This window comes from Ammodytes marinus (assembly GCF_949987685.1).
Source record: "Ammodytes marinus genome assembly, chromosome: 5".
Taxonomy (NCBI): Eukaryota; Metazoa; Chordata; class Actinopteri; order Uranoscopiformes; family Ammodytidae; genus Ammodytes; species Ammodytes marinus.
In genome coordinates, this window is record NC_137234.1 from 29,368,408 (window position 1) to 29,429,355 (window position 60,948).

Consider the following 60,948-nt stretch of genomic DNA (forward strand, 5'->3'; position numbering starts at 1 on the left):
GTGTTTGGTCGAGTATTTCTTTGTTGTAACAATGCTTCTTGGCAATACATCTTATACCGTTGGAAAGAGCGTTTTTTCCCTTTTTAACTGGTGACACATTTGCTTTTGTGGGTTGAGCAGCAGAGGTGAGTATGTGAATTGTGCCCATGAAAAACTTGCCAAATCTTCTCTGCCAATACAGTTATATACAGTATATTTACTTATAGATCAGACATGGTCATTTCATGCCCCAAGCTCTGGGACTTGGTCATAAATAAGAGAATGAGCGGGTGGGAGACTAATCACTCAGATAATGGAATTTTCAGTGTTTGATTTTGTTTGTGTGCATTTGTGTCTTCAGGCAACATAACCAAGGAAGATGAAAGTCTTTGTAGGACCATGATGGGCTACTGGGCCAACTTTGCCCGCACTGGGTGAGTAGTACACACTGAGAACAGCTATATCAGTGACACAGCTCAGCAACATGGAACTTTTCTTTGCAGTACATGTTTTTACTTTGGTTGCAAGCACACCAACGGAAGGAAATGCACATGTCTATATGAACATGTGGTATAGAGGCTAAGCCCACACTTTAAGCCCTGAGAGGCTATACCATGGATTACCTTTTTGATGCACTTTCACCTTATCTCCTGAATGAAAGTCTGAGTCTTACTTGAAATTAAAAACATTTGTTAAGTTTATAAACACTTTCCTTAACTCTTATATGTTTAACAACGCACAAACAAGGACCCTTACTGCAGCGGGTGTGTGGCGCGACATGACTGTGTGTGGTCAAAAACTCTTTGTCTTTTCCCGGGTAGAAACATCAGTGGAACCAAAGTTTGGTTCCTGCTGATACCTATGTTGCTCTTACACACGGTGTACTGAGCAATGGGAAAGTAAAATACATGATGGAACATTTTTCCTTTTTTCAATGTATGCAGCAAATTAAAATAGACAACGTTGAAATTATATATATGCGCAATTAGTATTCTAGTCATAATACTACACAATAAGGCATTTTCTTTGGACAAACACATGCATACATATTAACAGACATGTTTCTGTAGGCGTATTAAATCAGTAGCAAACATTCTATTTACGTGGATGATTCTATTTGCTTATTCTATTAATAATCTGTGATGTTTGAATATGTGTCCTCCTCAGCTCCCCCAGCGGTCCTGGTCTGGTGTCTTGGCCCCAGTATGACAGGCAGAAGCAGCAGTACATGGAGCTGGACCTGATCCCCATAGTCGGACACAAACTCAGAGAGGCCAGGGTCCACTTCGCCATGGTGACCCTCCCTCACAAGCTAGCACAGTTAGCAGCAGCAGCAGCAGCAGCAGCAGCCAAACATGGAAACTGACCTGTCTGTGCAAGCTGTCATATTGTTTGTGAAGGTCCCACGTTTGAGCGTTTGTATGCATTATCACATAAACTAACTGGTGTTGAATTGATTACTGTAGAACCCCTTTGTCTCATCTGTGTCTTCTCTAACTTTTAGTTCAATGTAGGCCTAAGTGTCTTTTTTCTATAGATGTGTTTTGTAACGTAGTCGTGATTAAAGGAATTCCTTTCATTGCAAAGAAATGAATAAATGGGTGTCCTGTTTGAAACACGGATTGACATGGTTTGTAAGCAGTTTGAAATGATTTTTGAGAGAGAACAGAAATCATAAAAGTCAGTGAGTGCGAGCGGTATTTTCTATTGCAATTTGAAATTTAAAATAGATTGACCATAAATAGCTATAGATTTGTATGCAAAGTAAAAAGCAAAGTATTCAAACTGGCTTTTTAAAATTGACCATGGAGAAAAATATTATCATCATTGTCTAAGAAATATAATTATTGTGAAAATTTGTATATCTGGATTTACTTCATGTCCTACGGTGGCGCTGAGCATTCACCAAATAAAAAAAAGTTTCACAGATAATGTAGCCGTTAGCACACTCAGGATCTCGTAATTACGAGAACCTTAAGGACCACCCATTCATCAATAACGATGGCTGTGTGTGCACAGACATAATAAAGGGTGGACATATCTTACACTCATTCCTCTGAAAACAGGTCATAATTAACTAGAAATAGGTGTGGGAGCTCCGTAAATATATATTTACACAACTTCAGAGTCCACTATTTATGATAAACCATAAAGGATATGGAAATTTAGGACTAAAATTTTCAAGTATTGTGAGGGTGGAAAGGCACCCTACAGCGATATTGACCCAAACAGAGAACTAAATAAAATATATTAATTTAAATAAAGTAGGCCTATACAAAATACAAAAAAGAGCAAAAATAAAATACTACATGAACAATGAATTCAGCTAAAACAGTTACAGTCAGATGTGTAAAATTCAGAAATCATAGATTCAAATAAACCAAGAGTAGGAAGAGCAGTCATCTTTAAATTGCTCTGCAGAGTATTCCATGAATTAGGGGCACTACATGAAAAGGCAGTTATTCCTAAACTGGAGTTAGCTCGGGGAAATTTAGGGGGAGTAGTCGAGCATGGTAGCCTACTTATGAAGGGTGGATGTTTCCCATTAAGGCATTAAATATAAATAAAAACCAGTGTATATAATATCTCATTAAAAGAGAAGGACAACATGAGTGTTCATGTAAAAATATGTTTTATTTCTCTAATTTAAAACACAAGCTTGCTAGGCAATTGCCTCTTAAAAGAGGACGGGATTATTTAAAAGCAACGTCTTCTTGGTGGTCCAATGTTCTATACTAGGGGGGGGAATACCAAGTTCAGTCTAGTCTCGAGTTGGTTCCTCAGACACAGACAGGAAATCAATGCGTAACTTGCAGCGCGGTACATTTAAAAACACATTCAATACAAAACCACAGCAATCAAAATTATTAAATTAAGGGAAAATCAAACAACAACAGCAAACAATAATACTCAAATGCATAAAATAAAGTTAACCATCCTTACAATCGCATTTTACTCCGAAGAGAAATAAAAGGATTTTACTCTGGCATCTTGTTTACTATCACCGAGTGGGGACATTTGTTTTCATCAGTTTTGACCGGTCCAAGATGGCGCCCGCATTTCTCGCGCTCAACGCCCAACGCGGCGTCTATCCTTTATTATGTCTGTGGCTGTGTCTTGATTCAGGGGTTGCACCCTACGTAGGCTGCATTTGAAGACCGATTGCGTCATAGCGGCGCGCAAAGGCTGTCCCGTTTGCAAGGCTCCTTGCAAGGCTCCTCATATGCGGCCGAGAAATGCAGCCTTCGTTTCACGGTTTTGAAGGCTGCATCAGATGTATCCTTCGTGGCCCAACATATCCCAAGATTCATTGCGTTTTTTTCAGAGGTGGCATAAAATAAAATAAAAAATAACAAAACAGCAACGTGTTGCTCCATCTTCTTAACTTTTATCTTCCTTTCTTTTTTTCTTGTACTTTTTTTTCTTTTCGTCTGGTAGGCAACTTCTTTTTCTTTTTTCCTCTGTTGACAAGGCTGTCTCCGTTGGCAGCAATCAGGGTTGCTAGGCAGCACAGGAGCGGCGAGTCGTCACGCAAGGTAACGGCTTGTTACGTAAACCGGAAATGCTCGTAAACCGAGACCTGCGGAGACCGTCCCGTTTAACAAGGCTCGTTGGCCTTAAAATCGGCCTTCATAGGCTATAGCCTTCATAGACCGCGAGACTGCGTCCTACCAAGGCTGCAACCCCTGAATCAAGACACAGCTTATGTGTGTGTGTGTTTGGCCCAATCCCAAATGACTCCCTTGGCACTCCCACTCCGTGAGCGAGTGTCACTCGCTGTGGAGTCACCCTCGCGGCTGTGGAGTGCCACTCGATCATTAATGATACTTTAATCTGCCATTACGACCGCCGAATCGCGGCAGTTAATTAGCGTGCATAATCAAATCAACAAGTGTAAAACAACATGTTCGTTCCGATATTGTAGGCTACCCTCCGGTTCCGTCATTTAGGGCTATGCATAAAAATAATCAATCAAATGTCTGTTTGAGGTAGGAGTACGTTTCATTTATAATTCGGGAAACAAACTCCATGGAACTCTCATTTGTAGGTTGGCTCTTCCATTCCGGACATCATTGATTGGCGGACACCTGTGTCAAACGTAGGGCTGAGCCTCCATCGATGCAGACTCGTGATCGAGGGCTTTATAACCCACTTACACTCGAGGCTCGGTGGTTTGGGACGGCACTCAATATGGCGGGCCCTCCCCGCGAACGCGCAAACGGAGGGATAGTGGATAGGGATAGGGTGTAGGGGGTGGATCTAGATTGGGCCTTTGTGTGCAGACGAGGTGAACCTAGCCATAGGCAAACATAGGCAATTGCCTTGGTTTCCGGACTACAATTGGCCCCATAATCAATACAATTATTTTAAATATTGTAGCGACCCAGCCGAACTATGGGGGGAATTGATGGGGAGTTGTGGGGGGAAGGAGTTGCCCTAGTTCAGCCTGATAGGCCAGTTTGGGTTATGGGGTGGGGACAGCGTGAGAAGTGGGAAGTTGAGCCAAGTAGGCGCCAGTTCGGAAAATAAGGCAGAGAAGAAGACACGCTCCTACAACCCACAGTTAGCTAACAAGCCACGCCGCTAGAAACCACAGTTAGCTATCACCCCTTTGTTGTTTTGGGCACTCCTCCAACCCCGGGGTTAGCCTGTACACTAGGCACAATAAAGCCCGGTTCTCCGGTTAAACGTCAGCTACTCTGTGTCCTCGTCATTCCGCTAGCTAGCCCCCCCGCGGTGTCGGGCCGTAAACGCTACACTGGTGTCAGAAGTGGGATTTCCAAGCCTCCATTCCCCTCACACGCGCGGACTACCACCGCTAGCGGCTACCGCAGGAACGAGATGGCTGAACGAATCGGAAAGTCCGACCTCTTCAACCCATACACCCCGCCGGACACACCAATGAGGAAACCAACTGATGCAAGTCAAGTTGTGAGGAGAAAAGAAAAAAAGTCTCACTCACCACTCGCCACTTTGCTGACTGAAGTCCCCGATGTTGCAGCTCACAGCCCCTTCCATGTTACCACGGCCAAGCCACTCGCCGTTCAGAGAGAGGTAAACAAACTACATGCATGCAGCCCGGGCTTCGGCCAACAGGACAACGATGACGTCATCACACCGAAATATCCTCAAGGTAAAGTGGTTGGCCAACCAATTTCTATTCCAGAGTTACAAAAAGACATTACAGCTAAGATAGAAGATGACTTCATGCAGAGAATGAGCATTGCAATGGAGCGTCCCTTTGGACATTTCCTTGATGGCTCTAAAAGCAGCATAATGTCCATGATGGGAGAATCACAAGGCTGTGTTATTAAACCACCTGAAGCAGGGAGCAATGCTGGTGATAGTAAAGCCAACACTGACTATGCAAATATGGGCAACAACTATACTGGCACCTACACAGCCATAGCTAACGATGCTTATGCAACAGTTGCTAATGACAGTAATGGTAACGTTCCCGCCGATGCACCGTATTCCAAGTCTAGCTCCATGGCTACCGCTGCTAACCAACAAAGTGACCTGGTTCCGGCTCTGACTACCGCACTTACTGCTGCCTTGGTTACTCTCCAAAAACCTGCCCCAGACCCCACCCCCAGGGGCAGCCGCATAAAATTGGGACGTTATGATGGCCGCACATCTTGGGAAACCTATTATGCCCAGTTTGAGCTGCTAGCAGCCGCCAATAACTGGTCCCCGGCTGAAAGGGCTGTTCAGTTAGTTTCAGCATTGGAAGCGGAAGCAAGAAGAGTACTGTTGGACATGACCGCAGCCGGCCTAGGGAATCCACAGGCTATATTCAGGGCCTTGAAGAGGCGTTTTGGAAGCACCACCCCGACAGTTGTGATGCAACAGAGGTTCAACGATCGAGTGCGGGAATCCGGAGAAAAGTTAGGGGTGTTCGCGGCTGAGCTGCGGTACCTCGCACAAAGGGGATTTCCCGATTTTGATGATGCGACACGCTTGGTGTTAACTAAGGAAGCCTTCATTCGTGGCCTCTTACCCCTTCCATTGCGCCAGCAAGTCCGACTCGCTGACCCACAGACATTGGAGGCAGCACTAGATAAAGCATTGGCAGTGGAAGACATACTAACAGAAGGCTTGGACTACCAAACCAGACAGGTCTCTGTACGGCCTAAGACCCAAGCCGTTCAGTCTCCGGGACCTACCTCGTATCCAACGGGCTCCGAACGTAAAGCGATGTCACCGGACGACCGACAGAGTCAAGTCTGCTGGAAATGCCACCAAAGGGGTCACATATGGCGCCTTTGCACAGTGCCTGATTCTGCCCTGCAGGCGCCGGGAAACGCTCAGGGCTCGGCGTAAAAGGGAGCGACCCGAGCCACCCTTTGCTCCCAAAAGACAATATCACACAACCTGTTACAAAAGCGCTTCACCACCCTGTCACCCATGCTCTTCTACCCCATAACGCACCCACCGCCGACTGCTGTAGAGTGCCTGTGTTGGTTAATGGCCGATGGACCCAAGCCCTGCTGGATACAGGCTCAACTGCGTCGCTCCTACATCCAGACCTCCTGCCTGCCGGAACCCAAACACTAACAACAGATGTTCAACTCACCACAGTTACCGGGGAAAAGGCCCCCATGCTGGGGAGGTGGGAGGCTCTGATCGAAATAGAAACCTACTCAGCCTGCCAACCAGTCTGGGTCGCTGAAATAAAAGAGGACTGTTTATTGGGAATGGACTTTCTGTGTGCGGCAGGAATTTCACTAGACTTCAAAGCACGAACAGTAACGTTCAAAGACGGGACGACCATCCCCTTCCTGAATGATCCCCACCCCCCTGAAATGGCCAACGAGGTCGGTGAGAGCGGGGATGAGGAGGGGGACCCACCATGTCCTACTGCTCCTCCACACTGGGAGGCTCCTTTTGCAGAAAGCCCTCTTCCACCGTCCGACGACAACCTCATACCCCCAGAACCAGACACACATGCCCAGTTACACATGCTGTCGTGCGAACCGCAAGTGTGATCCCCAGCTCTGGGGAAGAGTCAGCAGCCGATGAAACCGTCCGGGGCATCTGGGAGAAGAATCGGGAAGGCCTAAACTCTGAGCAACAGGATAGGTTATGGAATCTCCTGTATGAGTATCGTCACAGTTTTGCCACTGGCCCCAACGACGTTGGCCAAACACACTTGGTCCAGCACTTTATCAAAACAGGGGATGCCCAGCCAATCCGCCAGCGGCCTAGACGATTGTCTAGAGCCCGCCAAGCTGCTGCTGACCAGATGATGCAAGAGATGAGGGATGCTGGCATTATCGAGCCATCAGAGAGCCCTTGGGTGTCACCGGTCGTAATGGCTCCTAAGAAGGACGGAAGCTCAAGATTTTGTGTCGACTACCGGCCATTGAATGACAGAACTGTGAAGGACTCTTACCCACTGCCGCGGATAGATGAGTCCCTCGAATACGCGGCTGGTTCGGCATGGTTCTCCTCATTGGACCTCCAGAGTGGGTACTGGCAGGTGGCCATGGCCCCAGAAGACAAAGCCAAGACCGCCTTCACCACGGGACGTGGCTTGTGGCAGTTCAACACCATGCCATTCAGGCTATGCAACGCCCCGGCCACATTTGAAAGGCTGATGGAAAGGGTCCTTGTGGATATGCCCCCTGAACGCTGCCTCGTCTACCTGGATGATCTCCTTGCCCATGGACCATGTTTTGACTCAGCATTTGAGAGCCTGATGGAGGTACTGGAGCGGATCAAGCGCGCAGGCCTGAAGCTTCACCCGGGGAAGTGCAGTTTTCTCCGGCAGGAGGTCTCCTTCTTGGGTCACAGGATCAGTGGAGCTGGCATCATGACGGAGCCAGATAAAGTAGCAGCCGTCAGGGATTGGCCTACCCCCACTGACATCCACCAACTGAGATCCTTCTTAGGACTTGCATCATATTACAGGCGTTTTGTGGCTGGGTTCTCTACTGTAGCTGCCCCCATGTTCGTCTTAATGCGCAAAGACACACCTTTCAAATGGGGACCACAACAGAATGCAGCCTTCAACGAGCTGAAACAGGCCTTATGTAAGGACCCAGTTCTGGTTGCACCTAACACGGAGTTGCCATTTATCCTTGACACGGACGCTAGCAACACAGGCCTTGGCGCTGTACTCTTGCAGCTGACCCCTGACGGAGAGCGGGTTGTTGCTTACCACAGTCGTACCTTGGATAAGCCGGAGAGGAATTATTGTGTCACACGGAAAGAACTGTTGGCAGTGATTGACGCAGTAAACCATTTCAAGCACATCCTCTGCGGCCTTCCATTCACCATTCGAACTGATCATGCTGCCTTGAAGTGGCTCATGTCCTTTAAAGAGCCTGAAGGACAAGTTGCCAGATGGATTGAACAACTCCAGGACTTTCAGTTCACCATTCAACACAGAGCCGGTGAAAGTCACACAAATGCAGACAGCCTCTACCGCCGACCGTGTGCCCCAGACTGTCACCACTGTAACCGCGAGGAGGAACGGGAGGCAGCTAACTTACAGACGGGGGAGGTGGTCTGTCGAGCCCTATTACCCAATGATGTTAAGGGATGGGCTGAACTGCAAACTGAGGACCCTGATCTTAAAACGGTCATGGGGTGGCTGGAAACAGACAACCGGCCGCCCTGGGAAGATGTGGTGGCCCAGTCGGCCACAGTCAGAGGCCTGTGGTCCCAATGGCCTGGGGTGGAGCTGCAGGAAGGAGTCCTGAAGAGGTGCTGGCGTGAGCCAGCCACTGGGGAGCCACGCTGGCAGGTGGTCGTGCCAAAGGACCTCCGGGACAAAGTGCTGGAGGCACATCACGGATCCCCCGGAGTAGGCCACATTGGGGTGACAAAGACGTTGAGACGGCTAAGGCAGGCATTCTATTGGGGCCAGAGCAGGAGGGATGTTGAAGACTACTGCCGCCGCTGCGACTCCTGTACTGCTCATAAAGGCCCCCAAGGTCAGTCCCGCGCACCTCTACAGCAGCAACGCGTCGGGGCACCGATGGACAGGATGGCAGTCGATGTGTTGGGCCCACTTCCCCGTACCGGCAGAGGGAACAAGTATGTGTTGGTCGCCATCGATTACTTTACGAAGTGGGTGGAGGCATACCCCCTACCTGACCAGGAAGCCACAACCGTGGCCGAAGCCTTGGTGCAAGGAATGTTCAGCCGCTTTGGAACCCCCTCAGAGCTCCACTCTGATCAAGGGCGGAATTTTGAATCGCAAGTATTCACCACAATGTGTAGCCAACTGGGCATCAGGAAGACAAGAACCACCCCACTTCACCCTCAAAGCGACGGGTTGGTGGAGCGCTTCATGTGGACCCTAGGCGCCCAATTAGCCCTCACCACCGCTCCAGATCAGAGTGATTGGGACCTGCAACTACCCCTCATTCTTATGGCATGCCGCAGTGCAGTACAAGAATCCACTGGCTGTACTCCTGCATTGTTGATGTTGGGCAGGGAGCTTAGAACGCCGCCAGAGCTGGCATACGGACGACCACCCGATGCACCAGATGCTATGGCTGGCCCGGAGTATGCCAGGCAGTTACAGGACCGCCTGGAAACGGCTCACAGTTTCGCCAGGCACCAGGCCCAGCAGGCAGGGGTTCGTCAAAAGCGATGCTACGACATGAGCGCTAAGGGGCAGGACTTCCAGGCTGGGGACCTCGTCTGGGTAAAAGGTTGTTGCCCCAAGCTGGACAGCAACTGGGTTAACCTGGTATCACGCCGAGGCGTGAGATCCACACGCATGGACCGGCGGCTCTATTACACGCCTTGCCTGACAGGGCGTGTGAGTTACACGCGCACCTCCCGCCGTCTAAATGAACGGAGGAATAGTCTAAATGAACGGAGGAATAGCACCAACAGGGGCCGACATGTTCTCCCAGGAATAGCACGACATGTTCTCCCAGCATTTCAATACTGTCTAGCTGCAGCCCCCTGGGTGGTTAGGGTTAGGGCAAGGGGACAGGGAGAGGTTAGAATATAGATAAAACATTGACGGAAAACCGCGTCCGCCATCTTGACAACGGGAGGTGCGCGACCGCGGCCGCCAGGCAAGGCGTGTAATAGAGCCGCCGGTCCATGCGTGTGGATCTCACGCCTCGGCGTGAGATCGGGTTGACTGGGTTGGCCCCTGTTATGTGGTTGAGAGGGTTGGCGAGGTTGTGTATAGGGTCAAACTGGCTCCCAGAGGACGCACAGTCGTGCTGCACAGGGATAGGATGGCACCATATCGGGGGAATCAGCAGCCCGCCTTCCGCATGACACCTCCCAGGATGCGGGCCAGGTCACCTTGCCCCAGGAGGACCCCACCGAGACAGCAACAGAATGTGCCTCAAAGAGAGGAGGTGACGCCACTTGGAGTTGTGGTGCCGAGGAACACGGCTGCAACAACGGGGGCTCCTCTGTTGGATGGTGGAGTAAGGAGGCCACAGAGAGAACGTCGACTCCCGGGTCGCTTTCAGGACTTTGCTCTTCCTCAGGGACGAGGAATTAGAGGGAGGGGGAGGGGGGCGTGTAGCGACCCAGCATAACTATGGGGGGAATTGATGGGGAGTTGTGGGGGGAAGGAGTTGCCCTAGTTCAGCCTGATAGGCCAGTTTGGGTTATGGGGTGGGGACAGCGTGAGAAGTGGGAAGTTGAGCCAACTAGGCGCCAGTTTGGAAAATAAGGCAGAGAAGAAGACACACTCCTACAACCCACAGTTAGCTAACAAGCCACGCCGCTAGAAACCGCAGTTAGCTATCACCCCTTTGTTGTATTGGGCACTCCTCCTATCCCGGGGTTAGCCTGTACACTAGGCACAATAAAGCCCGGTTCTCCGGTTAAACGTCAGCTACTCTGTGTCCTCGTCATTCCGCTAGCTAGCCCCCCCGCGGTGTCGGGCTGTAAACGCTACAATATGTTTTGACTGTTCATTCATTAATCAGCGATCGCATCGGGTAGCCTATACTGAGGGACAGACTTTCGGCTTTACGCCCGTGATCAGCTGCTGAGGTCCGACTGGGCTTTTCTCCTGAACAGTCCCAGTGACTGCATATCTGTGCAAAGTTGACATGGCTATACTCATTGTCATGCCCTCCTTGTAGAGCGTTCTTATGTGTTTGTATGAGTCAAGGATCACACCGAGTTTAAATGACTGCATTTAATCAAAGCATTCAATAAAATTGCGCTCCGTTACAGTATCAAACAGGAGGTAAAAGCAAACTAGCCCACCGGGCTTTCTGATTGGATGAGGCAACACAGTACGGTGGCTCCGTTGGCTCATAATGAACAAACTGCATATAATTTAACCAAATGCTAATGTAGCCGTTAGCACACTCAGGATCTTGTGAGATTATTATTATTATTATTAATTATGAGATCCTTACCTCGTAATTACGAGATCTTTTCTCGTAATTACGAGATCCTGAGTGTGCTAACGGCTACATCAGCTGTGAAACTTTTTTTTATTTGGTGAATGCTCAGCACCACCGTAATATCCAGTTAAAGGTGGGGTATACGATTTCTGATTGGTCAAAGTTAACATGAGCTGACACTTTGACCAATCAGAGCGAGGCTCCGATTCTCTGTTCTTATTGGCTGTTGGGACTGTCCATTCACTTTGGCACGACTTTGTTGGTGTAGAGCGTGTCAGGGAGGGACCAGAGGGACCAAAGAGAAAAAGTGGAGCGGTTGAGGTATTTGGATTAAAATCTTTATCCCATCTGCCATTTTCTCCCCAAATCCTCCACCCCAGCTTTAATGTAGAAGAGTTCTACGAGAATTTCCGACCAGAGCACTTAAACATAAAATATCAATTCTGCACTGCCATACTGGAGCAACGTTGGCTATTGCACACCCAGACAATAATATTTGATGAGCTGGACAGAAACTCCCCTCACATAACCCCACACCCAGTGGCGTGCACAAACATGTTGGGGGGCAGATGCTCAGTGCAAAATAAGGGCACTTTGTGCAGCATAACAACAAGGCAAAAGGCTACTTTTTCTGCAGGCAATTGGGAATCTCTGAGCCAAATAACACAATATTTCTTTTGATGGATGACCAAATGATTTTAAGGTTAATTTGACATAGACACAACCCCCTGGTCTAATGACTTCTAATAACCAGACACACATAACAGTTTTTCTCACAGGAAGTTCAATCAATCTTGTGCACTTTGAGAAGAAAACTGAGGCTAAATCAATTGTGTCCTATGTGAGCTATTTAGTTCTATTTTATGGAATAATTTGGAGACACAGAATTACCAAAAGCAGTCTTCGTCTTCGTTTTTTTTTACTGGCTCAATATAGGCCCCTGATCTTCGGAGCCCTGAACAATGTTATTTAATAAATAACAAAAATATACTGCCGCACTGCCGTACTGCTGATTTCCGTACCCCGCCCCCTCCCCCCCAAGAAGATTTTTTTAATACAACATTGTTTGGGGCCTTGAAAGATTAGGGGCCTATATTGAGCCATTAAAAAAATAAATATGTTTTTTTCATTATAAATGAATCGTGATATTATTATCACACTTTTTTAATCGTCGAGTATTTATAGATGTCAATGGCACTTGATTGGTCCACGGGGCAAAGGGCAGATGCTCAAGCACCACTAGGCTCTACCTGTGCACGCCCCTGCCCACACCCGTCTTAAGGCTCTACATGTGCACGTCCCCGCCCCAAAATACACAATTGTTTTGCCTTTACTGTTGCCCCAAAAAAGTCGGTCTGTGTACTGACCCCCCAAAGACCCATTCTGAGCCAGGAAAAAGCCTGTACACGAAAGAATGAATCATCAATGCAAGCAAGAGTTTGAAACATACAATACAGTAACATCCACACATATTTACGTGTAAAGCAAAGCAAATATTAGGGAAAAACGCTGGTCTCTGGCGTTGAGCTGTGTAAGGGAATTTTGGGTCTTTAGTTGTAATATTAATGGGAAAGATTAATTGAAGTGCAAGTCACGAGAGTTGCAGTCCGGTTCTCCTTTTACCTCCAGTTTTACTGCCCAGACACATTGTTCAAAAATGAAATCTCCTGCAATCATTGGGGAAACACATCTATGTAAAATACTAAACACATCCAAACTTGGAAAAGCACACAGACTCACACACATGAAATGTACAAAATAAAGCTAATTGAATACCAATCAGTGTGTGCCTTAGCATTACAAATAAACTTCAGGTGAGCTCAGCTTCTTTGTGAGACAGTAAGAGTCAGGGGAAGAGGACAAGAGAGAGCGGTAGGAGGACGAGGACAAAGAAGGCAACAGACGGAGACAGGGTCACTATAGTGGACCATGTTATAGATCATGGCCTATCAATGTAGGAGCCTGGGCAGAAAGTCCAGCCCAACTACACAATAGCTCCATAATTAGGTCATTTAGATTGCATCAGGAATATTTTTCGCTGTTGGCTCTCAAAGGATGAAATTGCATGTGATGTCGATGAGGCGATGTGGCCAGACGCAAGCGTGAGGCGGTATCCAAAGGGTTCATCCACCCGCCCCATTCCTTACAACACTGTTTTTTTTTATTTTCTCGTAATTGTTTCAGAGTTTACAGTATAGTGATACACTGAATTGCTTCTTGAACTGCATCCTACCTATTGGTTTTTTTCTTTGCCAAAACCATGGCATCGCAAAATACACTTTTTTTTCCAGAAGCTTTTTTATTTTTATTTTCATATGTCTAGATGAGCTGTAGTGAATCAATCTTTCACCAAAAAAATCAGTATGAGACTTCTAAAATCAAAAACCAAGTACTGAATACAGTGTTTTGCATAAAGCACATCTGTGTGTTGTTGCTGTTTGGAAAGAGTAATTCAAAGGTGCGTGTGTGTATTGTTTTGATGCTAAAACCAGTTTTGAGATGGGATTGTTATGTTTTGTTTCAAGAGTTTCATTTTGCCGTATAAGTTAGAAGTTTATCTCCATGTGCTTTGTCTCGTTGTAACTCCCCATTAGCTGCAAGGAGATCCAAAATACTATGATGAAGAGATGTCATCAGCAGATGATACCTGCTGGAGATCGGTTATAAAACTCTGGTGTCAATTAAGTTGCTGCAATATATGCAAAGCTGATAGACGATGTCTGCAGAGAAGGCTTGCCATTCTGATGTGATTCTCAGAATAAGATGACTTCTCAAATGCAAAACTGAATCCTTAAAATCCATTGGTAGACATATTTTGCAAGTTTCGGAGAATTGGGAAACAATATCAGAAATGCTTCCTTTCATGACAGTATCAGTGTCATGGTCCGTCTTGTCCTGTCTTGGTTTTTGTGGTTTCCTGTTTTATTTTGGTATGTCTGTCTTGTTTCCTCCCCATGTCCTGTCTAGCTTCCCTCTTGTTGATTGCTGTTCCCGCCCCTAATGTGTTTCACCTGTCTCTCGTTGTCTACCCTGTCTAGTGTGTGTATATAACCCCCAGTGTTTCTTTGTTCCCTGTCCGAGCATTGTATCCTGTTGGTGAGTCTGTCCTGTGCTATGTTTTCCTGTTTTCCTGTTTTCCTGTTTTCCTGTTTTCCTGTTTTCCTGTTTTCCTGTTTTCCTGTTTTCCTGTTCTCTTGGATGTTCGCCTGTTGGCCTTTTTTGTTATATTTTTGGATAATAAATAGTCTTCAAGTTTTACTGTCTTGCATTTGGGTCCTGCTTTCCTGCCTGCCTGCCTCACTGTAACAATCAGGGCATAATCTCTACATAAAATCAGCTCACATCTACAGTATGTGCAGACAGGGCCGCCCATAAGGGGTATACAAGTGTGAAAGCTTTCTAGGGCCCAGCCACTTGGGGGGCCCATGGTCTTTGGAAGCCAAGAACCTACCTAGATAACCTTTATTTTTAGATATTTATGTCAATATCTATTCAAAGTTGGGTGTTTACACAGAGCCGCGGCTCCGCTTAAGGCCATTTAAAAAGCAGTAGAAAAGCTACTTGTGTCTGGGTGTGGTTGTGAAAAGTATTTGGACCCCATGAAAAAACAGGTTGGGTACCTTTTGTAGTTCTTCTACATTCATATAAACAGGACAGGCTAGTTACTCTGTCATTGTCCTGAGTCTACAAACAAAAGGCTTTGACATAAATCTTCAGGTTGACACGGCCAGCCAGGTCTGTGGCCGGTTTCCCGATAACGTCATCTCTTAGCGCTCTACGAAGACTCCTACGTTATGACTTACCAAAGTTGTTTACCTCTGTAGTCGTGGTTCCCGAACGGTCTCTTAGGAGTCTTCTTAAGAAACAGTCCCTACGTGGCTCGTACACGGCGCTGTCCAGTGCTGAAATCGATGGCTCAGAGTTCGATTTTCCATTTCCTCCTTATTTCATGCGAAGCTGCATGACAAGTCTTTGCGAATAAAAGATTACTAGAAATCCTTCTAAGCCGAAACATTTATTTAACACCTCTTGCTTTACAATCTAAGTATCTTTAAGAACAATAATCACGTTTCGTGGTGGGTCAGTAAGGAAACTGAAAGTAGAATATCGCCAATGGCCTATATCAATAAAAACAGACGGCCCAAACAGCGTCCAAATGAGCTAAAATCCTAAATACAATAAACAGTAACATGGCACACTTATTTTAAGGTAAGCTTTAATTGATTATTAATAATTTTTTCACACGTTTACATGTTTTGAGGCGGAGAATCCGACGCACACTGCGGAGCTGTCAGCTGAGCCGGCTCAGCTGACAGCTCCGCAGTGTGTGGAACACAATGCGATGGTTCTAGTGTTAACCTTGGTCGAACGTATTACCATAGCCTATAGGCCTACTGATTTAAAAAAGGTAGCCTAGGCTATAGAAAAATATAGAAACAGCGGAGGAGATTAAGATTGTTTCCAGCAATTATTTTCTTCATGAATGACTTGTGGCAGTTCCATGCACAACAGGGATGTCACTCGTGTCCGTTTTACGCATGGTGCTTACGGAAGGAAATGTGGGGGTCTGTAGTAGCCAAGCCTATCTCTGGCGATGCCACAGCGATCGCAGGGACTTCACTTGTCATTAAACTTATAAATCTGACTGTATTTCATATCAAAGGGACACAGCGATGACTGTATTAAATATCAAACTGATAAAAACGATCCGACTGTAGGCTGTAGTGTATCACGTATAAAGTAGCCTATTTTCATATTGACGGACATCGCATCCAATCAGTTAATGCTGATTGTCAAGTCAGTTAGATGACTATGTAGGCTACTTATAGTTTGAACACTTTGTGAATCAGAGTGAATGGTATTCTGCTAACATATATAGCTTACTTTAAATGTGATATGTACGCTATATACAGTTATCGTTTTTAACAGTTTGTTATTTAATACAGTCATCGCTGTGTCCGTTTGATATGAAATACAGTCAGATTTATTAGTTAAATGACACAAATGAGAGCTGAAACATCCCTACGGTAGAGCTAGAAGGCTCTGCGGGCGCTCCAGACCAACCTTACCAACGTAGGACGTACGAAAGAGATTCGTAGCAAAGAACGTTTCGGGAAACAGGCGAAATGTTAAGTAGGAACTCTACGTAGGGGTTACGAATGACGTAGCGTTAAGAAGGCTCTACGAAGGCTTTGGGAAACCGGCCCCTGACCAGTTTTTCAGAAACCTGGCCAATTGACCAACCAGCCGGGTCATACCACAATGAAGCTGACGAGCAGCATCATCCCGTTTTAATTATTGCCCTAACCACCAAGGTCCTGCTTTCTGTATTGTTTCTAAAAATAAAAAATGAAAATAGACCTTAAAAAGTTCTTAATGCAAAGAAAGATACAAGGCACAAAGAAGTTGGAAATAACTGAAGGAACAGATTTGTGTTCAAAGATTAAGAAATTTTTTGTAATGTTTTCAGTAATTTTGCAGTGATGAGAGCAGAATGAACTAAGCTTAAATGTTGCAACCAAATATAGGCCAACTTTATAATTTTGAAGGGTAGGTTGGTTTGGTTATTCATATAGAGAACCGCCTTTTTTTTCTTTTTTGTGTGAAGAATTTGTTGTCGATGTTAATTTTTAAGCGTTATTTATTTCAACAATACCACCAAAATATTTCGAATGATTTATTGTCATGTGCAGAAATACAAAAGAGTGCAATATTTGGTGCAGTCAATTAGTGTAAATGTATCTTATACCAGAAACTAGTAGCATAGAAAACGTGCAAATTGTGAAAACTTTTGGCCTTAAAGGCCTACTTCACCGGTTTGAATATGAAGGTGTATTGAATTCTGAGATCCTATGTAGTATAAATGTGCGGAAAAAATTGAAATCGGTTCATCCTAGCCTGAGAAAAGGCAGAAAGAGTGTTTATTTTAACCCTATATTTCTCTTTCTCGTGACATCACAGAAAGAGAAATATAGGGTTAAAAAAAAAACTTACTTTGTAAATATTACTGTGATGTCTTTTACTGTGACATCACAGTAATATTTACAAAGTACGTTTTTTTTAACCCTATATTTCTCTTTCTGTGATGTCACGAGAAAGAGAAATATAGGGTTAAAAAAAACACTCTTTCTGCCTTTTCTCAGGCAGAAAGAGTTTTTTTTTTTTTGAAGTTTTTTTGCACATTTATACTACATAGGATCTCAGAATTCAATACACCTTCATATTCAAACCGGTGAAGTAGGCCTTTAAGTGGAGCCGCAGCTCTGTGTAAACACCCAACTTTGAATAGATATTGACATAAATATCTAAAAATAAAGGTTATCTAGGTAGGTTCTTGGCTTCCAAAGACCATGAGCCCCCCAAGTGGCTGGGCCCTAGAAAGCTTTCACACTTTCTACCCCTTATGGGCGGCCCTGTCTGCACATACTGTAGATGTGAGCTGATTTTGTGTAGAGATTATGCCCTGATACTGCCATGAAAGGAAGCATTTCTGATATTGTTTCAAGGTGAAGTTCCCAATTCTCAGAATCTTGCAAAATATGTCTACCAATGGATTTTAAGGATTCAGTTTTGCATTTGAGAAGTCATCTTATTCTGAGAATCACATCAGAATGGCAAGCCTTCTCTGCAGACATCGTCTATCAGCTTTGCATATATTGCAGCAACTTAATTGACACCAGAGTTTTATATACGATCTCCAGCAGGTATCATCTGCTGATGACATCTCTTCATCATAGTATTTTGGATCTCCTTGCAGCTAATGGGGAGTTACAACAAGTGCATCAGGCAGAATCAGGCAATTAAGGACTCTTTCAATGCAAATCCAATCCTAGCATCTTCCCTGTCATAATATGCACAACGGCTGCATAGAAAACCATTATCACTTCCTCTTGCCAGCATCAACCATAACATGCCCAATGGACCCCAACAACTAATATCAGTGTGGAAGCCCCCATGTCACTAACCTCTGGCTCAGCTGCTTTCATAAGAAAGGCCTTCCACCAGTGGTTGATAAAATGTGATGATTGGGATGGAATTGTGGCAGTGGGCATGTTCACATAGGAACTTACATGCGGAGTAGATGCATGTAGGGTCACTACGTCTCATATCAACCAATGGGGTAAACACAAAGGATGTTTTCCCCGGGTGATTGCCATGCTGTGCAAATTGCATCATACTAGACCATGCTGACCTTTGTGAGACAAACAGGATGGCAGTTTTCCATATGAGTTCCAGGTCTGCTGTTGGGTCATATGGTTCTGATCTCTCTCTCTAACTAATAAAGGCAAAAATTACCCAAAAATAACTTGACATTGTTATCTTGAAAACGTTTAATACATTTATGGCAAGAAAATTAAATCAAATGAATATTATGACTTCATAGTTAATCATTTATTTGCACATGCATTGTACCATATCTCTTGTTAAACAAAGTTGTCGGTTGATTTGGACAGTAATGAACGATTTGTGTGGATATCAGAAAAGAATGTATGTATAAATAAATAAAAATTAACATTGGATTCACCCTTAACTATTGACCTTAACTGTCTCTGATGTTGTATGTGGTATCATAGTAATCCCTGACCATGAAGACATCACTAGTTATGTGGTATTATGTTTGGTTCAGGAGTTGTGATGAAAAATGCATAATTAGGCTATGGCGGAAAGTAAAATGGTCTCCATGACAACCATGATTCAATTTTGCAATGGCTTAATATCTGAAAATGTTCAGAGCCCCAAACTGTATAAGTGTACCAAGTTTCAAGCTTTTCTGAAGGGGTTAACAATTTTGCACATATCCCCTCTACCATAAAACAGTACTTTAGGAAGCCGAAAATTGACATAAAGGTGTGGTTAAGAAACCCCTTAGAAAATAACTTTCCACCACTTGGATTCCTTAAGACTTTTAGTATGTTATTAATTACATATGCATGAGTCAAAAACAGTTGAAATTGCTTCTGTTGCAATTTTTGAGAGGTCCACCCATATTTTCTCACAAAATGCCTGTACTATAAGGAGATGAGACTTTATCCATACAACTGACCTAAGTCAATGGTGATTATGCTACTTATGCTGAGCTGTGGTTGTGACATACTGAGCTTGTTTGTTATGTGTAGGAGTTAGAGGTTGAAAGTGCGTCAACACACTTTGTCATTCACAACAAAGTGTGTTTTTATTTTATTTATTGAGCATCGGGTGGTGTTTGTGTGACGGTGCAACATGTGACACGGAAAAAGGGGTGATTTGTAAGCGTGTGTGTGTGTGTGTGTTTGTGTGTGTGTGTGTGAGGGGTGGTGCTAGAGGGCCAGCACAAAGGGCAGAGGGTTATTTCTCTGAAAGTACAATGTAAATCTCTGTGTCTTTTCTCCAGGATCCCGGTCAGGATGAGAACAGCGCTGCTCTTTGTTTCTCTCCTGCCTGCTCTGACAGCCATAGCAGGGGCAGCACCAGGTAGGAAAACAATCCATTTTGAAGGAGTTTTTGATGCAACCGTTCCTGTGTATGGCATGGTATATAAAGGTCATTTGCACACTTTTTATAGTGTCTTAACAGCGCAAGGATTGCTAAGAACAATTAAACCAAAATGGCTTTGGCTTTGGATTTTTCCAAAGCCAAAGTTTTGAAGACAGTTTTGTTTTTTGTAGTTGTTTAAATATTACTTATTATTGTTACTGTGGGGTCTTTGGGTTTGGTATCCAATATTGAAAAACCTTTGAGAGCATCTAATACATCCATCCAGTAGTCACATAATTTTGGACACGACCACAGAATATGAGTGTGATTGCCAATGTGCTGTCCACATTTTCTCAAGGGATTATATGAGCCTGTTTGGTTCCATTCAAATGTCACTTGTGGAGTTCTTAAATATCTAATTTTCCACCTGAACTCTCTCCAGATACTAGAACTGGTCTCTAAAGGTGCTTCTTCACAAGCCTGTCCCCAGGTTTCAGTAGTAATGGTTGTGCCAATTTCAGTCTCAATTGTAACCTTGCCAAACTACTGGTCCTTTTAACATACAAAAACCACACTTGTTGTATCAACAGCAGGGAGCGCTGACCTTGTTGTGTCCGTGAAAAATGGCAAAATCCGAGGGGAACAAGTGACGCTGAAAGGCACCGAGAGGAGGGCCAAGCAGTTCCTGGGAATCCCCTTTGCCCGGCCCCCAGTGGGATCACTCCGCTTTGCTGCTCCCCTAGACGCAGAGCCCTGGGAGGGGGAGAGAGATGGCACACAGCAGCCCCCCGTGTAAGAGTGCATGGTAGACACCAAAAGGGGGAACAACACATTACAAGATTTGCTCTGTAATTGCAGAGGTGTAATGTAACAAACTACATTTACGCAAGTAGCTACTTTACTTGAGTACAGGTTTGAGGCACTTGTACTGTACTTAACTTGACTATTTTATTTTCATGCTACTTTATAATCCACTACAATTCAGTGGAATTTTTAAAAACTTTTTGCTCCCCTACATTTCTTTGATAGTTTAAGTTACTAGTTACTTTACACATTAAGATTTTAGCACACAAAACATATGAAGAGTTAAAATAAAAAAATATATAAAATATTATATACTGTACAACCCAACAGTATGTAGGCCTAAAAGCACATATGAAACATTTTAAAAAAGTCCTTTCTAGTGAATGCAAAATGGCATGGTTCCAATATCCCTATTTGAGAATCTGCTGGTTTCTCTTTTAATAATCTTAATAAAAAAAATTAAAAAAAAATCCACAATGTAGTTTTCAGCTACTCTTTACACCTTTGTCTAGATGACACACACACACACACACTTTTCTTTCTTTCCATCTCCCCAGGTGTATCCAGGATCCAGAACAATTTGTAAATGTCAATGTCATGCAATCCACCCCACCACAGATTTCAGAGGACTGTCTGTATCTGAACGTTTACACTCCAGCCAATGCGACAAAAGGTGACAGACTACCGGTGGGTTAAAGAGACAGCTTGTGTGTATTCATGTAAAAGCGTGGACAAATGACAGAATCGAAAATGTTGACAAAATGTACAGTGTCGATGCAACAGCCGCCCTGCATTAAAGACTCACTTTGTGAAGGGAGCCACTAACTTCTGACGTTGCTGCACTGCTGTGGATAGTAATGTCAAGTGTTTATGTTATATGGTCTGAATGCTTTAAAGGAGGAGATGCTGATTCTGGAGAACGCTTGTTCAAAATCAGTGAAAATGTATGAATGATGATCAATGCATACACACTGTTTACAGTATTTAATGGACACACCTTTTAAGTGACTCTAAAAAGAACAGTCTTGTAAACATGTATTTAGTGTAATGCATGGCAATGATGCCTGTGTTGTGTTTGTGTTCCCAGGTGATGGTGTGGATCCATGGAGGAGATCTGTCAAGCGGTGCAGCCTCTCAGTATGACGGCGCCCCGTTAGCCGCCTATGAAAACATAGTGATGGTCGTTATACAGTATCGCCTCGGCATTCTGGGATTCCTGAGGTAAGGAATAGTGTTGTTTGACACACTTCTGTCACTGCTTTCAAAAAAAGGAATAATAAACTATGAGAAAAGTTTGAAAGTATGTGATTAAAGCAACACATCCTGACTTTTCCTGTTCCCAAAGCACTGGTGACGAACACGCCCGGGGTAACTGGGGTTTCTTGGATCAGCTGGCAGCCCTGAGATGGGTCCAGGCAAATATTAAGGCCTTCGGCGGAGATCCACAAACAGTCACAGTCGCAGGACAATCGGCAGGAGGCATCAGTGCATCCATACTGGTAAAAAAATCTATATATGAAACGAATCCATGCAGTGGTGTGCACAGAGGGAGATGCAGTGGGGGCAACCGTGCCTAAATCTCCCTTTTTGAAATCATTGTTCGGCTAGTTGGACTTCCACACTTGCCCTCTGATCCTCCTCGACATTTTATTTTTATTTTTTATCATGTCCATTTGTGAAGTGATTGTATACACATTTTCCCCAATAAACAGACTCTGTCTCCACAAGCAAAAGGACTGTTCCAGAGGGCGATTTTTCAAAGTGGCGTATCAACCATTGGCAGCTACACTACAAGACAACCTTTGGGTCTTACCAAGGTACTGCAAGATGAGTAGATTAACAGGAATTTGCTTTTGGAATTAAGGCCAAAAAACTAAATTGATTTATTTTCAATGCATAAATATGGTTAGTTAACAAGTTGCCTATTTACAAACCCAGACACAGAGCGACAGAAGAATACCATCAGGGTCGGTTTTTGAATCCACTTTATAGATTCATTCTTCTTAAAGCTCTTTTGTGGTCCCCACCAACTCAGGCCAACACTCTTTTTACATTTTACATTTCTACATTTCTTACAGCTATGTTGCTTACTGTTGCATTTCCAGCAATAGTAGCCTAAGCAAGCTAATGGATAGCTAATAGCCTAGATCAATATGCTTAATACTTTTTTAGGAATGATACTTTGACATTTTGACCTTGATTTTCAGTCTTGTTTGTTTGCAGCACTATTTTTAGCACTGGACATAATGAAAATTAAGTGGAGTCTTGAAAGCAATATATTAATCTTATAGCATTTAACAATGTATGTACACCAGAGTAAAATAATAGATTTACATTATTAATATAGATTTACTTTGTACTTGTGTTTCACTCATCTCTTCCTTATTACTAGATTGCTGCCAGCCATGCTGGATGTGACCGCAGTAGCACACAGGAACTGGTCCAATGTATGAAGGGAAAAAACCAAGAGGAGTTGGTTGAAGTCGCCAAAAAGGTAAAAGGTCTTTTGAAGATATACAACATACTGTAGATGTTACAGGGGTATTTAGCTTAACGTGTGTGTTTTATTATTACCTGCAATTGTTTTTATCCTTTTTAACTTTCAAAATATTCAATTTAAGGGAAGAGACCAAAGTAAAGCAGAACACGTGTGATGAGAAAACTAGGATTAACCTATACCAAAGTAAATAAATAAATAAAAGTAGCAAGTTGAGAATGACTTGATTCCTGACATCATATCAAAAGCAATTCAGCCTTATCTATAAATAAACATGCTGTTAATGTTATGCAGTACTATTTTTTTTGCATACCCTAGAACTACAGAGAGGGGCAACACACGTATAGAAGGATAGAAGTTTGTCTAGTTTCAGTGTAAGGCAAGGCAAGGCAAGTTTATTTATATAGCACAATTCAGACACAAGGCCACTCAAAGTGCTTTACAGGGGCAAGTTTAGAATACATAAAACACATTATAAAACATTTAAAAGCGAATAAAAGAAGCAAATAACAAAAAATGAAAACTCGATTTAAAAGCAAATAAAATTAAAATTGCAGGTTAAAATGGAAACAAAAAAGTCTTCAGACTCGATTTAAAAGAACTGAGAGTTGCAGCAGACCTCAAGTTCTCTGGGAGTTTGTTCCAGATTGTTGGTGCATAATAACTAAAAGCTGCTTCTCCTTAGTGTAAAAAAATGCTCCATCAGAATTTCAAGTGTCAAGCCTAATTTTTGCCACAAGATGGCAGACTGCTGCTAAACAGCCATTGAGAGTGTGGTACCCCCTCATCCGCTTGGCCAGTGTTGCACTGATGTTGATGAATAACAGTTAGTGTGGCCCTGTGTTCAGATGAGGATTTACTTGGGAGCCGTGGTGGATGGAGAGTTTCTGACGGACACAGCAGAGGAGCTCCTGAAGAAGAAAGAAGTGCTGAAGGTCCCAGTCATGATGGGGATAACCAACCATGAGTTTGGATGGATTCTGCCTCAGGTCACTCACACACTTCTCAATGCTTTCATTTTAAAATAATGTTCAGATATGATGTACTTTTCCCCAGCCTCTTTGCCTTTATAGCCTCGGTAAACCTGCTCTAAAATAATAATAAATCAATATATGATATCAAAGTTGGCTGTCATATTAAGCGTTTACAAAAATCTGATCGAAAATAAAAGTTCATAAATATTATAACTCTTTGTTAACAAAAAACAGTTTGACAAGACTGTGTGTGTGTGTGTGTGTGTGTGTGTGTGTGTGTGTGTGTGTGTGTGTGTGTGTGTGTGTGTGTGTGTGTGTGTGTGTGTGTGTGTGTGTGTGTGTGTGTGTGTGTGTGTGTGTGGCCATATCAAGCGGTCTCAATGGCAATAGTTGTCGTTTTTGTAGAACGTTCGGCCAGAGGACTGCCGTGATTGGTTCAAAATACACTCAACAAAAATATAAACGCAACACTTTTGTTTTTGCTCCCATTTTTCATGAGATGGACTTAAAGATCTAAAATTCATTCCAGATACACAATTGTACCATTTCTCTCAAACATTGTTCACAAATCTGTCTAAATGTGTGATAGTGAGCACTTCTGCTTTGCTGAGATAATCCATCCCACCTCACAGGTGTGCCACATCAAGATGCTGATCTGACATCATGATTAGTGCACAGTGCCTTAGACTGTCCACAATAAAAGGCTACTCTGAAATGTGCATTTTTTTGCTTTATTGGGGGTCTGGGGACTCAGAACCAGTCAGTATCTGGTGTGACCACCATTTGCCTCATGCAGTGCAACACATCTTCTTCGCATAGAGTTTATCAGATTGTCGATTGTGGCCTGTGGAATGTTGGTCCACTCCTCTTCAATGGCTGTGCGAAGTTGCTGGAAACGGCTTATGGTGGAGAAATGAACATTCAATGCACGAGCAACAGATCTGGTTGACATTCCTGCTGTCAGCATGCCAATTGCACGCTCCCTCAAAGCTTGTGGCATCTGTGGCATTTTGCTGTGAGACAAAACTGCACATTTCAGGGTGGCCTTTTATTGTGGACAGTCTAAGGCACACCTGTGCACTAATCATGATGTCAGATCAGCATCTTGATGTGGCACACCTGTGAGGTGGGATGGATTATCTCAGCAAAGCAGAAGTGCTCACTATCACACATTTAGACAGATTTGTGAACAATGTTTGAGAGAAATGGTACAATTGTGTATCTGGAATGAATTTTAGATATTTAAGTCCATCTCATGAAAAATGGGAGCAAAAACAAAAGTGTTGCGTTTATATTTTTGTTGAGTGTACTTACTGTGTAATAAGAACCAAAGCATAGCCCCGCCTCATCTTAACCGAATTTCTGAAAGGTTTATCAAACTCAAATGACAATATCTTTCATTTGGAAAGATAAATATGCCTGACTCTTTCCAGATGCTTTACTATCATGCAACTGACTCCTCATATAACATAGTTAGAAGGATTTGGGTTCACAGAGGCTTTAGAGGGTTATTATTTGTTAGTGAACTCATTTTGATTGATGGTGTGTCATGTTGTTCACAGAGCTTCGCCCCTCCTGGCTGGTTCAACGGCATGAACAGAGAGACAGTTCTAGCAGTGATGAACATGTTCAATCCTGCAGGGGTGAGTTCCACATACTGGTTGATGATTATAATTCATTGATTTTTAATTGAAGAGTTTTTTTTTTTTCTTTCTTTTTAATATTAATTAATATGTTATTTCAAAAGACAAGTTTTCAAATATTATTGTTTTATTGACAGTTATATTTATTTTTAAGTTTTTTTGTAATTAGTATGATTTACTATAAAAAAATAGATAACCAAATTGATTTTGTGGGCCATTTTGAGGCAAGCGTACACAAATTCCCAGAGAAAGAAGTCTGTCACACACATAAAAAAGTAAAAAAAAACTGAATAGGATTCAAAGAAAAAGGTGAATGGCAGTGGCCCATCCATTGTTAAATATCCCTTTAAATGATCCAACCTTCCTCTACCTGTTCCAGGCCTCTGCTGCCAACGGCCTCATTGCAGACGAATACCTGAAGGAAGCTCACACCCCGGAGGAGATCAGAGACGCGTTCACTGAGATTATGGGAGACCTGCTGATGACGCTGCCTGTGGTCAAGGTGGCCGGATACCACTTAGGTCAGAAGGGCCACAGAACCAGCATCCAAAACCAATGGCCCACACTAGCACAATTCACACATGATAGATATGTGTTGCTCCTTAACTGTCATTTCGGCTTTGCGTTTTTTTCATTTTATACATCCAAAAATTCCATGTACACTATTGAAAATAGCTGTGAGTCCTACTGTTAATTTTTTTGTTTTCACCAAACATTTAAAGGGGCAGTGTGTAGAATGTATTGCCCTTTTCAGAACAGACTAGGTAGAAATGGATTATAATATTCCTATGTTGTGTTTTCATCAGTGTATAAGCGCTTTAAAATCATAGAAGTTGATTTATTTTATTGTATTAGGATTACCCTTTTATATGGAGGCCGCCATGTTTCTACAGTAGCACAAAACGGACATACTTAACAACCTTACACGTTTTTAAGATATATACAGTATATATAAAGGGTGCTCTGGTGCACCTCTTGGAAGAGAAAGAAGAATAACTATAGAATAAATAACTGAATACATCTTCACCTCATCACTTGATATTGTGGAAAGACTTGAGGCAGTGGTGGATGATGCCATCTTTAGAAACTAGCTTCCTGTCTGTGGAGGCCACGGTAGCTTTTGTAAATTATTCGAAAGGGGGGGGGGGGGGGGGGGTTACCAATTGAGCATTGAAATCTAGGACTTTCACCACTTGATGCCACTAAATATTCAGGTATTACACACTGCACCTTTAAGGAAAGCAGCCCTTAATAGTGTAAATGCATGGCCCTGCAGTGAACTACGATAATTACCTGCAAGGTCTAGCTAATTCCTCTAGTGTTTTAACCTTCATCACAGCCCCAAGCAAACACACAACTCTTGACCTTCTCTCCTCTGTGTATTTAGATGCCGGTGTTCCTGTTTACATGTATGAGTTTGTGTACCAATCCCAGATATACAAACACAGCAGACCCAGCTTTGTGAAGGCAGATCATGCAGACGATGTGGCCTTCATGTTCGGTGGATGTTTCTGGAACGGACACATCAAAATCACAGGTGGGGTCCGGTGGAATATGCTAACCATTATACAATCATATGAAAAAGTTTGGGAACCCCTCTCAGCCGGCATTATAATTGACTCTGCTTTCACAAAAAAAAGATAAAAGTGGTATGTCTTTAATTTACCAGGAACAGCTAAGTACTGGGATGTTTTCCAAACAAAGATTTTTTGAAAAGCAGTATTTGGTTGTATGAAATAAAATAAAATGTGAAAAACTGGCTGTGCAAAAATATGGGTACCCTTGTGGTTTTGTTGATTTTAATGCCTGTAACAGCATGTAAAACTGATGACTTTAAACACAAAGTTGGTTGGATTATGTTGTTAAGCCTTGAACCTCATAGAAATGTCTGTTTAATCATGAGAAAATGTATTTTAGGTGCCTAAATGCAAGTTGCACTTCTTTTTGACTCTCTGCTGAAGTGAGACAGAATGGGATCATCAAAACTGCTCCCAAAAGATCTTAAAAACAATGATTATTCATTATCATGGTTTAGGGGAAGGCTACAAGAAGCTTTCCCAAAGGTTTCAATTGTCAATTTCTACTGTAAGGAACGTTGTCAGGGAATGGAAGGACACAGGCACAGTTGCAGTTAAACCCAGGTCTAGCAGACCAAGAAAAGTACAAGAGCGGCATATGCGGCGGATTGTGAGAATGGTTGCACACAACCCAAAGATCACCTCCAAAGACCTGCAAGAACATCTGGCTGCAGATTGTGTATCTGTACATGGTTCAACAAATCAGTGCAATGTTGCCGGCTGAGAGGGGTTCCCAAACTTTTTCATATGACTGTATATAGTTAGCAGAAAAAGTAAGGAGGTTTGTGTTTGGTCGAGTATTTCTTTGTTGTAACAATGCTTCTTGGCAATACATTCTATACCGTTGGAAAGAGTGTTTTTTTCCCTTTTTAACTGGTGACACATTTGCTTTTGTGGGTTGAGCAGCAGAGGTGAGTATGTGAATTGTGCCCATGAAAAACTTGCCAAATCTTCTCTGCCAATACAGTTATTTACAGTATATTTACTTATAGATCAGACATGGTCATTTCATGCCCCAAGCTCTGGGACTTGGTCATAGATAAGAGAATGAGCGGGTGGGAGAGTAATCACTCAGATAATGGAATTTTCAGTGTTTGATTTTGTTTGTGTGCATTTGTGTCTTCAGGCAACACAAACAAGGAAGATGAAAGTCTTTGTAGGACCATGATGGGCTACTGGGCCAACTTTGCCCGCACTGGGTGAGTAGTACACACTGAGAACAGCTATATCAGTGACACAGCTCAGCAACATGGAACTTTTCTTTGCAGTACATGTTTTTACTTTGGTTGCAAGCACACCAAAGGAAGGAAATGCACATGTCTATATGAACATGTGGTATACAGTAGAGGCTAAGCCCTGAGAGGCTATAGGGGAGAACGGGGTAAGTAGGCACACTGTTTACTCTAGTGAGAATTGCTCATCACCTAAACATCTTTCAATAGTCATTCCTACATTAAATTGAAGCTTAAGGTGTTGGCTTGAAATGTGTACCCCTCACTTTTTCTATCTTATTGTAATAAAGAAGAAATTAATCATCAAAGACACCCTTACACATTGTGACAACCAACCCCATCAAGGGGTCAGTTGTCAAACAATATGGGGTTGTTTGTCACAATGTTATTTTAATGGGAATAATCTTAAAAAGAAGGCAAGAAAGTAGAACTAAATTTGAAAGTTTAATTGCATTGTCAAGTTGACAAATAGGCCTACATAACTTACTGTAGCCTTGGCAGCTGGTCTAGCTTGGGATGCACTGGGTTGTTTTGATTTTGTTGTCCTTTTTTCTTTTGCATGCTAGCTGCCTTTTCCTGCTCTATGCTCTCCTTCTCTGGGGTGTCAGTGAGGATACAGCTTGACAATTTATTTTGTTATTGGGTTCCTTTTCTGGCTGCAGCATTGAGGTAACATGTGACAACCAACCCCCCAAAAATGTGACGACCAACCCCAACTTGAATTTCTTGCTAGCATCAAGGCCAACAACCATCTGACAACTAATTAGCTTGCTAACCACAATCTAAACTATAGTTTACCCTTCACACTTTGTATGGGTAACAAGTGTTTTGTTATAAACCCATTGTGTAAAAGCCTAGAAGAAAAATACTGAGGAGCTAAATATTTTCAATTTGACATGAAAAACACAAACACTCGTCTCACCTCAAATTCAGCAGTCTAACTCCAAGGAAGACTATGTAGGTGACCTCTGATCCCAATTCTGGATATTTACATACCAAAATTTCACAGACAGCGCCTTCTGGTTCCGAGATATAACGATTGTGACAACCAACCCGTGTGACAAATTACCCCGTTCTCCCCTACCATGGATTACCTTCTTGATGCTCTTTCGCTTTATCTCCTGAATGAAAGTCTGAGTCTTACTTGCAATTAAAAACATTTGTTAAGTTTATATGCACTTTCCTTAACTCTTATATGTTTAACAACGCACAAACAAGGACTCTTACTGCAGCGGGTGTGTGGCGCGACATAACTGTGTGTGGTCAAAAATCCTTTATCTAATCCCGGGTAGAAACATCAGTGGAACCAAAGTTTGGTTCCTGCTGATACCTATGTTGCTCTTACACACGGTGTACTGAGCAATGGGAAAGTAAAATACATGATGGAAAATGTTTGCCTTTTTCAATTCATGCAACAAATTAAAATAGATAACGTTGAAATTATTTTCTAGTTAACATGATCCGTGCAATTAGTATTCTAGTTATAATTCTACACAATAAGGCATTTGCTTTGGACAAACACATGCATACATATTAACAGACATGTTTCTGTAGGCGTATTAAATCAGTGGCAAACATTCTATATAGGCTACGTGGATGATTCTATTTGCTTATTCCATTAATAATCTGTGATGTTTGAATATGTGTCCTCCTCAGCTCCCCCAGCGGTCCTTGTCTGGTGTCTTGGCCCCAGTATGACAGGCAGAAGCAGCAGTACATGGAGCTGGACCTGATCCCTATAGTCAGACTCAAACTCAGAGAGGCCAGGGTCCACTTCGCCATGGTGACCCTCCCTCACAAGCTAGCACAGTTAGCAGCAGCCGAACATGGAAACTGACCTGTCTGTGCAAGCTCTCATGTATTGTTTATGAAGGTCCCACGTTTGAGCGTTTGTATGCATTATCACATAAACTAACTGGTCTTTGTCTCATCTATGTCTTCTCTAACTTTGAATTCAATGTAAGTGTCTTTTTTTTTTTTTTTTTTAAGATATTTTTTTGGCATTTTTTATGCTTTATTGATGGTGTAGAGACAGAGTTGAAATGGGGCAAAGAGGGGAGTGACATGCAGAGAACGACCGCGGGCTAGAATCGAACCCGGGTCCGCTGCTGGCCGAGGCCCATGGGGGGGACGCCCTACCAACTGAGCTAAGGGCGCCCCCAAGTGTCTTTTTTCTATAGATGTGTTTTGTAACATAGCCGTGATTTAAAGGAATTCCTTTCATTGCAAAGAAATTAATAAACGGGTGTCCTGTTTGAAACACGGATTGCATGGTTTTTAAGCAGTTTGAAATAATTTTTGAGAGAGAACCGAAACTATAAAAGTCAGTGAGTGCGAGCGGTATTTTCTATTGCAATTTGAAATTCAAAAATAGATTGACCATAAATAGCGATAGATTTGTATGCAAAGTAAAAAGCAAAGTATTCAAACTGGCTTTTTAAAATTGACCATGGAGAAAAATATTATCATCATTGTCTAAGAAATATCATTATTGTGAAAATGTGTATATCTGGATTTACTTCATATCCAGTTAAAGCTGGGGTATACGAGTTCTGATTGGTCAAAGTTAACATGAGCTGACACATTGACCAATCAGAGCGAGACTCCGATTCTCTGTTCTTATTGGCTGTTGGGACTGTCCATTCACTTTGGCACGACTTTGTTGGTGTAGAGCAGGGGTGTCCAAACTACGGCCCGCGGCCCGCTTTTTATTGGCCCGCGGCCGATTTTAAAAATATAATGTAATATGGCCCTTTGGAAAAAAAAATATATATATATATATATTTTTTTTTGCATTTCTTAGTTAACCCACTAGTGCAGGGGTGTCAAACACTGATTGATTGGCCCGTGGCACATTTAAAAAATATAATGTAATATGGCGCTTTTAATTTTTTAATAATTTAAATGCACTCATTATATTACTGAGAAATATGTCCCATAAAAGAAAAAGAGCAACAAGCCCATCCCAGAGGACCCTGAATAATATTTTATTTTAAATTAATATTATTATGGAAAATCTATGTGTCCTTCTCCAATAGCTTCTAATTCATCTGACACAGTGTCTCCATTTTTTTTTTTCATACAAAATTCTTCAGATTTAGCCTCTTAATTTCCCTCTCAAAGTGCACCAGATTCATGCATTTCACTTTAAAAAATTTAAAAAATCTCACGGGGGGGCAGACCCCCGGACCCCCCTACGAGGGTCGGGACCTCGGCTGGATACCATTTTCACCCTGCTGGACATTGGACGCAAAGGCAGAAAACACTGGGTGTATCATTGGCATATAAACAAGAGGGGAAATGTGTCTGTTTAATGTGCAAGGAAAGTGTTGCAGTGAAGAAGGATTACAATTTACGAAGACACTATGAAACTAAACATCAGAGCAGCTACATGTCCTGATAAATGTGTTATTTTTGCAAAGTGGGGGGACTGTGGCTCAGTTGGTAGAGCGGGTCGGCTGATGACCAAAGGGTTGGAGGTTCGATCCCTGCCCTGCCACCTGTGACATAGTTGTTGTGTCCTTGGGCAAGACACTTCACCCACCTTGCCTCGTGTGAATGTCGATAGTTAGCCTGCTATCGGTGTATGAATGCGTGTGTGAATGGTAACGTGGGAAAGGAAAACAGGTCTCCCTTGTAAAAGAGTCTTCGGTCTCAATGGGATTTACCTGTATAAATAAAGGTTTAAAAAAAAAAAGTGGCCCGGCCCTTCGTTGATCTTTCTGTATGTGGCCCTCAGTGAAAAAAGTTTGGACACCCCTGGTGTAGAGCGTGTCAGGGAGGGACCATAGGGGAGGGACCAAAGAGAAAAAGTGGAGCGGTTGAGGTATTTGGATTCAAATCTCTATCCCAACTGCCATTTTCTCCCGAAATCCTCCACCCCAGCTTTAATGTAGAAGAGTTCTACGAGAATTTCCGACCAGAGCACTTAAAAAAACTAAACAAAAACAATCCGGCACTGCCATACTGGAGCAACGATGGCTATTGCACACCCAGACAATCACATTTGATTTAAGACTAAATTCTCCTTTAAAGAAAATTACATCATGAATTATTATTATAGGAACATCTACAAATCTACAGAAACATACTAAATTTACCCACTGTTTGTTTAAGCGGCATCGATATGCTCAAACTGAATTTGGTTATATATTATACAGTATATTGGCTTATATTAAAATGCAATAGGGTAGCCCCTAATAGTCGACTATTGAATGTCTGATTTGACATGGAAATGCTTGGTTTTCCCCCGATAAATCATGAAACATTATTGCCAATTGTGATATACTGTAAATATCAGCCCATATACTTTTTTAAATTTGAAAATATCTTAAGAGCTTTTTATCAATCTCCTTTAGTGTGAATGGTTGACTAAAATTTGCAATAAAATACACGTTTATGCAAAGTTAATAAGACAAACTGTAATTGGGTTTTTCAGCCCCTTCGTCTGGTGTGGAGTAGGCTAAATGGAAGACAATGTCAAAAAAGAAAATATGGATCCTCATAAAATCCTCATAAATAGCCCTATAGTTTTCCTTGAATGTTTCTTACTTGGGGCTCGATGGGGTTTTGCGCTGCCTTGAAGGCGGCACAAAACACCAAATACCTTATCTAAACATGGACCTATAAAGAAGTCTAAATCATGGGTCTAGTAGTCGGTCTAAATTTCCTCCTCATGCTTTATTGTGGAGGAAATATCTGGTATTATTCACGCTGTATTTTGACGCAGCAGCTCAGTCACGCTCATTGGCTGGTTCTGCTCGTCAACGTCACTGGGTTCCCCCTCCGTTTGCGCGTGCGCTCTCGTGCCTCAGGACCACAGTCTCAAGCAAAAACCCAAAACCTACGACGCACCAAAAGCAGTCAAGAGCAGCCCTCTCCTCCTGACACCGCGGGACCTTTCATGTACGTACACCTGTCATTTCCCTTATCGTCTCTATTAAAAAAACACAGCCGAGGCTTTTAGACGCCATTGTTACATAGCGTTACTGTTTATTTGAATGGGTCCGGGGTGAAAGCAGAGGCTTAGAAATGATTCTGCTTGTCGGGTATTTTGGCGTGAACTGTTTAATCTGAGTTGTTTTAATGTGTATTCAGCTTCACTTGCACTTCCACCTTCGTGACTGACGTGAGGTTATCCCTGTTTCCCTGGAAATGCCAGCGTTTAACGATACAGGAAACGTCAGCCTTTTTGCTGTGTTTATTCAGCGCTGCTTCCTATCAGCTGTCAAGTGTTCCAATACCAGCAGCCTGTAGTCATTGGTCAGCATGTGGGCTTAATAAGAAGCTGTGCTCCGCACTGTGGGGGTGCATGCACCTGCTCCTTTCATTTGTTTTGAACTGTTCGTAATGTTGGTGAATTCACGACATATTCTGGTTTTCTTTCATGGAGACAGCCAAACCTCATTCAGTTAGGCTGTAATAGACTATTTAAAGGCCTACTTCACCGGTTTGAATATGAAGGTGTATTGAATTCTGAGATCCTATGTACTATAAATGTGCGAAAAAAATTGAAATCGGTTCATCCTAGCCTGAGAAAAGGCAGAAAGAGTGTTTTTTTTAACCCTATATTAATCTTACTGTGACATCACAGTAAGATAAATATAGGGTTAAAAAAAAAATTACTTTGTAAATATTACTGTGATGTCACAGTAGGAGAAATCACAGTAATATTTACAAAGTAAGGTTTTTTTTTAACCCTATATTTATCTTACTGTGATGTCACAGTAAGATTAAAATAGGGTTAAAAAAACACTCTTTCTGCCTTTTCTCAGGCTAGGATGAACCAATTTCAATTTTTTTTGCACATTTATACTACATAGGATCTCAGAATTCAATACACCTTCATATTCAAACCGGTGAAGTAGGCCTTTAAGGTGACCTTGCATTTTGACAGAGTGAAATATAGGGAAAAAGGCTTTTTGTGAATTTTGTCCAGTCATATTTTAATATTCAGCGGATGTGTCATTTATATCTGCATTGTTGTTGTTGTGCCAAATGTCAACTATTGTTATTTGTGTAGACCTAGGCCTACATGTAAAGGTGGAGTCAGTGATTCTTGAGTGGCTTGTTGTCAAAATATTTTTTGGGTCAAAATCAGTGAATATCAGCAACCTGCCTTCATGTGTGTGCGTTGTGACATTTTAAATGTTAATACACAGCCTGGGCTCTGTAAAGTGCTAAACAAAGGGTAGGCCTAGATGTAAACAAAGGGGGCCCACCTTCCTAACAACATGCCTATTTACAGAGCCTAGGCTGTGTATTATCACTGGATATATTTTCAGCGATCACACAGTATGGAAAAGTAGCTGATCGTGAGATAGAGATATTTACTGATTTGGACAGTGATTTAGGCAAGAAGCATTCTCCAGAATTGCTGACTCCACCTAAGTTCAACCAGCTTCTTTTAACAACATAATCTCTGTGCCGTGCTGGGTTGTAGGAGTTCCATTGTAAAATGTTCTTGTTTTAGAACATAAGTGCTGCTTCATAGCTTTGCTACGCATGCTGCATTGGAGGATAGCTCTTTCTGGTTTGAAACGACTATCATGTTGTGCTTAACAGGTAAGCACTGTGGGTTAGCAGTGTATTGAAAATGTACCACATTTGTATGTGGAGTCTGGTGTGATGTTCTCTCCTTAAGTGGTATAGTGTTGAGGACACAATCAGGTTGCAGATAATAGCCATATTTCAATGCACATCAGTACATGATAACTATGGACTGTATAACACTGCACACACAGGAGACACATCTGGATTAAAGCCTATATGTTTAAAATAACTTTTTTCTAGATAATGCGGTTGAAACACACATTGTTTCTCTAAAGGTTCCTTGTTTCTCATCATAGTAATGTGGTGGAGTAGGGTCTTTGAACACATTCCTAAGGTGTCCTTGTTGACATGTTTGTGCCCTGTGAGTGTCTTCAATAGGAGGTGCATTAAAACCAAACTCTGCTCTAAAACTATAAGACATAGTTTTACAGTTATGTGGGATGAGGTGGTTGTCCTGTGTTGTTGCATTGGGGAGTGTGTTGTCCCTGTTGTGAGCAGATGACATATGTAAGTGCCGTCCCGTCAGCCAGAGCTCTGGCCAACCTCAGCCGGGGTTCTGCACCCAACTTATCTCCCATCAGCCACTTCACTTGTCACACACATCTATAGTGTAGCATGTGATGTTGAGGTCGCACAGTTCACCTACCACACTCTGGAACTGTAGTGCTGCCGTGTGCCCCAGACTTGAGTCACTGAATATGGTGTAATTTTTAACTTATTGACTATTATATATCACCAGTTGATTGCTTGATTGCTTGATTAAAACTCCATTAAATTACATTAAACTATTTTTTGCATTACATTTTTTTCAGAAATGTTATATTGCTAATCATGCGTGAATTTGCATCTCTCAAAAGAAGAATCTAGATGTTGGAAAAAGCCAGAGTTTCTTTTTTTTTTAAAAACATATTACATATTACCCATAGTTTTTTATAGAGTATATTTTGGATGCAGCCTTTTTTTTTTTTTTTTTTTTTTACATTTTATCAATCAAAAAAAATACTAAAGTACAAGTCGTAAAAATGCCAGTGACAGTCAGTAAATCAATGCTATTGCGGCTATGTGGTGGTGCATTGTTGACTATTGTTGCTGTCAGTCATATCAAGCAAATATGCCAAAGAGCAGAGTTCCTGCTTGTTGGTGTTAGAAGAAGCCGATAACAGTTATGACTCCCTTTTGTTAAGGCCTGTGATCAGGTGACACAAACAGACACAGACACACACACACACACACACAGACACACACACACACACACACACACACACACACACACACACACACACACACACACACACACACACACACACACACACACACACACACACACACACACACACACACACACACACACACACACACACACACACACACACACACACACACACACCTCTTTGATAGGGTCTAGTCTGGTTAGGCTCCACAGTGTCAAAGCCCCTCTACAAGGGGCCAAGATATTCCTGCACCTCCACTTAACTGACTGACTGACTTGGATCACAGTGAATTCTAACCCACTATCAGTTTTAGAGGACTTATCTTGGCTCAGAGCAGTGGTACAAAATAACTCTCATTCTGGTTCATGACTATTTCAGTCTTATTTTTAATATCTTTGGCCGTCATTCCTTTCAGAAAATAGTTATGTTTTGCTCAACAGGGTATTTCCAGAGCTCATGATGAAATTTCTACAAAGAAGTTCAGTAGTGTGAAAAAACATGTGCAGTCATATGATGAGACAAAGTGTAAACAGAGCCCCAGGTAAGGCAGACATAACGAAGGTCAAACAGTAGAATTAGTTCCCAAACGTTTTGTAAACACACAGTTTACAGAACAACTACTGGTTCAGGCTTGCCAACTGTAGTTTCATGCAAATCTGAAAAGTAACACACACGTTGTACCAAAATGATCTGACTTTTTTAAGGGACTTCATTCCTGTATTTCCATTTTATTCTATTTCGAACTTCAACTCCACTTCATTCCAGAGTGACGTATACTTCAGCAGCCATAGTTGTTAGTTACTTGCAGATATGGTTAGCCTAGCCTATATATATTATGCGTACAACTACCACAATATAAAAGCTAGTTCAATTAGCTTCATCCTGATCAGTAACATTAAAATGCTGCCTATATGTAAATGCGGCACTGATATGAATAGAATATTATTATTTTCTTCATGATGCTAATGCTCCCACTGTGAAGGGAGCATTGTAAGTGCATCGCTGTACCTTTTTTTAATTTGAATTAAGAATGATGTGTCAGTCATCACAATTCCATGGGGCTCAGCCAAACACTATTTACAAACATAATAGTTTGAAATCAATTGGAGGTCCAACAGTTTCCAATGAAACCAACTATGTCGGAGGAATTTTTAGGAAGATTAGCATAAAATGACACAACAATGAAGAATTGGGGAAAAAAAAGGTTTAGACTAAAGTATATAATACTGTAGCTCAGGGTGTAAATGTTAGTGGTTCCGAACAGGAGCCAGGCGTAACAGTCTAAACATTCTTGTTTCCAGCTCTTTCAACATGTTCATCTAAAGTATCAAACGTGGCAAGACAACGTGCTCATGTTTGGGTTACCAAGACATCCCTGCAGACACAACAATAATGATTTAGAACAATTAACCCTCTCAAATGACCGCAGGACTGTGGGTCAGGGAAGTCCCCAGAGTATCGGTTTCTACCTCAATCAGGCCAAGCTTTGTTCAGGAGGAATGCTTGAGAGGGCACTCTGGATAATGAACCACTGTTATTGGGAAGCGGCCTTTGAAAGAACCTTGCCCACATGCTGAATTTATACTCTATAACACTGTATATTTGACATTGAAGAAAAGCAGATTAATTGCTTTGCTTTACATATTAGACACAGAGCCAGTGTGACAGAGATAGATGAACGGTGAAACAGCCAAAGTGTTGAGGGTAACAGCACCTCGCTCATATCTCGCCCCAACTGATGTTTTTGCGGAAGAGCGCGCTGAATAATATTTCCTGGAGGTCGGAGAGGCACAGGGACACATTGTGTAACGGCACTGGCTTCAGTATCAGTTTGAATCATGGAAAGCACAACACACACTGACTGAAGATGAGAGAAGAATCCAGGAAGGGTCTGTTTGTGTGTGTGTGTGTGTGTGTGTGTGTGTGTGTGTGTGTGTGTGTGTGTGTGTGTGTGTGTGTGTGTGTGTGTGTGTGTGTGTGTGTGTGTGTGTGTGTGTGTGTGTGTGTGTGTGTGTGTGTGTGTGTGTGTGTGTGTGTGTGTGTGTGTGTGTGTGTGTGTGTGTGTGTGTGTGTGTGTGTGTGTGTGTGTGTGTGTGTGTGTGTGTGTGTGTGTGTGTGTGTGTGTGTGTGTGTGTGTGTGTGTGTGTGTGTAAGCGCATATGTTGTGGCGCAGGACAGGAAAACCGGACATATCAATAAGGACAAAAGGCATCACTGGCCGGCAGGGGACTGTACCACTGCCATCCATCCCCAGCAGGGAACCAAGAGGGATTGGCTCAGGCCATCGGGAACAAAAAAACTGTGAGGAAAACATGTTAAAGGCCACATTTCACACTTCCAGTACGAGCAGTGAGCCTGATGAATTGTGGGCCATATGCTCAGCTGTTCTGGCGAGATCTCACTTCAACTCTAGGCTTCATTTGTTCAGGAAGTCTCAAATTATGTTACAACAGAGATCGCGAGAACCAATTACTTATATGTAGAATACCTCAACAAAGGATTCAAAGCACACAAATAGTAGTCATCATACAATTAAGACATGGATGTTAAAGTCACTTAGGTGTTTTATGCAGTTCATTTCAGTTGCAGGATGTGTATACCACAAACCAGTCTTGCTCAGTTCAGCGTTAGTATGAACATAAAGGTAACCTATTTGGTGCCCTGGTTGCGCACATTGAATTTATCAAAGGATTGTTAATATCTGGGAAACCTGGTTAGCAAGGATTTATCAATGAAGTGCACACAAAGTTGCTAATGCCTTATATATTCTTGTGACATCAGTATTGAATTGAATGGCACTGTGAGAAATGGCTTCCAGAGGTTTAAGGGTATAGTGGCAGCATCATTAGCGTACAGAACATCTACATAATCCTGTGTAAATACACATAGTGGATTGTAATTTGTTCTTTCCTGTTTTGAAAGGAGAAACACTTTTGTTGTAAAGAAATTTCAATTGATTATTAGGGAACTTATGGCAGAAGCAACATCAAAGCTGTGCTATTGTGTTGTAAAATGCATAAATTATGTCCTCGGATTTAAGTAACTTCATCAAAACGCTTTAAGTCTAATGTCTTTCCCTTAAAAGTGAAAAAAAGCTCATTATTAATTAGTTATACTGAGCAACAATCAAAGTCTAAAATAAATAAATAAATCTCACCCACCCAATTGTTACCAGATTCTGATTCATAAGTTACTCAACCCATTTCCAACTGAGCCCCAACCTGTTCAAACCTGTGATAGGAGCACAGACAGAAATGTATCATGTTTACTAACCAAAAGAATCTCCTGTACCAGAAATCTATCATTTAAGCAGATTTTACGCATTATTAACTAACAGCTGAAACGCTGCTGATTATACACATATTACAGTGATTTAGGCTTAACCGAAGGTGATTTCATCATTTGTTTTTCTTTTTTCTTTCCTTTGTTTGAAAGTGTGTGTGTGTGTGTGTGTGTGTGTGTCCGCGCCTGCATTGTGTTTTGACTATGATTTTTTTTTTAGGAGCTACTGTAGATTAGCCCAAGGTCAGAGCATATGAGGCCAGGCTGAACAGCCCTGAGTGGGAGTCAAGTCAGTATCTCACCGTGCCATCTCTGGCTCTGTTATTCATAATAAGACCTGTATTGAGTGATGTGTGAGTTGCTCAATAGATTTATAGATAGAGAGGCAGTTTGTGATTGTGGGAAATTGTATGAGTAGCTCAGGTCATAAAAGTTTAAGATTTGAGTTTCCTGTTTTTGTGGTTTTCAATCAATGATTTCCACTTCCTCTTAGCTTGATACGAATGCTGACTACTGAATAAAAAGGAGCTAGTTAGAAGCTTAGCTATGCCTTCAATAGTCATTTGAGATTTGATTAATACAATCAAAGGGAAACTGTATTTTACTGGTTTGAAGCTGCATTTGGAAAATTATGTATGTAGAACTTGCACGTTATGAGCCAAAATCATAATTTGTTCTCGCTGAACAGCTGCAGAGTCACATTTTTTTGAAATCAAATCAAATTCTGTTCAGTTTACTTCAAAATGCCCCCCTCCTATTTCCTCACTCCCCTTTCCTATGGAAACATATCTGCGGAAACAAGTAAGCAAGGCACAAGGCTGCACCAGTCTCTTCTAGCAACGTTTGATGAAGGAAACACACAAGAGTATCAGGACGGGGTTTTTTTTTCACCACAAAACTTGCTGGCTCAGTTACCATTCTTGATCGCTGAATGTTGAAACCGATTAGTATCTACAGGAAATAACCTTATTTTCATTTTCACACCAGAGCCATTTAAATAAAGATATGTTTCACAAGTGCCTCACACACGTGTTTTGCTTTATTACTTGCTAAGTTCTCCCTTTTTAAAGTCATTAACAAAACAGAGAGAATGTTTTTTAAAACGTATTATTAGTGACTATTAAAGGGTCTGATGCATAGTCACATAACTATTATTTTAATAATTAATCAATCAGTCTATTATTATCATGATTGTGTGTTGTTGTGTTTATAGTTTTCAATTAAATAATAATAAATACATTTTGGTTTACCAAATTGAAGATCAAATTGTCCCCGGTTTAAATTAGAAAATATAATTATGTCTATGGACTGCTGTTAAAAGACTAGTACTCATTGACAGCTGTTTCTCCAATAATCAGAGCTTTGTAGACCCTCTGCCAAAGAAACACAAATAATAGAAAAACAGCCTCAGACATCTGACTGGGGTTTTTGAACACTGGTTTTTCAGAAAGTTGGAGAGAAAAAAAAAGTTTTTGTGTAATAGGTTAATGCTGACTTTGTTTGATTGGAGTACACCAGTGAGCCAGCATGTACAACAGCAGGACAGTCAGAACAGCCTGCAGCCATTGGTAATGTTATTATGTAGAGGTTGTCCTTCTGTAACATAGACCTGACTTTTCATGATGATAAAAGCAAACCTCTGTGTCCGCTCAGTTTACTCCCGGTAGGCAGCACCACAAGCTCCCGCGTGTGCCTTATTTTCAAAGTTTCTGGGTTTCTGGCCATGTTCGCACTGCGGTGTATGGGACTGCCATTTTACTATGGCAATCAGCATACCTCCACTCAGTCTTCTTGACGTTAGCCAGCATGTCTGCCGACTCTGTAAAATGGTGCTGTAAATGGGGAGCACAATGCTAATTCTCTACCCGTTTTCCTGTTCACAGATGCATTGGTTTGTCACTTGATGTCCCCACCCTCAGGGGGTTGGTGGGTCTGCCAAACCCATACCCAAACCCAAACCCAATAACACCAGTGTCTGCATGTTGAAACCTAGCACCTCCATCTGTGACCACCCTCATGTTCTAAAACACTGATGAGGAGCTGAAAAGGAACTGACTTCTTTCCAATATGGAGGGCGTAGCAGTGGACAACCTTATAGACTTTGATGTGCCCTCAGAGGCCACCATATCTTTGAACATACCTGGAGGCCAACACCAGGGCTACCCGGACATATTCTCCCCTGACTGTGTGTCTTCCACTGGACTCTTACTGCCAGAGCCCGTGGCCCCAGCCAGGCCCAGCTCTAACCACAGCCACCCCCACCCAGAGGACAGGGACAATGACAGTGATGCTACAGAGTCTGCAGACAGTGAGAACGACATGGACCCTGCCTGTCACCCATGGGAGCTGAGGAGGTCTTCCTCTTCATCGGCTCACAGTGCAGAGGACGCTGACTCTGAGACAGTGGAGAGGAGGAACTTCATGAAGGCGTATGTGGAGAAGGTCTTCCATGGAAGGTAAGAAAGAACTGATTTTTTTTTTGCGCCAGGGTTAGTTGTTTGGCTGGATGGAGTCCTCTATGTTCTAGGTTTATGCAGTCATTCATTTTGCCAGCCTTTTTTCCTCTCCTGGTTGTGCGTGCTGACAACTCCTCTTGCTCCAGGCTATGTATTCACTTTTACTCAGATCAACTCTGTTGACACATTCACCCAATCAGAGATTACCATGACTCAGGGACAGCAGTCTGACCCATGCATGGACATTTGACAAGAAAGCCAATGTGAGCAGGCCAGGGTGAAATGCTAAATGCTGCTTCTAAATATCAGGGGACCTTTTGTATTTGATTTCATGGACCTTTATTAAACTTGTTCTGGCTGCAGGCCCGGTCATTTCAGTCCGTGCTGAATACTGTATGCTCTCAGGTCATTTTTCCATATATTGATCTACGACCTCTTTGGTCAGGGGCCTACAGATAGCAAAATCATAATCCATCTTGTGTAAAAGAATACATTTCTTGCCATGGGAACTAGGGTTGGGCGGTATCCATTTTTTAATACCTTTAAACTTTCCCCAAATTACCGTAATACCTTTTGGTATAGGCTTCCTATTGCTACATTTTACAAGATAACATTGAACTAATCACTATGACGTTACCTCCGCCACATACTCATTTTTACTGACAGCACTTGAACACATCACAATCTGCGTTCCAAATGAGGGAAAGAATGGATGTCATTTACTTGTAAGGTATTTTAAGCTGCATTCTTACAATAAAGATACTGTACAGGCATACCATCTTTAAACACAGGCATTGGTGTTGCTGCTGGACATGGACACACACACACTCCTAAGGCATTTATTATAAACATGCACCAGGCATTACACACCACAATTTATTTTATGATGGTATCCACGGTAATTAAAGGAATACCGTTGCTATTTTTGAATACCCCAGTATACGGTAATACCTTAATACCTCCCAACCCTAATGGGAACGCCCAAGTCTGCAGTGTCCTTGTGATGACCTATGCCCAGTTGACGTTCTTTAGGACAATACAGTCAACTTTCATGGTAATAGAATCCTAATCATGCACCTAGATGTAGCTAACAGTACAGAAGTTATTTGGTATCTTTTTTTTTTGTTTATTGTTTTTTTTTTTTTTTCTATCGATCCAAAAACGTGTCTCTCACAGACTTCTCTATTATGTGTATGTGATCATTCTGTTTACCTGTCACATCCTCACATTTCCCTCTGTCATTTTCTCAGTGGTAATCCATCCCTCCTATATCATTGAGTGAATAAAATGCAGCAGTAAAGAGACTGGCTATTTTTTTTTCTTCTTACTGTGTTCCTTTTTTTGGACCATGATTTGACAGGGAGGACTTTGACCAGGAAGAGAAGGCTCGTTTTGGAGAGCTGTGCTGTGGGGAGAACGGCAAAGGCAGGGAGTGGTTTGCCAAATATGTCAGCGCACAGGTGAGTAATGGGCAAATGAAGGAAATGTTAACTGGTCAGATGCCAAGTAACTACACTATACCAAATCCCTAATCAAACACTGAGAAAGCCAGCACAGGTCAGTCTCTGCCAACAAAGTTTTTAGATAATGCCTATTGGAAATATTTTTAAGCTGTTAACAAGATCTCCTCATTTCCTTGATTTGAATCCAAATTCACACATGCTGATGCAAAAAAAAGAGAGGTTTCTTTTTTTATATAAGCTATTTATATCTTAAGAAATAAATAGCTTATATTTTGAATCTATTAAGTGTTTTATTACTGTCACTACTAGGCTGATGGGGATCATTTATTTTCTTGACTAATGTTTTATCTCTGTCCATCCTGTGTTGACAGCGCTGCCACTCTAAATGTGTGAGTGAAGCCACCTTCTACCGGCTGGTGCAGTCCTTTGCGGTGGTACTTTTTGAGTGAGTCCAAACAGTGTGTGTTCCACTTTAGTTGGACACCAACATGATCTAATTGTCTAATCCTACTAAACATGACTGTGACGGATAAGGCTGGGGATCATACAGGTGCATCTCAAAAAGTAATTTTTTTGTTGTTGCTGTGTTTACAGGTGTTACCAGATGGACGACTACAGCCCGGCCAAAAACCTCATGACTATGTGCTTCACATACTACTACATTGGTAGGGTCCAACTCAATCTCTCTCGCTCTATATCTACAGTATATATCGAGTAACTTTTCTTTCTTTCTTTAAATTTTTTTTCATATGGTGTTAATTTTGTGATGAATGTCTTCTTAGAAAACATGCTGAAAATGCATTTTCAAGTCCCGTGCAGAAGAGGCTGTATCCAAAAGTCTGTTCAGTAAAATCTTTGGACTCTTTATGTTGTAAAATTGAAATAACGATTTAAACTCTGGCCATATCCAACTTCTTAGAATTTTGGTTTTCAAAGAGATGAAAATGTACGCATAATAAGTTAGATCTTGTTTTCACATCTGAAAATTGTAATAGCTAACGTAATTGTTTGGATGATAGCTTTAAGTTATAAAAATGTTTCCCTATTCACCTGCAGTGTCTCACATGAACACTGCATGGTGTTGAGCCTTCCACTGCACACACTGAAAGACCAGCCAGGGTTTGAAACAGAAAGGGGTTACACAGCATAGAAATGCCAGCTGTGCATGTTTAGGGGACTGTCCCTCCTCAGTGCTGACTCAGAGTAACCACCGCATGTTGGCCCCGTAGCTTCTCTTGCAGCCACCGTTGCATGATGGTAGTAGTGTTTGTGCTTAAGTAAACAGGAAGCTTTGAGCGATAAGTCTACTAAAAGGTGCACGCAGCACATTGCCTCAACATCTGTCTGCAGGCATGTTTCTGCAAAGGGACTCACTGTGCTTGTTTGCTGTTCTTTGACTTGTGAGAATAGAAGACTATGAACACACCTTGTGAACACCTGTGAGATTAACCCTGCCTCAGAATTTAACAACAGGCAGCTGTTGGTAAATCCTGTAAATTGATGTCTATCATCTGTGCAATTGATCCTGTGTTCACTGTTTATTAATATGACAGGGGCTAAACTGATAAGGAGACAGATTCACATTTAAAACCAACTTTGCCTTATGGGCCTTTAAGGTGAGACATTGCATTTTGAGTAAAATATTTTGACCTATTGATATCCACAGACCCACCGTCAAGTAGGGCAACACCCGTACAGTTGTCCCGGGTTCTGGAGGGTAAAGGGGCACAGGGAGACACTTTTTATTTTGTTTCTTTTTTTACAACATATTAGTGTCCAAGGTTTTTACAGAACAGATGTTTGGTACAGCCTTTTTTCAATTTATACATCAAAAAGCGCTATGTACACGTCCAAAATGAATCAATAGTATTGGAAAACAAATAAAACATAATATTGAGATAATGGCCATTAAAGATGATTGTATAGGAGAAATATACAGACGCAAACACACAACGTTTAGTCAAATATACACACTAACCCTACATGATGGACCTTTTATGATTAATGCCAATATGAAAGCAAACATGTTATGGAAGCAAAATTGCCATAAACACAAAACTGACCAGTGCTTGAAAAAAGCAATGATTTTGCCTTCAGTGTCTCGCAAGATTTAAAACAAAATTTGATTGATGCCATCTATAGAATGTTGTCATCGTTTTGAACTGTTGTGTGCTCTCTCCACTTGTTCAGGGAGGAGCCAGCCGTCTCCGTCAGAGCTGCTGGATGGTGGTGGTCCTCCGGCACCTCTGGACTCCTACGTGAACAAGGCTAACTCCTGGCTGTCTGGGAGGAAGGACGCAGCAGAACGCCTCATGAAACACACCTCCAAGACTGATGTCAAGGGCTTCTTTGGAGGGCTGGAGAGCAAGCTGAGGAGCTCCATGGCCCCCAAGACTGAGTAAGCAAACCGCACCTCTTCCTTTTGAATTGTGTTACATTCATTCACACAGTGCATGTACACACTGCACAGCCAATGAGGGTTTGAGTCCGATGTGGCCGCATTCTACTCGTCAAATATCGCACGTCACCACCAACAAAGAAACAATCAGACTTATGAACAGTTGATGTATTCATTTTTACATACATTTTTAAACACCATTCCTTTTATCTTGCAGGACTATAACTCTGCTTATCTATTTATTTATTGTTTGTATTGCCTATTTTTCATGTATTGTGCTTTGCAAGCTTTTTAACCAACTGACCAATGTAAGACTGCTGTGTGTGTGTGTGTGTGTGTGTGTGTGTGTGTGTGTGTGTGTGTGTGTGTGTGTGTGTGTGTGTATGGTATATTGTGTTGTGTTGGATATCTGAACTGCACGCGCACTGTTGCTCTGCACAAATGAAGCTCCTAGCGGTTAAATAAAGTTCACAGAATCGTAGGATTTTCATTCCTTACTCTGTTTTCTCTGCCACGTTCTCATGTTCTAGGGACGGGGAAAGCCCTGTTGAGACAAAGCCCGTGTCACCAGGTATAGTGCAACAAAGTATTATTTAAGCGGAGATTCATTACAGTGCATTAGACAGTACAAAAGAAGCCACACCTCCTTATATAATAATAAGTGGTTTCGACACATTACTTTTTCTTATCTTTTGCCTCTTCCATCCCCAGTGTGTGAGGCTCCAGAGGAGAGGAGAGGTGAAAAGGTTTACCTGTACACACACCTGAAGCAGCAGCCAATCTGGTGAGTTGAACTAAACAACTGTTACAGGCGCTCTGAACGCTCAACATGTCCTGTCCTTAATAACAAGCACATTATGTTGTAATATAATATCTCTCAATCATTTGTACAGTCCATTAAGACTGTCTGCACAAACCACAAGAGTAATCCGTTTAATCATTCATCAGCTAGTGTTGTCGTAATGTGTTGCAGTCCATAATTCACCTGTGGGTTTATTACTTCATGTAACCGTTCTGACATGTTCATCTTTTTTAATATAGAAATATTACCACATATATAATAGATGTCATAATACTACTGTAGTTAAACAGTTGTCAGCGACTGCTGAATTGTCCTTAGCAATTATTTTGAAATAAAGAAAAACATCTGTCTGGTCAATGTATTTGATACACAAAAGGTTAACAGGTTGGTCTCTCATATAACAGTATCCCTAATATGATTGGCTTTGCCATTTCTGGCTTAAGGATGAGAGGGTGACAGATATATCTGGTTGTGGGAAGCGCCACAGCTCACATGTAACTGGACAATAAGTGAGGGAGGCAGTTCATGTGCAATTACAGCTTGTTTATGTATTTGTTTACCAGGTGCATCTGAAACAGTAAATTGGTGCATATATGGAGTTATGGCTGCGAAGCTAGACGTACTATGATATTAGATTTTCACTTTGTCATGTGTTTGTGTGTTTGTGTGTGTGTGTGTGTGTGTGTGTGTGTGTGTTTAATTTAGTCCCCTTAAATAAAGTTTACAGTAAAAGGAGCAGCTTTAGCCTTTACGGCTAATTTCCAGCTGTAGTCCCCAGCCAGAGGTTAATAGGAAACCTAAAATGCACTAGTTATAAGTTAAAATGCAATAAATGGCATAACATTTATGATAACAGTAGGCCTAAACAAAAGGAAGAGACACGTACAACATGTTGCACACAGTTGCAAGCAAGCACAGACAATGACAAAGACAGATCAATCAATGTATGTCCCCACATCAAAATCAAACTTTGCTTGAGTCAGGAGTAGCGTATTTATTTAGTGATTGATTGTAGGTGAATACTGTTAGTTTGAGAATGTTCTAGAGGCACTTTGACACTTACCATAATTCTGTGTTTACATGTAGGCTATTGCCCTATTATTTTTCCTTTTACCTTTATTCAACCAGGCATGTCATTAAGAACATATTATTATTTACAAAGACGGCCGGTCAATGGTTAAAATGTTATTCATTCACTTCCCTAAACCTTAAAATAACCCTAATTGATAAACCTATTAGGCTATTCTTGAATGTTGCCTATGACAAGACAGTGCTGCCTAAAAATAAGGCAACATTCTCAAAAATATGATTACCATAGAATCCCCCGACATGTGTCCCGCTAAAGTCCATTTACGCACACATTAGACCGTCTCTCTACACGTAGGCTATCAAGTGCTTCAGTCTATAGCAAGCGGCCTACATGTTCAAACAGCGCCACCATTCCATTGTGTATGTGTTGTGGCTGGAAATGGTATTGCAGCCACTGTCGCCTATTAACGAGAGTTCCATTCCATTCTGAGCGAGGACAGGTGACTTTAAAAAATAACAAAATGATGGAACACTGACGGCTCATGTTTCCAGCAGACAAAACAACTAAACATTGTTTCACAGACAGATGTGTCTAGGAGAAATGTGTCAAGGCTCACCAGACACCTCACCAATCACCATATAACTGATCAGAGGGACTATTTTATGAATATGCCATAACAATAATTCATAAATCCAATTAATACGGCCGTATCTGCAGCTACCCATAATTCCACGGGGCAACCTCGGATATATAGGCTAATTAAGTCAATAATTTGAAAAGTACAGCGATTTACAATGTGAAAACAGTGTTTGGCAGGTAAGTGAGAGAGGGAGAGTGTGTGAGACATGAAGATTAGCAGTGAACACTTGTTAACACCTTGAGGGAGACGAGCTGGATCACGGAGGCATTTAAATACACCGTGGAATGTTGACTGTATAATGTAGGCAGCAAAATGGGCTTCTCGTGTTTCGGTGTCCGCGGTCCAGGTACATTAACTCAAGGTAAGTTTAGTGATAAGCTAAGGGTTAAGTGTTAAAAGACCATGAGCCCTCGACCGTAATATCCCAGCACCGGGGTTCAGTGATTGCGTGATGCGATCGCTGCCTACATTTTGGATGCTTCAATGCAAACACTGATGCTATTCAATTTAAACACATGTCTAGGCTTATCTATTTTTTTGTCATCCTGGCCTTGAAATAATAGGCCTATATTAAACAACGTAAATCGTTGAATACGAATTGAAGCTCTTGCATAGCCTACCTGCTGTTTCATTTCGCGTGGCTAAACACTTCAAAAGGGTCGATTAGTAGCCTATGGAAACTTTCACAGTGATTCCAAAAATAATAAGTAGGCCTAGGCCTAGAATAAAATAGCCTATGAATCAGAGGAGGACAGACAAGGAGAGATATTCCGCCCCGCACCATTTCAGCCTGCGCTTTGGTAAATGTTCAGGTGGGTGGATATGACTTCGTTAGGTTCTCTTCTTTCAATGGCAATTTGTATGCTACAGTAGCCTAGTAGGCCTAGTAGTAGGAGTGATTAATAAACTTGAAGTTGATCAACTTAGCCTACTATTTCACCTGACTGGAAGCATAGGAGGTAAAAATACGAGACTCAGGAGATAGATTCAGCTGATTTATTTTCTTATTGAATCTAAATTTAACGGATTAAAAATCAATTGGGCAAAACAAGGCCTACTGAATTTGACTCATTGCTATTTATTTCTGAATTAAATGAGCTACATTTAATTTCGTTATTTTTTAAAACTGTTATTCAATCGCTTCCCAATACTTTTCACATAGGCCAACCACCACCATATTATTGAATGTAGGCTATAACATTGCAGCCTACAATACAATGCTGCGTAATAAATAAAGCAAAATGAATCGACAAGTGTTTACGAGACATTTCTGTAATAACTTTATGAAAATCATCATGAAATCCTCCTATATGTGTCCCGCTAAAGTCAATTTACGCATCCTGTCTACACATTTAATGCATTGGTTTCCCGACAGCAGCCTAAATGGTCAAACAGCGCCACCATCTGTATAGTGGCTGGAAATGGTACTGCAGCTAATTAAATATCGCCTAGGCAACTTAATGAGTTCCATTCCATTCTGAGCGAGGACAGGTGACGTTAAAAAATAACAAAATGATGGAACACTGACGGCTCATGTTTCCAGCAGACAAAACAACTAAACATTGTTTAACAGACAGATGTGTCTAGGAGAAATGTGTCAAGTCTCACCAGACACCTCACCAATCACCATAGAACTGATCAAAGGGACTATTTTATGAATATGCCATAACAATAATTCATAAATCCAATTAATACGGCCGTATCTGCAGCTACCCATAATTCCACGGGGCAACCTCGGATATATAGGCTAATTAAGCCAATCATTTGAAAAGTAAAGCAGTTCACAATGTGAAAAGTGTATGTGGCAGGTGAGTGAGAGAGGGAGAGTGTGTCAGACGTGAAGATGAGCAGTGAACACACGTTAACACCATGAGGGAGACGAGGTGAACCACGGAGGCATTTAAATACATCGTGGAATGTTGGTTAATATTATAGGCAGCAGATTGGGCTGTAGCTCTGGTGTTACGGTGAAAGCAGTCTAGGGACTTTGTCTAGGGGTATACACGGTGCTAGCAGCTAAAGCACTAAATGAGCCCTGATGATTGTAATATTCCGGCACCAGAGCTCAGTGAAATCGTGACGCGTCGCTGCCTCCTTTTTGTTTTGGATGCTTCAATGCATTTTTTTTTTTTTTTTTTTACACTTAGGAATTTGGATCTGTGAGTTGTAGCATTAGGCCTAATTCTCTGTCTGAATTTCCTTCGGGATCAATAAAGTCTAATACTTTTTAGCAACTCAATTAGGCTAATTGAATGCCTATTGTGCACCTGTTGCCTCATTTCATGAGGGAAAACTTCTCAAATATAATGACTTGCGCTGTGATTTCATTTTTTTTAAAGGAAAATCTAAGGAAACACATTCCGCGCCCTCAATTTCAGTCTGCGGTCAAGTAGCCTACATTATGAATGGAATGCTAAAAATGAATCAAGAAATAGAAGTAGCCTATATTATATTAATGCTGAAATTAATACAGAAAAACATTCTGAAATTAATTAATTGATTTATGTTGAAATAAATAAATTGGCTTAATGCTCAAATATATCAATAGGCTACAGACAAATAAATAAATGCATTAATCAATTATATATGATTGTTCACCTACATTAAGCCTTTTTATTTCTGTATTCATTTTATTTTTCGATATTTATTTTATCATAGGCTCCATTCTCTGTTGAATTGGTCATTGACATTCTACTTCCACTACGTCAAACGTGATGAGGAATCGTTCTTTTTATTGGCTGGATCTTAGATGAATAGAACTTTGTTTCACCTGCCAGGATGCATTTTCTCAGATGCACATTGTTGCAGCTAAACAGATGCAATGTTCTATTATTGCTTGTAAATGTAAGGGGGTGGGAATCTCTCCATTCTTCAAAACTAAGAAAACATCATTTATTTTGTTTTTGCTTCAAATGAGATACATTTAAACATCTATGGATCGTTTCTCAAATGGTTCAAATACTGCGGGCAGCTGTTACTCAATATATGTTTACATTACAATATCTCTCTTTCTTTGTTAACTATCTATATCATATTGTGGGGCCTCAGATATATCCTGGGACATCATTTGGGCCCCATGTTGGGAACTACTGAAATAATGTGACTAGATTTTGCCAGTAAAACCTTTTTAATACAGTGTGTCATCCATTCTTCAGGCACACGTTAAGGTTTTGGAACGCTGCATTCTTTGACGCCGTCCATTGTGAGAGGAAGAAAAGATCGCCGACCACGAGGTGAGTCTGAGTGGGAAACTATGAAGAGAAATGTACATGAGTTATCATCACAACAAAAACACTTCTAGTCTCTTTTTAAAACACAAGTGAAGCTTTCTTCCTCTGTTCCCTTGTGACTGCATCTGTCCAATGGAGTTTATAATGATTGAAGATGATTCTGTAGTGATGTACTGCTGGCGTCAGCAAAAACCTGGATCTAAAAACACGCGTCAGCATAAAGCACTCTTCTCTTCGTGTGTGTGTGCGTGTGTGCGTTTCTGCATGTTGAACTTTAACCCTTTGTCTCCTTGTGCCTTGCTGCCGGGCAGAGGGACTCAGGACGAAGACAAAGCTGAGAGGTCTGTCCTTTTATCTGTCCAATGCCATTTAAAAAAATAAAGTAAAAGAATAAAGAAAGATTAATTAAAGGTGGAGTAAGCGATTCAGGAGAACTTTGTTGTCAAAATCGATTTTTTTTTTTGTCAAACTCAGTGAATATCTCCTCATCATCCACTATCTGTGTGTATGCACAATACACAGCCCTGTATTACGCTCTGTAATAAGGTATGTTGCTAGCTACGCTGGGCCCCCTTTGTTTACATACCAGTTTACAGCACCTAGGCTGTTTATTAACACCAGATTCTTGTTCAGTGCACTCACAGTACAGGACAGGTAGCAGATTGGGAATCACTGATTTTGACAAAAATAGATTTTGATCTCCAGAATGCCTGACTTCACCTTAAGGCGGAGAGGAGGAGAAAGGCTAGAGGACAAAAGGACTGTTACAATTACATCACAAATTCTTCTAGAAGCATCATCTGGTACAGTCATGGAGGTCCAGTGAGGCGGGAGGTTAATAATAGATCAATCTGAAGGGGACAGATGGCTATAGCTAAAAGGCTAGTTCTTGTGTGTTTCTGGTTGGTGGTAAGAAATAAAGAATCTTTTCTAACAGGGTCGATATCTGGTTATGTGAAGCATGGAACAGTTTGTGTATTTAGGGCTTCCCCTTTTTTGGTCACAATCTAAAGACAGAGAGCTAAGTTTCCAAGAAATCTTCACCAAGGATCTTTATATTAGAAAAAGCCATCTTTAAATAACAGGAGTCTAGTGTCAGACTGTGTGACTGTGTATGAAGCCTCATCCCAACTGAGCCTTACAGTTCGGTTTGGTACGATACGGCACTTCATTGTTTGCGTTTCCACTGTCCAGCATTGGGAAGGGTATCAAAATAAGCTAACTGTGCCACCACTGTTTGGTTGACAGGATAGTCATTTCCATTCCAGAGATAAACCATCATGTGCAGTCACCTTGGCAAGAGTGAAGAGTCTTGGGTTTAGAGAAAAATGACAGCGCACAGCTCTTTCTTTTTACTGTTTGGCATTCTTCCTCTTCATTGAATTTATTTGCGGGCAGCACTGTGTCCCGCTGCTATGATGTCATGATATTGATATAGCTGCCAGTGACTCTGGCTATCCGGCGCTTACCCCACCTACCCTTAACTTAAGGTGAGCAAGAACTAGGGTCTCTATATGGTACCAAACCAAACCGTACCAAACCAAAAGTGCACTGCTCAGTGGAAACGAGGCATGAGGTGCTTATAGTCACAGCAGGCTAAGAACGTCCACATCAGAAGAATTATAATACAGGAAGTAGTATAGTGTGTGTGGGGACGGTGTTTGGGTTTAATAGTGCAACCTACATCATGTTTAGCTTTATATGAGTCCTTTCCAGGTTTACATTCTAATACTTGTGCTTTAATGGCCCTTCTTCATGCTGGCATGTTGTTGTGTTTTGTCTAATGGCTGATATGATTGACCTAGGGATTCTGTCACCCTGCTGTCAAAGTGATCCTTAGTGTGCGCTCCACAAGCACCAGTGTTGATTTCTTAGCGTAAAGCAGTGTGAAGGTGTTCTCAACCTCTGCAAAGCTCTCTGCATGTTCACACCTTTCACGTCTTTGTATGCATGTGATATTAATACTCTCTCTCTCCCTCTGCACGTTCCCTTTGCTGTCTATTTATTTCACTCTCTTTGCACACTGCTTTGTTGCCTCTGAATGTGCTGATTGCAGGGCTATGCTGTACATGCCACAAATAGAAGTATACACTTGAAAGCAAGAGATGAGCTACAACTAGACAATGTGTTCTATTCATTCCTGCCAATACCTTTCAACATATACTATGTAATATAATGTTATTATGTCGAAGATATTCACAGCATCCCATAGTACCTTACATGCTTTACCTCAGGTAAATACAGCCATATGTATCAGTTATATCTTTTGTAATACAGTTATTACAGATTTCTAAAATGAGTGCTAGTTTAGGATTGATTTTAAATGTGTTAGTAAAGTTTTTTGTTCCTTTCTTTTTCTGGGGAAAAAGTGAGCCCATTCCTATATAATATATGACAATGTTGACACAACAGAAACTCTGATTTAATATCGTTCATAAACACAAGACGTTCTGGTCTGCTGCCACAATTAGTTTTGTCTGAGTTCCCGGGAGAAATCTGACACGCAAAGTTATTTATAATAACTATATAAAACTAGTGGCGTTTTCACTGATGGTTTTCTTTGTCATTCATGATCATCAGAGGGAGTAATAAGACTGTTTCATAAACATTAAAGAGGAACACGTAAGAGATTTGAGTCCAACTTTCACTATTTGGCTGCAACTCATGAAGTTGTGCTTCAGTTATAGGTTTTACAAATAAGGAAATGCATCAACGCTTGAGGCACATCAGCACCACCTTATCATAAGTATGAGGAGGGGTCGACAGTGTGTGGCACTGCCCCTACACCAGAGACAAAGACACGCTGCTATTAGACTCCTCTCACCCTCCTTTCTAGATTATTTTGTTGAATTGTGTGTAAAATTACGACTTTATTCGATATTTGGCTGCAAGCAACTCCCTGCTGCTGCTGCTGCTGTTGTAAATGAGGTTGATAAGAGGGGGTAAGAATGGAACACTAGGGGGAGCTGTGGAGTCATGTGGTAATTCTCAGCATCCCCTTCCAAGTCATTGAGGACCCATTGTTAAAATGAAAGTATTGACTAGTGGAGCTTTTTTTAAATGAAGGACGCCTCAAAGCTTTATCATCACATTTCACATTCAACCCCGCTCACTGGGTCTATCTATTCAAGCTGAAGCCTAGAAGTAGAGAATGCAGATGGGATCACAGAACGTAGGATGAAAGTAATGTATGTATGGCAAGTTGTCCATTAAGGTTTTTGATAGAAGGCTTTTCCTCTTAACATATCTATCCTCTTAATATATTAGCACTGAGGTGACGTATGTCCGTACGTTCTTTTAAAGGTTATAGATTAATACCACTGTAAACTGCTTTTATTTTTTCAACATCCAAGTCAGTTCAGGACAGCAAAGGAAAGTCATTCTGTCACATCAAAGCTGTCCTCATATAGGACAGTAAATGATATTGGTAAAGACATCTACTCTTAACCCAGTTTACATTGATAAGTGACTTGACTTTATTGGTGTTGGTGAATTCAGGCATGGAAACATTTTCCACGTGACATTACTAAATGAATGTGCTATACGCTTTTCATCTGCTTGTCGACAAAGATGATTCTTTGTACTTTGAATCATTTGTCTCTGTTTTATTCTTTTGCTGATGCCTGGTGACTGTCTCCCTTGGCCGTCTGAAATGTTTTGATGTGTTCTGAATTGTAATGAAATGTCTCTTTTTGTATCCCATTACCAAATGAGTTCTTACACAGGGATGGATGTCACAGATCTTTCTATCTATCTTTATAGGTGGATTAGATAGTGGATGTTCATGTCATCAAGCTTACTAACTAGTTAAGAGTTCCTAATCACATACATAATCCCATTGTTCAACATGTCGAAGATTTATGTGAAACGAGCGTCTCTGATTCCAATGCAAAAAGGTGATAGATGACATTGGCGGGTGAGATTCTAAGATTTAGGATTAGCATGTCCAAATACTTGTAGTCAAATTAAGCATGCTTATTTTCCTGGATGCCCTACTACATCCAGAGGTGATTTTTAGTGTTGAAATCAGCATGCTATTTAGGGCGATTCTAACCAACAATGATAACAAACGGGCATGCGACGGATATAGGCAAGAGGCAAAATCAAGGAGCGATGTTATGATGAAATAAATAAGTAAAAGTATGTCCCAATTGTAAGCCTACTGCATGCTAACTAGATTGTTGTTTTGATTCTTAGTCAAATAGAAAAGAGTAAGTGATTTGGAGCGCAGCCACTGTTCGACATCCATCCCTGGCCAGTTGCAGTACAGAAGCTTGACAGTGTGTGTGTGTGTGTGTGTGTGTGTGTGTGTGTGTGTGTGTGTGTGTGTGTGTGTGTGTGTGTGTGTGTGTGTGTGTGTGTGTGTGTGTGTGTGTGTGTGTGTGTGTGTGTGTGTGTGTGTGTGTGTGTGTGTGTGCTGCTGCAGGGAGAAGTGGTGTCACATGACCCAGGAGGAGAGGGACGACACCTCCAAGATCGATGAAAACATCGCCTTCGGCCAACTGGGGTGAGCGAGGAAGCAGCGCCGTGTTGTGTATGAGATGATAGGACAGAGTCAGGCACATAGAGGCTTTAAGCTGAGGGGAGATTCAACAGGCTGTTAAGTGAGGGTTCCTATTGCTCAAAATAGTTACTGCTCCCAATCGCAGCAGCAGCTATACAATACACCATACAGTTTATACTTTATTTATTCATTGATAACTGGAAATGCTGATGGAAGCTCCATTTCCATTCAAGTATGTACATCTTCATCAACCAAAATCTAGATGTTGGATAAAGCCAGAGTTCAAATCTTGATTTAAATTTTTACAACATGTTAGTGTCCACATTTTTTAACAGAACAGGTTTAGATACAGCCTTTTTTTTCATTTTATTCATCAAAATATAGTTTGCACAGGTCTTTAAAATGCCTTTTCAGAATGTCATTTGTACTACTGTGATGACTTATTGTACCGTATGTGTGTATTTTCAGGACATTCACTCATAACATGCTGGCGTTTGGACTTAGTAAGAAGCTCTGCAATGACTTCCTGAAGAAGCAGGCCATCATAGGCAACCTGAATGAAGGTAAAGCTTTAGATAGTTTGAGCTAAAAACACTAGAACAGTCTCTGCTCTCACACGGTTACTTACTGAACTTATTTAGTGATAAAGCGCCCTGCATGGGCATTAAGTTGTCTCTCAGAAAACACAAGCTAATTCACTCACCCACGAGCTGCAGTCTGTAAGGCTCTCCACTAGGGGGAGCGCTTAAACCATTTATTGTACACATGGCCTGAAGTGCACCCTGAGTGTTGGTCCAACTACTTATACGCTGCGTTCCAATGCCCATACTTCCCGCTATTTAAAAAGATTTAGGATGTCCCAATTCTTGTGGTCAGATTTAGTATGCTTAAAAATACCCGCATGTCTACTACATTCGGCCAAGATTTTTAGTGTTGAAATTAGGAGTAGGGTCCAGCTGCAGCCCCGGAGACAAGTTACCCTGGCGTGACAACGACACCCAGGCGTGACGGAAGTAACTGTGGTGTGACGGACGTGATTTTTGACTATTTAGCTTCCATGACATGTCTGCTATGTCACTCATTTGCCCTAACCCTAACCACCCAGCTATGATGCCTGAACCTAATCCTCAAAACAATATAGGACTAAATAACCGAAATTTAGTAGCCTATCGGTCTGCGGTCTTTTTTATTGTTTGACGTGACGTACTCAAGATGGCCGCCGCCGTGTTCCGTCAATGTTCTATCTATATTCTAACCTCTCCCTGTCCCCTTGCCCTAACCCTAACCACCCAACTGTGATGCCTGAACCTAATCGCCAAAACAATATAAATAACACAAACTTAGTATCGGTCTGCTGTCTTGTTATTGTTTGACGTTGTTTACAATTTAGAAGTTTATGATGTTGCAAAAATAAAATCTACAGGTAACGTCCGTCACACCACAGTTACTTCCGTCACGCCTAGGTGTCGTTGTCACGCCAGGGTGCTTGTCTCCGGGGCTGCAGCTGGATACTATTGGAAATTAGCATGCTATTTGGGTGATTCTGACCCACAATCCAGTGTGCACCGGAAGTGACATCACATCGACGGAGCCTCCGTATGAAACAACTGGGGATGCAACGGATATACTGTATAAGCAAGAGGCAAGATCAAGGCGCAATGTTATGTTGAGATAAATAATTAAAAGTATGTACCAATTGTATGCCTACTGCAAGCTAACTGGATTATTTTTAGCAGAAGCTGTTGTATGTAGAATAGAAAAAAGACAGAGTATGCGATTTGGAACGCAGGGATAGTGTGCATATTGAGACCTGATCGCGATGTATCCAGGCATGTTAATACCAGATGGAAGTGGGTATTAGCCTAGCCCAGGCCCCAGTCACATAACTCTATCTGTGTCTTTCATCTCTTTTGCAGAACAGTACAAATTGCTCAGTGAGCACATTGAGAAAATGGCGGCAGAGTGAGTTTTTAAGGATGACGGGCCTCCACTGCAAAGTGTCCACACTGACTCAGACTGACAGAACACACACACACACACACACACAGCAGAAGCAACATTCTTTTCAACGCAGCGTCACAGTCACCATCTCTCTGTGAGACTGTTTGTGTGATTCCACTTTGTTGAAAGACAATATAATCTACTGTGCTGCTGGAGTGTGCCATGCTGTAGCAAACTCTGTTGTAACAACTTGGTAGAATAATCCTATATTGGCAATACGACAACATCATCATAAACTGGTCATATATGTAAGGGTTAATGCATGACAAGGTGTTCAATTATTAGGTATTAATGGTTAAATATCATAATCATAATATCATATACTCTGATATCTAGAACGCCACTGTCTGTCTGTGAGCCTGCTTTACAAAGACTAAGAAGCTTCTAGTGTAATAACCGTCCAGTATAAAAGCCAACACAGCCTCAGCGTGGTGTCACACAGTCTGGATATAATATACATTATACAATATGGTATGTCCATTGATTACATATCCTCTTATGCTCTTTCAATCTGTGTTTCCGTACCAGCCATATGTATTACATGTGAGTAAAAACACATTTAACAGCATCCATTGAAACACTGTACTAATAAAAGTATCAGGCTGCCTTGTTACATTTGACATGTGTCTATCCATACAGTTCAAACCAGACACATGAGTATAACAGTCTATAGCAATAATAATAATAGCTGGTAATCTGCTTATTCAGGAGGCAACAGGTCAGTTTTCAATCACAAAGTCACCTACTGAGTTATTAAGTAAATACTCCCTCTTATGCTCTGCACTGTAGTGTCCTATTTGGAAATATACAGCTTTGACATATGTAACGCATAGTCGCATAACATATGACTCTATCACATTTAAGAAACAATATCCCTCCGTGCCTTTTTTATTAAAGAAACCATTTTGAGAAATACGCTTATTATATACTTTCTTGCTGAGAGTTAGATAAACACTATAATACAATTCTTAAGGTTAATTGCTGAATATGAGGCCACAGCAAGGAGATGGTTAGCTTAGCATAACTTAGCGTAAGACCTGGTAAGGGGTGGAAATGCTAGCCATCCAAAGAGAACAATATCTATCTACCAGTTCAAGTTATTTTGTTGTATCCGTACAAAAAGGCAAGTTTGGGTCGTGTGTCAAAACCATGATCTGTCCTTTTAACACTTGCTTTTGTGTATGAACTAAAGGACAGAAGGACATGTTACCTTTGGGAGCATTGAAATAATCCTTTTTTCATCCAAAGTGCCTTTTAATTTTTTTTTTAAACCTTTATTTATACAGGTATATCCCATTGAGTCCGAAGACTCTTTTGCAAGGGAGACCTGTTCCCATTTACACGTTACCATTCACACACACAATCATACACCGATAGCAGGCTAATTATCGACATTCACACGAGGCAAGGTGGGTGAAGTGTCTTGCCCAAGGACACAACAACTATGACACAGGTTGAGATCCTTGTCTTTTTGTCCTCTATTGCGCGACTACACACTAATGCAGAGCCTGTAAAGATTGCTCTTTTACTTATGTTCCTAATTGATAAACAACGCCTGCATGCTGATACAACTCTCTGCATTGCTCTCTGTGTTTTTAATGATGGCATTAGAAGTAGTTTATTTCCATGTGGTTGAGCTGCAATGCCAACAGTAGCTTAGCATGTCCACCATACATACACACTCTATCCTGTTACTCTGTATGTGTGTCAATACCATGGACCTATTATAAGAGGTCAATACCTAGCATGTGCAAACAGCATCAGGCAAAAGCTAACCAGAGTGAGTGAACCATGGAGTGACTTGTCTTCATTGTAATACTTCATCCTGCCACTATGGGGCAGCATTGTTTCTTTATCGGTAGCACCTTCGAATAAAAGAAAGAAAGAAAGAAATCCTCCTGAGCTGTTTGAAGACTGTGTAGGATATCAATATAAGCAAATTGAAATAATGAGCTATGGTTATGTACATTTGAATGTGGGGTTGATGCACCTTCTGGATCCCATTTCAGATCAATTATCTTTTATTTTTTTTATGTATTGTGTTGATTTTGCCATTGTGTAAATACTGTACATGTTTCTCTGTTGTAAAAATTGAACATGTGTAATTGTAAATGTATAAAAAAGTTGGTGTAACGGTGCATTCTGACCATTGTTCAGGAATAACGATGTCTAAAATAGTAGTTTTGTAGTTTTTAACCCCGAAAGTACAACCCCCATGCACCCAGCCTATTTGTATCACGGTTCATTCAAAGTGTTTGCATAATATACAACACTATAGTAGTGTTGTTGTGCAATACTATCCGATGTAACTGCTAATTATTCCTTCGTAGCTGAGTCTATATGTTTGGAGGTACATGGCATTGTCATCATACCAACCTTGTAGAAAAGCCATGCAAACGTCTTTCCTCCACTGCTTGTGTTCATTCTCCCAAGTGTCCCTTTGCATGTCCATTTTCTAAACCTTTGAAACATATTGTTGTTGACCTGATGTGACCTCACTGACCATGTTGCAGCTTCAATGCTTTGTACACCCATCTGGCTTGGTTGAGCTCAGCATTAGAGACATTTGCACTATATTAGTCTCAATATCTCTGTTGTTTTTAGTCTATAGATTAAAAAACAATAGTTTACCATATTGCTTTTGTGTATCAACCAAGTGAAAGGTATCATTAAAGTAGAACATGACATGTTAAACCCAGTGTTGATTGACTCATGTTGATAAAAATGTGTTCTCCAGAAATCGAAAACACAGTTGCTGCTGGACATTTTCAGGCTTACGTGCTAACATTCTAGCAGTAAGAGCAGAAGGATATTAATGCTACTTCTATTGCTAGTTTGTTATTCTACCGTCACAGTGGTAGGGGTGGGTAT

The 60,948-nt window shown here is 41.6% G+C and overlaps 3 protein-coding genes across 3 annotated transcripts in view; all 3 read left to right on the top strand.

Annotated features, from left to right (window-relative positions):
- LOC307250374 (fatty acyl-CoA hydrolase precursor, medium chain-like) overlaps positions 1-1,345 on the top strand; it is a gene marked incomplete at both ends in the record, with an annotated part of 15,076 nt that extends 13,731 nt beyond the window's left edge. The window contains 2 exons of the mRNA XM_080027437.1: positions 341-413; positions 1,147-1,345. Coding sequence (XP_079883563.1) covers positions 341-413; positions 1,147-1,345 — 272 coding nt within the window. The remainder of the gene's footprint in view (positions 1-340; positions 414-1,146) is intronic.
- An 18,366-nt stretch (positions 1,346-19,711) lies between these two features.
- Positions 19,712-30,345, top strand: LOC307250328 (fatty acyl-CoA hydrolase precursor, medium chain-like; the record flags this gene model as incomplete). Its single annotated transcript, XM_080027376.1, has 13 exons — positions 19,712-19,778; positions 20,372-20,573; positions 21,143-21,272; positions 21,673-21,806; positions 21,931-22,084; positions 22,298-22,402; positions 22,978-23,079; positions 23,931-24,071; positions 25,619-25,699; positions 26,079-26,220; positions 27,087-27,236; positions 28,403-28,475; positions 30,165-30,345. The coding sequence occupies 13 exons, from the start codon at positions 19,712-19,714 to the stop codon at positions 30,343-30,345; spliced, it is 1,662 nt and encodes a 553-aa protein (XP_079883502.1).
- Positions 30,346-33,343: 2,998 nt separating this feature from the next.
- kiaa0513 (KIAA0513) lies at positions 33,344-60,651 on the top strand. The gene is made up of 12 exons (XM_080028332.1): positions 33,344-33,413; positions 41,437-42,009; positions 43,370-43,469; positions 43,844-43,917; positions 44,067-44,137; positions 45,663-45,870; positions 46,401-46,441; positions 46,582-46,654; positions 51,498-51,575; positions 55,999-56,079; positions 56,545-56,639; positions 57,993-60,651. The coding sequence occupies exons 2-12, from the start codon at positions 41,621-41,623 to the stop codon at positions 58,040-58,042; spliced, it is 1,260 nt and encodes a 419-aa protein (XP_079884458.1). The 5' UTR covers positions 33,344-33,413; positions 41,437-41,620; the 3' UTR covers positions 58,043-60,651.
- The last annotated feature ends 297 nt before the right edge of the window (positions 60,652-60,948 follow it).

Coding starts and splice junctions, on each gene's coding strand:
- kiaa0513 (XM_080028332.1), top strand. CDS start 41,621: ATGGAGGGCGTAGCAGTGGACAACCTTATAGACTTTGATGTGCCCTCA. Junction 51,576..55,998: donor AAAAGATCGCCGACCACGAG/GTGAGTCTGAGT, acceptor GTGCTGCTGCAG/GGAGAAGTGGTGTCACATGA. Junction 56,640..57,992: donor CATAGGCAACCTGAATGAAG/GTAAAGCTTTAG, acceptor TCTCTTTTGCAG/AACAGTACAAATTGCTCAGT.